The sequence below is a fragment of the Narcine bancroftii genome, chromosome 3 (assembly GCF_036971445.1).
Source record: "Narcine bancroftii isolate sNarBan1 chromosome 3, sNarBan1.hap1, whole genome shotgun sequence".
NCBI classification, from domain to species: Eukaryota; Metazoa; Chordata; class Chondrichthyes; order Torpediniformes; family Narcinidae; genus Narcine; species Narcine bancroftii.
Window position 1 is genome coordinate 340,316,814 of NC_091471.1, and position 72,089 is coordinate 340,388,902.

A 72,089-nucleotide genomic window follows, 5' to 3' on the forward strand; every position below is an offset into this window, starting at 1 on the left:
ATTTCTATCCCATCTCCACCCCTTCTCATTTATTCTATCTCCACCCCTTCTCATTTATTCTATCTCCATTTCATGGGATAAATTATCAATCGACTGGTTTCAAATCCATGGATTGGCCTGGCTTTCTTTCCATTTGTCTCTCACTCTGAGCTCTCCTCCGACACTTGTTGGTCTCATAAACTACCAACAAATTTCAACATTAGCTGGAGGAACAACTCCTTACACCTTGAATAAGTACACAACAGTCTTTCAGAAGACAATGGTTCAAACAATTTCTGAAGTTAAGACATTTTGGCTTACATCTCAGAATACTAGCTGTTTCCCCTCTCAGATATTGTTAAACCCTCCAGTTTGTACCTATCTTTTGGTTGTTCACTTGCCTTTGCCATGCTATTAATGCCCAGCACTTCCTCCACTTGGCTTTCAATACCTCCTGGACTTCACCTTGTCTAACAACACGTTTTATTTCAAAGTATTGAGTTGAACAGGAAAGTCTGCAAATGCTGTGATTGTCGTTTAATATGGCATTAACATAGACCTTTCCAGTTTCCGTTTGGTCCCTCCCACATCTTTCTCTATTTCTCTATCCTTCACTCTCCTTTCCTCTTGCAACCCACCCTCTTCCTTCTCTATTCAGAGAGCTACCCCTTCCCCCATCACTTCTCAGCTTTTTCTCTTCTGCCCTCCCACCCATATTCCTCTATAACCTTCTGCCTGTTGATCTGTTTTCCTTCCCCCTGCCCCCCGCCCCTTCTTCCCTCCTTTCCTCTCCTCCCTCCATATTTTTTTATTTTGGCACCTACCTGTTTTTTTGTTCAGACCTTGTTGAAGGGAACAGGCCTTGCTTCCTATAGATACTCCGTGGTCTGCTGAATTTTTCCAACACCTTTGTTTACTGCACTAACTTTCAACTATTCCTAGTTGTGTTGAAAAATTGTCAACCTGAAAAATTAACTATTTTTCTCTCTCCGTGGCTGCTACCTGATCCACAGAGTATTTCCAGCATGTTCCATTTTTATTTCAAACATTCAACATCTGCAATATTTTACATTATGACATGGAGCCTGATTCCCTTGGATCTACTAGAAAATAGATTGTCAGAGTTTATTGATTTGCTTATTATTTTTCACAGTAATAAATGTACACACTCAACCCCAAACCACGAGAAAAAGATTTAATAAAGGGAATTCTTTGCACTAGGGCACTCACATTAGGGAGAAAAGGGATTATTCATAAATCCTTTAACATCTGCTCATCTACTTTCTATTTTCATTTACAATCTTAGCACCTCGAAAACACACAAAAACATTAAAGATAGAGCTAAAAGAAATCAACAAGGAGTAAATAGTAGAAAGTCATTGATCCCTTTGTGTTGCATTGATAGGAGGTGAATTCTGCTGCTAAAGTTGCACTCAATGTCACAACATTATACAGAAGATCAGGCAGATGTTGAACATGGAAAGTATCGCAGAAATTCTGACAAGTGTTTTCTCAATATGAATATCAGAGCTCACATGTTTTTTTTCCTTTATCAGGAAGTCAAAAAGTCAAAAAGAATTTGAAAAGCCAGTCCCCGGGTTACAAACAAGATCCAGGTACCTATTTAGCATCAGTTAATCAAATTTCTTGAAGTAGGCATCAAGGAAGGTTTTTATGGAGCTTTTCTTATGCTCTGGAGGCATTTTTACAAGGGTAAATAACCATGATCTGACTTAAAGTGGCAGACGGTGTTCTCCTCCCTCGAGCCAACGAACCACTGAAGCCGTGCATAGTAAAGGTAAAAAGGTAGAGGTTCCATTATTGTCATGTAATATTACATTTAGAATGTAAAATACATGAAGTTCTTTTGTAATTCGGACGTTTGTAACCCGGGGACTGCCTGTACTTGGGCAGCCTTGGGAACAAGGAACTCACTGCCAAAGGGAGCAGTCTGGGTTCATTGTATCCAAGGGAACGGCAGCAAAGGACAGGAAAGAGGAATTAAAGGATGGGAAGAGGAATTATGGAGAATATTCTTCGCATGGAATGGTCAGATTGGATAGTCTGTTCCTTTGCCTTTGTATTAAGTTCCATAGGTTGTTTTAATTTTGACTACAGGACCGAGCTGGGAGTGGGGAAATGCTAGTGAGCAGCGGAACCAAGTTTTTATAGCTGCTTTGACATTCCCAATCAATACACTTCATCTTAGCAGACACAATATCAATAACAACCAAATTAAACATGTTGTATAATGAGTGATAATCCACAACACCAGTTTTACATCTCGCAGGAAGTGGAAATGACTTACTATGGATTACAAATTTACTAAGTTGCTTGTCATTATCCATTGAATTCAATTGCTTATTTTCACATGTACAGAGATACAGTGAAAAGCATAGTGTTGCACCCCAGACAGGGAGCTAGCAAAAATCTTGTCACATTCCAGCGATATTTTGGAACCATGAGAAAAGTTCACAGGAAATGGTAAAAAGATTAGTCACAACAGCAGTAGCATTTAACTTTAACAGTAACGCAACAGGCAAATCAAATTTAAAAGTTTAAATGAAAGGTACAGCAGCTTTCCTGTGGGAATCTGACACGACCGTTACTTCAATCATAGTCCTGTAGCTGTCCCGGATCTGATCAGGACTTCTGCTCAATTTTATTTCTTTTACACCCTGGATTAGTGGGCATTCAGAATCTTTGCCGCAGGGTAAAAGTGTCACATTCTGCCAAGAGTAATGGTGGAAGCAGATACAATAGTAGCATTTTTAAGAGGCTTCTACATAGACACGTGAATACGAAGGGGGTGGAGAGTTTTGTGTAAAACATGAAAATCGGTTTAGACACCATGGTTGAAGTAAAAATACAATGCCGGAGAAACTCAGCAGGTCAAACTGTATCCTTTATATAAGCAAAGGTAAAAATACATAAACAATGTTTTGGGCTTGATCCCTTAATCAGGGTATGGAAAAATATCGGCAGGTGTCCAATCAGAAGGGGGGAGAGGCATGGTTGCAAAGGTGATAGGTAGAGAAGGGAGGGAAGGGACAGCAGCAATCAAGGTGGGGGGGGAGGGATGGTTAGGTGAATACAGAGGGAAGGGGAGGAGAGCTGGAAAGGGGAAGGGAAAGGAGGGGAAGGGGTTGGGGAGAGGAGAGCAGGTTAGCAGAAAACGGAAATGTCGATGTTAATGCCACCTGGCAGGAGAGTGTCCAATTTGTGGGTGGGTGGGATAGTACATAAGTCCATGGACAGTCATGAGAGTATGGGAGTGTGACACAGAACTGAAATGGTTGGCCTTTGGGAGGTCTCTGTCACTGGTGCAGATGGAGAGAAGGTGCTCAGCAAAGTTATCTCCCCGTCTGTGCCCGGTCTCTCCGATGTGGGGAAGACCACAAAGGGAGCACCGGATGCAGTAAATCAGTCCTGCAGATGCACAAGTGAGTGTTGCTTCTCTTGAAAGGCCGGTTTGGGACCCTGGACAGTGATGAGGGAGGAGGTCTGGGTGCAAGTGTGGCATCTCCTGCGGCCACAGGGGAAGGTGTCAGGGGAGCAAAAGGTGGGGAGGGATGAGTGCGCAGATGGAGCTGTCGCTTTGGAAGGCAGAGAGGGGAGGAGAGAGGAAGACGTGTCTAGTAGTGGGATCCTGTTGTACGTGCTGAAAATTCTGGAGGATAAAGTGTTGGATGCAGAGTTTGGTGAGGTAGTACATGAGGATAAGGGGGATTCTATATTTGTGGCATCTGGGTGCAGAAGGGGCCAGGGCAGATGAGAGGGAAATGGAGGAGATGTGGGTGAGGGTTGAGTTGATGGTGATGGAGGGGAAGCCTCATTTGAGGAAGAGGGCAGACATTTCAGAAGATCTGGACTGGAAGACCACATCTTGGGAATAGATGTGGCGGAGACAGATAAATTGAGAGAAGGGGATAGAATCCTTGTAGGGATCAGGGTGTGAGGAAGTGTAGTCAAGGCAGTTGTGGGAGTGGGTGGGTTTATAATATACATCGGTGGAAAGTTTGTCTCCCGAGATGGGGACAGAGAGATCCGGGAAGGGGAGAGTGTTGTCGGAGATGGACCAGGTGAGCTTGAGATCAGGGTGGAAATTGGCCGCAAAGTGATTGAAGTTGACAAGCTCATCGCAGGAGCTTGAGGCAGCCCCGATGTGGTCATCAATATACTGGAGGAAGAGTTGAGGGGTCTTTCCCGTCTCAGCTTGTAGGGTTATATGTAAAGCAATGAGATAGACAACAGACTCGCCAAGGCAAATAGCGCCTTTGGAAGACTACACAAAAGAGTCTGGAAAAACAACCAACTGAAAAACCTCACAAAGATAAGCGTATACAGAGCCGTTGTCATACCCACACTCCTGTTCGGCTCCGAATCATGGGTCCTCTACCGGCACCACCTACGGCTCCTAGAACGCTTCCACCAGCGTTGTCTCCGCTCCATCCTCAACATCCATTGGAGCACTTACATCCCTAACGTCGAAGTACTCGAGATGGCAGAGGTCGACAGCATCGAGTCCACGCTGCTGAAGATCCAGCCGCGCTGGATGGGTCACGTCTCCAGAATGGAGGACCATCGCCTTCCCAAGATCGTGTTATATGGCGAGCTCTCCACTGGCCACCGTGACAGAGGTGCACCAAAGAAAAGGTACAAGGACTGCCTAAAGAAATCTCTTGGTGCCTGCCACATTGACCACCGCCAGTGGGCTGATATCGCCTCAAACCGTGCATCTTGGCGCCTCACAGTTTGGCGGGCAGCAACCTCCTTTGAAGAAGACCGCAGAGCCCACCTCACTGACAAAAGGCAAAGGAGGAAAATCCCAACACCCAACCCCAACCAACCAATTTTCCCCTGCAACCGCTGCAATCGTGTTTGCCTGTCCCGCATCGGACCTGTCAGCCACAAACGAGCCTGCAGCTGACGTGGACTTTTTACCCCCTCCATAAATCTTCGTCCGCGAAGCCAAGCCAAAGAAAGCAACAGAGTTTTAAATTGATTAGGGCTTCAAGATTTTTCCATCATAGGGGATATGGGGATGAACCTATCATCAGATCAGCCATGATCTCATTCAATGGTGGAGCAGGCTCGATGGGCTGGATGGCCTACAACTGCTCCTATTTCTTATATTCTTATGTTTGGCACAGACACAGAGGCTGAAATGTCTGTTCAGCTGTTGCACTGTTCTACGTTCTTGGTGGGGTTTAGATGGTTTTATTCTACTATGGTGAAACAACCTTGAATACAAACATTATGCTATAGGTTCAATTGGCAAAATTTTCCACGTATAGTGTGACTCATAGTTTTTAAGTTTTATTTTTCTAGAAGAGAGAAATCAATTACTTTTAATGGATTGTTACAGCAAACTGTTCTTGAAACTTATTATATGGGGATTCATCAGTGCCATAACTACAGATTAGATTTAGAGTTAAACTTAGATGTCAGATTTATTGTGAGAGCACATACATGACATCGCATACATCCCTGAGATTCTTATTCCTGCAGGTGAGGCAGAATTACCCCTTCTTGGCAGTGCAAAAAAAAACTGACTCAACGTAAAGATGCAAACAAATAAGAAATGTAAACGAACTGTCTGCAATACAGAGAGAGAGAGAGAGAGAGAAATCAATAAAGTTCAAAAAAGTCCCTATATCAGTTCCAGATTGAGTTTGTCGTTGAGGGGGAGCAGCTGGTCCAGAACCTGGTGGTGTGAGTCTTGTGGCACCTGGACATCTTTCCTGATAGTAGCTGTGAGAAGAGCAGGTGCTGGGTGGTGTGGATCCTTGATGATTGCTGCTGCTGTCTGAAGGCAGCGTTCCCTGTCAGTGTTCTCGATGGTGGGAAGGGTTTTACCTGTGCCCACTACCTTTTGCAGGGTTTTAGGCTCAGAGCTATTGGTGTCCCCACACTAGACCATGATGCAGCCAGTCAGCACTTTGACCAAAAGCATATGTAATGATCACGAAGATCACTCCACCTTAAATTTGATCATTACTCACTAGAATTTTGCATTTGAAACATAGGTTTTTAAAAATTATTTTACTTTCTCATGTTTCTTATATTTCATTCACTTTTTCGTTGAAGTGTTTTCAACTCTGTACTTATGAATTCCTTTCCTTTTCCCTTTCTTGACCAAGTGATGCTCAGTCAATAATTGTCACTGGAATAAAAAAAAATGGGTTAGAGGAGAAACAGAATAAATGCTTCAGGTCCAAGATGCAAGACAGTCCTGCTGAGCATTTCCAGCATTTTGTTTTTATCTTAGAACTCCAGCATCTGCAGTTTTTTTAAATATATTTTCCTTCAATTATTGCTGGAACTTTCTACATTATATGAAATAATAGCCAGCAGGTAAGGCAAGGAAATCAGTCTTCTTGGATGCTGAAATTTCAACTTTATAATAACCATTGCCATTTTCTATGTGGTACTGCAAACACAACCCCAGTTTCCATATTTCGTCATCGCGTTATCGCTAATGATATTTATATTTCCCTGTTTGATGTGCATTCCTTTTGAAGACGATAATATTGAAATCAAAAGTAACATTGTATTTGAATGTGATTCTGAGGTCAATGAAGCACCAATCCAACATTTCATACTGCTTCCATACAATCAATTCGATTTGCCAATATTTATAATTGCAATTGATTCTAACTGGATTACTTGTATCACTTAATACTGGACATGACGATAGACTAAAATTTAAAGAGCATGTTATTAAAAAGTTGGCAGAGGGGAAAAGCCACACAACTTAATTGACATGCTTGCTTACTAAGTGAGGGAAATCTGATATAGTTGGGAAGACTCAAAGGAAATCTTCCAATCCAAGTGGTATTCAAAGCACCGGAGGACTGAAAAAAAAGTTATCCCTCTTTTTTTAACAGAAAAGCACAATAAGACCATCAGCTAGCATTAGTGGTGGCACGGTAGGCATAGTGGTGAGTGCAACACTGTTACAATCCTAGTGACTCCAGTTCAAATCCAGTGCTGCCTGCAATGAGTTTGTATGTTCTCCCTCCAAAAGGTACCTGATTTCTAGGCTTTTTGGGCAGCATGGACTTGTGTGCTGGAAGGACCTGGTACCATGCTGTATGACTGTGATGATGTAATGGGGAGGGACATATATACTGACCGCTTGATATTGGCTATGGCAGTAGAGATACTCCACCCTAGTGGTGTAATAGATGGAGATGCTTTCCCACTGGCCAGTTTAGAGGTGGTTCTAGTCTGTATTGGTATAATATTTGACTGGTCCATGTCTATGACATATCAATGTCTAAATTAAAAAATTGACTGAGAATCATCGCCTGACTGTGACTGGCTTGATTCAATTTCAGACATTTGCCAAGAAGAGAGAGATGAAATCAATGCCAGAAATAAAAAGACACTGGATTCATTCTTCCCAGCATTTTGAAGGAGAAAATTTCTCTCCATCTGATCTGAAAATTTGGCATTGTAGCGGGGTCGCTATGGTTATAGCTTAGGTTACAGCTCAAGGTAGAAAGAAGACTTGCCCACCAAGAGAGTGTAATCGACACTGACTTTATTGGGCTGCAGCGCTGCCTTTTATAGGCAGCCGGCCGTGTCACCACCAGGGTGTGGCTTGAGCAAGGCTGGCTGCTGATTGGTTGTCCCGGATGCACAGGCCTGGAATGATGGTTAAACCAAACTCACTTAGCCTGGAGAACAACAGCCTTCAGTGAATGGTGTGCTTGGTGTTGGTGTGGCTGGCTATTAAAATGTCATCGAGGTAGATGAAGGTGAAGTGCAGATCCCAGCTCACTGCGTCCATCAGCCTTTGGAAAGTTTGAGCCGTGTTTTTCAGCCCAAATGGGATGCGGAGGAATTCGAACAATCCATAGGGGGTTATGATGGCATTTTTGGGAAGTCATCGGGGTCAACGGGGATCTGATGATAACCCCTGATGAGGTCCACCTTAAAGAATATCAATGCCCCTTCCAGATTAGCGGTGGTCCTGAATATGGGCATGGAATATCTGTTGGGCGTGGTGGCCTCATTAAGGCAGTAGTAGTCTTTGCACGGCCTGCAACCTCCAGCTGCCTTAAGTACCATATGGAGGGGGGAGGCCCACGGGCTAGCGGAGTGGTGCACAATGTTGAGTTCCTCCATCTTTCAAAACTCTTCTCAAGCCAGGTTGAGTTTCTCGGGGGGGGAAGATGCCATGCCCTGGCGTGGAGGGGAGGGCCCTCTATAATAATTTGGTGCCTCACCCTATGTCTGAGTTCCACCAAGTTAAAATGGGGTGTAGTGATGGAGGGGAATTCCACTAAGACTCGAGCTAATTCATTGTCAGCGGTACTCACCGAATGTAGATGGAGGTTAGTAAGTTTGGTGCCATTGAGTAAGTGTGTCTGAAATGTCTGAGCCTGTACCAGCTGATGCCCCTTAATGTCCACCAGTAGGAAGTTGGCTCTCAGGAAATCGGCACCCAGTAATAGTTGTATGGCCACCACCGTAAACTTCCAGATGAATTGTCTGTCCCCAAAGTGGAGGGGAATTGTACAGGTGCCAAATGTCTGAATGTTAGAGCCATTTGCTGCTCGAAGCTCTCGTCCCACCTCGCCTCTGCGGGCTTCTAGGCTGGACAGGGGAAGGATGCTGTACTGTGCCCCGGTGTCCACCAAGAAACATCAGCCTGATGTGGAGGAGGCTATGCAGTTGGCTGGCCATTGCAGCCATCAATTACAGCTGGCCTTGGCAGTTCCCTGGAACATGCAGGGGGAGCGGCATCGACTGGCCTCAGTACCCCACCATTGATGATAGAAACAGTACTTCTCAAGGGTGGCGTGCGTTGATGAAGTGGTTGATCGGTCAAGCGGTTGGTTGACGGGCTTCCTGGCTGGGCATTGCTGGCGAGGTGCCTTCACTTGTTCAAATAAAATGCAGGTGTCCCTCTTCGCCTCCCATATCAGGTCTGCTTGGGCAGCCACTCTCCTGGGATCGTCGAAGTCTTCCTCTGCAATGAGCAGCCGGATGTCTTCAGGCAGCTGCTCCAGAAAGATCTGCTGGAACAGTGGGCAAGAGGTGTGGCCATCGTTGAGAGTGAGCATGTCGCTCATGAGGGCAGAGGGGGCCCTGTCCCCCAAACTGTCGATGTGCAGCAGTCGGGCCACGCGCTCGTAATCTGAGAGCCCAAAATTGCGAGTTAATAGCTCCTTGATGGCCACATACTTCCCTTGCTCCAGAGGCTGCTGGAGGAAGTCGATGATGCAGGCTGCAGTATCTTTATCAAGGACGTTGACTACGTAAGGTAGTAGTACATGTTGTCTGCGGAGATCCGGCGAGTGACAAACTGCGCCTCGGCCTGCTGGAACCACACCTGTGGTTGTGGCATCCAGAAGCCTGGTAGCTTCAACACTACTCCTCCATCATTGGGCCCAAAGCACCGTTTGGACCATTCGGGGGTCACCACTGTAGCAGTCGCTACGGTTAAAGCTTGAGGTGGAAAGAAGACTCGCACACCAAGGGAGTGTAATCAACACTGACTTCATTGGGCTGCAGCTCTGCCTTTTATAGGCAGCTGGCCAGGTCACCATCGGGGTGTGGCTTGAGTGAGGCCGGCTGCTGATTGGTTGAACCGGATGTGCAGGCCCGGATTGGACCCCTTGCTATCCTCTGGCTGTGATTGGCCGACTCAACCGCTATTTCTGCGGCCTATGGGAGCGGATGTCTCATTCCGCGTGCTGTCTGCCTGATCGCCACGGGCCGCAACAGCATCATTATTTGTACAGCAGAGTTTAGTCAAGGTTTTCATAAAATAAACAAAAGCTGTTTATAACTGCACAAGGTTCATACACAGATTTAAATAAATTAAATTCTCATGTCAATGATTGTATCAGTAGACAAATCTTCAAAGCAAGTGAATTGCTGTGATTCACAATGCACCGCTAGGGAGTATGATGGAAGGAGTTGCAACTGCAAGATCCTAAGGGATGTGTTCAACCAAAAATTATTACTGAACTTCACCACAGAATGGGAAAAGTGAGTGTAAAAAGAGCAACATCACCGTGCACTGACCACTGGCGTCACTAGGAGGGTTGTGAGACCATCAGAGGGGGGGGAGGTGACATCAAAATTTCAGTCTATAATGTTTTTGTGCAGTGTTTCAGCAAAAAATGTATTATTTAAAAAAAAAATCCCTCTAGGTAGTTATAACAACAAAAACAATTTTTCGTAAGCCCAGCTTACATGTATCAATGTACCTACAAGGCCAAAATGTCAACCTTCTTGTGCTACCACTACCACCCCACTCAGTGCCGTCATCCCCCACCCATCCTCATACAAGAAACACACGTCTGTTTCTTCTATGGTCCATGGGGGGGGGGGGAGCGGAGGTAGGGTGACACCATGAGTTCCTGCGCCGGGTGACACCAACCCTAGTGACACCACTGGAACTGACACTTCAAGTTTATTAGGACTGTGTCAGTGCGATTTTGTACATGAACAGACAACAATAGAATGCAACAATTCAAATTATTCAATTTTCAAATTATTTTATTCATATGATTTGAAGGGGAAAAATTGAGCTTTGAGTAAACTTTCAGGGTGTGTGATTAATTGGATAATTATGAAAGGAGTTGGCAATGGCGTGAGCTGTTTCCAGTGCAATATGTCAATAAAACCATTCATTGATTGAAAACAAGTTTACAGGTTACAAATTAAGAGAAATCAACACCACGTTAGATTACGTCTCAGAATAATGCTCCAAGATGACATTGTTTAATGGGTTTAATGTATCATATAGGTTGAACGTTGAGTGGGTGGGGGGGGGGTTAAGGAGGGAGGGGGGGAAAGGGGAGAAAATGACACTGTGTATATTCAAGAGGGAAATGTTTGTGTGTATTTTGGTTAGTATGGTTCATAATGTGAAAATTTTTAAAAAATAAATAAAAATAATGCACCAAAAACTTTGTTTCTATATGACATTTTGACCAGTGAGTAGATAAAATAGATCAAAGTATTACATCAAGGCATAAAGATATAATTATGAATTCATTCTAAATATTTCAGGACATAAAATTGATTACATATTTGCAGTTAGTGTTCCTGTATTATCTAAAACACAGGGTTGCCTCATTAGATATGCAGAGCTTTGGAGTAGTCTGAAATTATGAAAAATTGTCCATTAGCATGTTTTTATTTAGAAATAACAAGATAACTCTCAAAGTTGTCATATTGAAAGAAAGTCCCATTTATTAAACCAACTGATTTTGACAATGGCACAGCGCCAGCGATCGGGATCTGGGTTTGAATCCCGTGCTGACTGCAAAGAGTTTGTACGTTCTCCCCATGTTTGCGTGGGCTTTCCCCGGGGGCTCTGGTTTCCTCCCACCGTTTGAAACGTACTGGTTAATTGGGTGTAAATTGGGATTGGGTGGAGCGGGCTTGTGAGCCGAAATGGGCTGTTACCATGCTGTATGTCTAAATTTAAAAAAAGAGAATTATATTTTCTTGCAGTGGAGTGACTTAAACCAAGAATATTGCACTGCTTCACCTCGCTTTACATATCACCATTTTTCACGTACTTTTTTTCCAATGATCCTGTATGTTACTCCCTTGTCAGTTGATCACATTTGTTCACAAATCAGGATGAAAGACCTGCTTTAACCTTTATTGTTTTGAGTTAACAGCAAATACTTAAGAAAGGTCAAGGTGACAGGATTTGTGATTTGCCACTGTGATCTGCTTCATGTCTGGAACAAGAAATTTATCGTGCATTTGGCTCTCTTTCACATCACCCCTTTTTGTTCAAAAATGCAAGATGCACAGAGAAGGACAAAATCAATGTGAAAACCAACGGATACAAAATGAAATAAACAGAAGTGACAGCCAGACATCTGCATTGATTTGAAAAAAAAATTGTGAGACCAAGTCATTTGTCAAGAAGGGAAGTTGCACTGATTAATGTTCCTTCTCTCTTAAATGGTAATAATGATAAATTCAGTCATCCTGATTGGGAGGGCACAGCAACACAGTAAGGAAGAGGTAGGAAATAGCAACATATTACAAACATCACCTGCCATAAATTTGAAATGACGTTATACCTCAGACACAACTGCCAACCATCCTTACCTGAAATATATTTTACACCAGTTGCACCATTAGGTCTGCCTTCTTCACAGGCAAGATCGGATGAAAAGTTTTCATCATCACCTCTACCTCAGGCTTCATTTGAGTTTGATTTAATTTATGGCAGAGGCCGACAGCATCGAGTCCATGCTGCTGAAGATCCAGCTGCGCTGGGTGGGTCACGTCTCCAGAATGGAGGACCATCGCCTTCCCAAGATCGTGTTATATGGCGAGCTCTCCACTGGCCACCGTGACAGAGGTGCACCAAAGAAGAGGTACAAGGACTGCCCAAAGAAATCTCTTGGTGCCTGCCACATTGACCACCGCCAGTGGGCTGATATCGCCTCAAACCGTGCATCTTGGCGCCTCACAGTTCGGCGGGCAGCAACCTCCTTTGAAGAAGACCGCAGAGCCCACCTCACTGACAAAAGACAAAGGAGGAAAAACCCAACACCCAAGCCCAACCAACCAATTTTCCCCTGCAACCGCTGCAACCGTGTCTGCCTGTCCCGCATCGGACTTGTCAGCCACAATTGAGCCTGCAGCTGACGTGGACTTTTACGCCCTCCATAAATCTTCGTCCGCGAAGCCAAGCCAAAGAAGAAAATAGACATACAGTAAGTGCAATGCACAGATGCCCAAAATTCTTACTTGCTGCAGCCAAATAGATACGTAAGATACACCAACTGCTAAGTTCCCCCAGTAAGGAAAAAGAGAATAAATATGAATGATTAAGTGTATATTCATTGTGCCAGTTAGGGTGGCACAGTTAGTGTATCAGTTAATGCAACCCTATTGCAGTGCCAGTGACCCAGGTTCGAATCTGGCTTTATCTGGAAAGAAGTTTGTATATTCTCCCCATGACCTGCATGGATTTCCAGTGGCGTACAAAATGTATAAAACGGGGTTTGTAGGTTAATTAGTGCATTTGGGGGCACGGGCTCGTGTGCCAGATGGGCCGGTTACCATGCTGCATGTCTAGAAAGTCTAAATGTAATTCCATGTTGTATGCCTAAAAGGTCTAATTTAAAAAAAAGCTGGTGTTTTAATAGTGCAGACAGATCTTTTTGGTGGTGCAGGGAGGTAGCTGTTGGATAAAAAACTGTTCAAGTCCTGGTGTCCGACTTCCCAAAAGTAGCAGCATGAAGAGGTAGTGGTCAGGGTGATGGGGGTCCTTGGTGGTGTTGGCAGCCTTCTTGAGACAGCTAGCACCATGTATATCTTTGTGAATGGATTCACCCTTCCTTTTGACTAGTTTGAGTCTTTGGATCCCAAAGTATCTCATTTATACTAAAATGTTTATAATTAAATGAATTCTAAATAACAATTGACATGACATGAATGACTAGAGATGCTAATTCTGCTGCACTGAATTCAGTTCAATCCCAAGGAGATTTTTAAGAAATAGCCTGATGACTTTGAAACCTTCTTTAGCAGCTCTATTTAATTTTGACCCTTCATTCCATTGGCTCTGTCTTCAGAAAGAAAATGGGCATATTTAGAAAATTGCATTTTGTCTGAAGCTAATCTCGAGCAACAACTTGATGATTGAGAACCAGGGAGAACAAACCGCAAATATTGAAAGTTTTGATTGCCTGCATTAACTGAAGTTAGCCAGTGTGGATTGAAGGTACTTCCGCACCAGCGCAAGGGAAGATTCTTTATGGTTCCGCTAACAGTGAAAATTATTCCACAGCAGTTTGTTACTTGCCTACTCATCATCCAAACGGAGGTGGAGCTGCTCCTTGTGCGGACCTGGCTTCTCAGATAGAATGAAGGATGAGGACACGTTTCACACAAGAGCTAAGGAAGTCCTCGAGACTGGCAGTGAGAGCTGGCATCGAATGCAGTGAAATTGGAAAATGAACCCTCAATGTAGAATTGCAAGAAATTTATTGACCATTGACCAACAATCAAGGTCAATACCCACATCAGCAAATCTCATTTCATGCTGACTGCATCACTGAATCCACATATTTAGTAGATTCCCGTCGCACACTTGTCAACAGTATCAGTTAGGACTGGTTCCTAATGATCACATGGCTCAGTGCTATTGCTGTGGCTCCATGCCTTGTATAAACATTTCACAGGTTCCATGCTCAGCCTCCCAGCCACACATTACAGGCTTCAGATCATTTATTACACGCTGCTTCTTTTGTGAATAACCAGTGCCATCAGAAACAAGCTGAAGGAAACAAATGTAGTTGTCCAGGAAATTAGTGTGTTGGCCACTATTACATTAGCTGCCCACAAGAGTTGCAATGAGCCAAGAATATCGAAAATGATTGATGAACAGAAGAACACAACCCAGGCTTTGAAAATATCAGAAATGATACTCTTTGAGCCTCACGTGGGCCACAAGCCAGGCTCGTGCCCTGCAGGATTCAACATAATTTACTGATTCTGACAAAAGAGTATTTACTTTTGCTGTTTTTGCACTCTCTCCATTGATAAAGAGTTGATATGAATCAGTCTCACTGAAAAATGCCTGGATGATTCTAGAGTTTTTGCGTAAAGTCCCAGGGAGCTTGAATGGAATAATAAATTACTATTATTGTTTAACAAACTTTCTGGTACAGAAAACCTGATTTTGGCGATATGGATTACCGTTCCTTATGATAACTGTTTTAAAATATAAAGACATAGAGTGTCTCAAGGGCATACGTCATAATCATTTTGTAGTTGGCCAATGCGTCATTTAGTTAGCTTCTCGCCAAGCCTGATAACGTCACGTCTGCTATATATTAGACCCGAGGGCTGAGGAAGATGCACCCTGATAGGAAGACAACATGTCTGTTTATGGCCTGCTCTGGGAGACTGGGCTCAGATTGGGGAATCAATTTGTTGACCACCTTGGCTCTGTCTGCTGCAACATGCAGCATCCCCCAGTGGCCAACCACTTTAATTCCACTTCCCATTCCCAAAACGTGTGTCTGTCTGTGGCTTACTGTAGATGCCACTCGGAAATTGGAGGATCAGCATGTGATATTCCATCTCGGCAGTCTCCAACCAGGCCATAAACAGACATGTTGTCTTCCTATCAGGGTGCATTAGTGATACTTCACTTGGAGTACTCTGCACAGTGTTGGATGCCTTATCTGAGAAAAGACATGCTGGAGATGGAGAGGTTCAGAAAAAATTTACTAGAGTGATACCAAGAATAGAAGGGTTAGCATATGAGGAACATTTATCAGCTCTTTGACTGCATTCGTTGGAGTACAGAAGGATGAGGGGAGACCTAATAAAGGCATTTTGAATGCTGAAAGGCCTGGTCAAAGTAGATGTGGCAAAGATGTTTCCCATGGTAGGGGAATCTAGGACAAGATGGCACAACTTCAGAATAAAAGGGCATCAATTTAAAACAGAGATGTGAAGAAATGTCTGTTCAGAGGGTCATGAGTCGATGGAATTTGTTTCCACAGGCAGCTGTGGAAGTAAAGTTGTTGGGTGTATTTAAGGCCGAGATTGACAGGTATTTGATTAGTCGGGGCATTAAAGGTTTTAGGGAGAAAGCTGAGGAGAGGGGCTGAGTGGGAAGATGGATCAGCTCATGATTAGGATGGTGGAGCGGACTTGATGAGCTAATGGGCCTAATTCCCGCTCATATATCTTGTGATCTTCTGATCTTGTGAAGCCACTGTGAACACATGAATAAACTTAACCTTAGATAACAAAACGGTCAACCAGTTTACCTATCTCGGCTGCACCATTTCATCAGATGCAAGGATCGACAATGAGATAGACAACAGACTCGCCAAGGCAAATAGCGCCTTTGGAAGACTACACAAAAGAGTCTGGAAAAACAACCAACTGAAAAACCTCACAAAGATAAGCGTATATAGAGCCGTTGTCATACCCACACTCCTGTTCGGCTCCGAATCATGGGTCCTCTACCGGCACCACCTACGGCTCCTAGAACGCTTCCACCAGCGTTGTCTCCGCTCCATCCTCAACATCCATTGGAGCGCTTACATCCCTAACGTCGAAGTACTCGAGATGGCAGAGGTCGACAGCATCGAGTCCACGCTGCTGAAGATCCAGCTGCGCTGGATGGGTCACGTCTCCAGAATGGAGGACCATCGCCTTCCCAAGATCGTGTTATATGGCGAGCTCTCCACTGGCCACCGTGACAGAGGTGCACCAAAGAAAAGGTACAAGGACTGCCTAAAGAAATCTCTTGGTGCCTGCCACATTGACCACCGCCAGTGGGCTGATATCGCCTCAAACCGTGCATCTTGGCGCCTCACAGTTTGGCGGGCAGCAACCTCCTTTGAAGAAGACCGCAGAGCCTACCTCACTGACAAAAGGCAAAGGAGGAAAAACCCAACACCCATCCCCAACCAACCAATTTTCCCCTGCAACCGCTGCAATCGTGTCTGCCTGTCCCGCATCGGACTTGTCAGCCACAAACGAGTCTGCAGCTGACGTGGACTTTTTACCCCCTCCATAAATCTTCGTCCGCGAAGCCAAGCCAAAGAGAGATAACAAACCAGTCACAGTGACAGCAATGGGGCAGCAGGTAAGCCTTTAGGTTTCTGCTAAGGTTTCAGCTAAATCTGATGTTTCAACGTTTAGTTTGATCTTCTGTTAGACAAGGATGCTGGGGTAACTTTTTTAAAATTTTCTTTTATTTTTCGCTCTATGACCCATATTAACCAAAATACACACAAACATTTCCCTCTTGAATATACACAGTCATTTTCTCCCCTTTATACCCCCCCTCCCCACCCACTAAATGTTCAACATATACAATACAAATAACCCATTAAACAATGTCATCACACAATGAAAATAAACAATTGTGTCATCTACTTTTACACACTGGGTCAGTTCATTTCGTCTTCTTCTCATTCTACCATTTTAGGGGGTGGAGGTCCGCGGTAGGCCCTCTCTGTTGTGTTCCATGTACGGTTCCAAATTTGTTCAAATACTGCGACTTTATTTTTTAAATTATGTTATTTTTTTCCAGTGGAATACATTTATTCATTTCTATATACCATTGCTGTACTCTCAGGCTCTCTTCTGATTTCCAGGTTGACATTATACATTTTTTTGCAACAGCTATGGCTATCATAATAAATCTTTTTTGTGCTTCATCCAATTTGAGGCCTAGTTCTTTACTTCTTATATTACTTAGAAGAAAGATCTCTAGATTTTTTGGTATGTTGCTTTTTGTGATTTTATTTAACACCTGATTTAGATCTTCCCAAAACTTTTCCACTTTCTCACATGCCCAAATTGCATGTACTGTTGATCCCGCTTCCTTCTTACAGCGAAAACATCTATCTGACACTGTTGGGTCTCATTTATATAACTTTTGGGGCGTGGTGTATAGCCTGTGTAACCAATTATATTGTATCATGCATAACCTCGTGTTTATTGTATTTCTCATAGTTCCGGATCATAGCTTTTCCCATGTTTCATTCCTTATCTTTATGTTTAGATCTCGTTCCCACTTTTGTTTGGGTTTGCAGCTTATTTCATAGTTCTCTTTCTCTTGCAGTTTGATGTACATGTTTGTTATAAATCTTTTAATTATCATTGTGTCTGTAATCACATATTCAAAACTGCTTCCTTCTGGTAACCTCAGCCTGCTTCCCAATTTGTCCTTCTAGTAGGTTTTCAGTTGGTGGTATGCAAACATTGTATCGTGAGTTATACCATATTTGTTCTTCATTTGTTCAAAAGATAATAAATTATTTCCCAAAAAACAATTTTCTATTCTTTTGATCCCTTTTCTCTCCCATTCTCTAAAGGAAAGGTTATCTATTGTGAAAGGGATTAGTTGATTTTGCGTCAATACTAATTTTGGTAGTTGGTCATTTGTTTTTTTCCTTTCTACCTGAATCTTCTTCCAAATGTTGAGCAGATGGTGCAGTACTGGTGAACTCCTATGTTGCACCAGTTTTTCATCCCACTTATAAAGTATATGGTTGCTGGGGTATCTTGAAGACACTTCGATTTGCGTACTTACTGGAACTACTGCATATATTACTGTGCTCTGGAGATTAGCGACATGAATGCCTGTTTTCTAAAATGACACTTTAAAAGAAGGTAAGTCACCTTTGATTAAGTGGTCTGCTAAATTACAGTCCACAATGTTGATGTGCGTAATATAACTACAGCAGAGCCTATATTTGGGAGTCTAACATGCAAACTCTTAGGACATGAAGAGATATTTTGAGGAATATTCTGATTACTTTAATCCTCTCTTTTCTGCTTAATAGTGATCTTCTTTTGATCGGTTGGCAGTGCCTTTAAAAATGGAAAGAAGACAAATATATTTCAAAACTTCAATTTGTCAAAAGCCAATGTAGAATTTCACATTGACGATCTAGGACCTAATGAGAACAAACAACAAACACTGAAGTTTTCATATACTCTTTTATTTAGTGTCCAGAACATAACAAGATAAACTAAACATTAAGGTACCAGAGAGAAAAGCAGTCTTATTCGATTGTTATGTGTGAATTGTGATCTGTTCTTATTAATGCTGGCTTTGTTTGTAATAAAACCGAACTGCAGTTTATAAGAGTATCTACCGTGGTTTGAGGTTATCAAGTGTGCCTGGAGCATCTTTATGCCACTTTAATACAGCATTGTGACTTTATTAAAACATAATCTGTTGTTTACTCAGATTTAATTTGTGTATAATTCTTCTGACTACATGCTTTTCGGTGTTGTCTTCAGAACTTTGGTTCACAGATTAATTAATCTGGAGATTACTTTAATCGTGAACTGGCAATTAAATTACTTGCAATGAAAAGTGAAGGAAAAAGCTAAGGAAAATATTAATTGAAATGCACATGGAGTTTGACTAAAAGTAGTTGTCACTTACTTTTATTGAAGATGCATAATTTTGCTATCCGATTTGATTCAACCTGCTCTTGAGGAACTGTTTCAGTAATACCATACTAGGAGGGAGTAGATAAAGCTTGAAAGACAAATGTCTAAAATAGTACCTTGGCAACAACACTGCTGACCCAGGAAAACTCATATTTTATAAAAAGTTCATTCAGTTTTACACATGGAATTTTTCTATCAATCAGTTAGCGAAGCATTCATGACTGTAAAGAACATATCGGCAACAAAGATTAAACACTTAGGGTTCAGAATGTTTAAAACATTCACGACATGTGCACTTCTGATGGCAGCAATTCCTTTGCAACATTTTCTGCTGTGTGGACAGAATGTGTTAGACTTCTGAGCATTTAAATAATGTTCCTGCTAAGTTCGTGCCATGCCAATTTTGTCAAGGAAGATGGAAGGGGATACAGGCTTGTCAGAAGCAGAATTTATTGGGATGAAACCAATATCAAAAAAAATCTACAGATGTAATTGGATTAAGAGGTGAACTTTCTTAATGAGCTGCACATAATACCACAGGAGAACTTTGTAAGCAATTGCTCGTGAAATCATGACCCCAAAAATGAACATAATTATTAAGCCAAATGCCGATGAATATGAATTAGCCTAAGGTCAAAGCATAATGCCAAGGCTAACATTTTATCTTCATTTGTAGTTTAAGTTGACATTTGTAACTATATTTTACATTTACTTCAGTTGGTTGTTCAAATGATTATCAAAATATATATTAGTTTGGAAGGAAAGTTCAACTATTAGAAATATAGAACATTACTTTTAGTTGAACTCCATAGAACATACACTCATTAAAAAAAATATTAAAAGGCCTATTAATGTCTGAAACAAAATCCCTCAAATGAGAACTCAAAAATATTCATCATACCTGCTGTCTTTTCAGATTTCCAGGATTCACTATTTCTATTTGGTTTTTCTTGTTGCAGAATTTGTGTTTTAATTTTTGCAGGAAGACTGTGACCATCACATAGTTTAATGACTATTAACACGAAGCCGACATCCTTTCTTTGAGCATTAAGTTAAAATGAAGGGAGTGAATCTGGAAAAGATCACACAAGCTCATTTGAAGTTCAGCAAATATGTGCTCTCATGAAGTTTCTCTGAGCAAGGAGAGAACTCTGCTGCCCCCTATAGCTACTTATTTAACATTAGAAGAGAGCGTCATCCCAGTTTGCCCCACGGCCTCCTGCATGCCCCATCATTCACGGTGGAACTGTGGTCTCTTTCCTGAATTAATTCCACACCTTTTACTTCCCTGCAACATTAATTAGGCTGGGGTCTGTGTTTGTAAAGTGCCCTGGAGGCTAAATAGTCTTCCCATATACTTTCAAAAATATTTTGAATTCACTTTGTTACTTGAGCTTTCTGAAATGGAAGAGCTAAGAAAATATTGCGTGATTTAAATCTGCTAAAAATGTATTTGTGTATAGTAGCCAATATTCACACAGAGGTCATAACATTGTTTGCACTAGATCAGGCTTTTCAATAAATTTTATACGAAGGCCTTGCCTCTGTTATTCTGTGGATTGTTAAGACCTGGACTTAGGGGTTGAAAGAAGCAGGAGATGGATAGGAAACTCAGACTTTCAATAGGAGTTGGGGAGGGAATTAGAGGGGATGAATCAGGATATTGAGTGGGGAAAGAGTACAATTAGCTGCAGGTGGGTTTATGGGTCACAATCGGCTGGAGTTACTGAGGGAGGTAATTGGGTTAGGATACTGGTGGGGACCCAAAGGACATCTCAAGGTTCCTTTATTGTCGAGCATAAAATACATAAAATTTGTTTTCCTCCATTTTCCTTATTATAGCATACAAAGAGATGTCACTATCAAGATAAAGGGAAGCAGAAGAGAGGCCCTTCAGAAATATCGAGTGTCCTTGGATCCCACCACCTTCTCCGAAGCCAACCTTTCCTGTGCTCCTGTAACATCCGTGGCCACATGGCCTCCTGCCTCTTCCAGCAGTAAACCCCAGCACAAGGCATCCAAGTCACCTTACATTCCTCAGTCCCTTGTTCCAAGCTCCCGATGCGATTAAGAAGCTGTGTCGTCCCGAGGTTCTTCAGAGGCCCTGCACACCTTAGGCACCATCCCGAATTTGAATTCTGCCAATTACAGAAGTGCCCTGGGGCATTTTCAGCTACCTCTCTCTGGCAATGAGAGCCGATCACTTAATCACGTCACCATTCGCTCAATGAACATTTATACTCACAAAGCTCCAACTATGAGACGTGGTAAAACTAGGAGCAAATGCACCAGTTTGTTGCTTTACAACTGTGATAAGTAGCTGACCAGGCACAAAGGGCCACATACTCGAGCTTCTATTTCGAATGCTCTTATTCAAATGGGCTTCTGCTCTCTTGTAGCATGAAAGAAATAGCAGTAGGGGGTAGCAAAGCTCTCCTCTAGCACAGAGAAAGTAACTCATCAAGGAACTGGATAGCTATAGCTATATTCTTCCAGACTCTGGTGAGTCAGGTGATTGTCCTGGCCCTTCCTCTGATTGACTTGGATTTCTATGTCCTTTAGTTGGAATCCGGGAGCTCTCTCTCTCTCTCTCTCTCTTCTTGCTGCAGAAGTTCTCTCTTACACAGCAACAGCAGTGCATTTTCTTTAATTAATTTTCAGGAACATTTATTGCCCATCACTAACACCCTTGAGGAGATGATGGTGAATCGCCTTCTTGGCCTTTTGCAGTTATCCTGATGAACATACTCCCAAAAATGCTGATCGCGAAGGGCGTTTCCACGATTTACACTCAACAACAATACCCCAGCTACTATTTTCCATACAAAGAGGGAAATCTGCAAGTGGCCATATTCCCATGTAGCCATTGTCCATCTTGATGGCAAAGGCCATGGGTTTAGGAGGTGCTGTCAAAGAATCTTGAAAGATATTAACAGCAGCGTGTTTTGTACATTGGTATAAATTGCAGCAATTGTGTGTCAGTGGGTGAGAGAATTAATGTTTATGGTGGGTCAAAAGTGGACTACTTTGTTTAGGTTGATTTTGGGTTTCTCTGAACTCCTCCAGGCAACAGATGAGATTCCCATTGTATCCGTGACGTGTCTTGCAGGAGGTGGAAAGGTGTTGGGATGTCAGGAGAGTTATCAAATATCCAGTCCCTGACCTGTTCCTGCATCCATGGTGTGGATGGACTCGTTGGGCCTACTAATTAGTGGTGTTGCCTAGGACATTGAAACTTATTGATTGTCCAGGGTAGGCAGATAGACTCTGCCCTGCTGTAGAGGGTTACACCTGGCACTTCTCTAACTTTCCACAAATCTGTCCAAGCAAGCATATTGTCTAGGTCTTGTGTACAGGCTTGGATAGCTTCATTTGATAAGGAATAGCAAATGGGATTGATATTGTACAACCATCAGCAAATATACTCTCTTCTGACACTGTGACAGAAGTGGTATCAATGAAGATGGCTATGTCTCAGACACTATCCTGCAAAAAATCCTGTAGTGATGTACTAGGTGGATTTGAATGATTCCATTAAGCAGAACTTTTCTCTTTTGTGCAAAGTAAGATTCCAACCACTGGAAGGCTTTCTCTTTGATAAACAATCACTTCAATCTAATCTGGAAGCACTTGTGGTAGAGGACCAATTCCATGTGGGTATTGCACTAGTTTCTGATCTACTTCAACAGTGTTCTCCATCATGGTGTTCCAAGATCTTGATGAACAGAGAAGAAGGAACATTAATGAACAGTCTATATCATGCCCAGTTTGGGTCGAGAGATCGCCTTGAAGTTCAGCTGTGCCAACAACTGATCTCCAGCTCACCTTGCACTTTTGCACTTGATAGGTGTGTGAACAATGGACTGCAGATAACCAATAGATCGGGGGAGAAACAATGTCCAAAGTAAGTTCATTCCAGGCCTTCCTGTTTTCAGTGTTGGAATGTGTCATGGTGTGGAAAGTAAAGTGGTTATGTCCCATATGCCAGCTTGATTGTAGATGTCAAAGATTGGCAAATCGATGCATGCTTCAGTTCATCTCTGGATGCAATGCATTGCATGCAGCCACAGTGTGTTTGTGGCAGTGGAAATGAAAGTATAAGATGGTGGACTCCACATGAATCTTGAAGGCATGTTTTATTGCAAAAGTTTTTAAATAGAGTGAACATAATAGGACTGAGGAACTTACTGAATTCAGTTTGTTGGTTGGTTTATGTGTCCAGATTGCAAGCCAGGTGGTTTTTCAGCCAAGTACTGACTAGGCCTGAGTTTGCTTCACCTGTTAACTATAGGAAGCACAGCAAGACTATTGATCCAGTGTTCCTCTTTTGTCATGAATATTGGAAATGATCTCTGCCATTCATTCTATCTTCATTTTTTTTGTGACTGGTCCATTTTTGAACTGAGATGATCCCCAGGATATTTGTGTTGGGCTCGACATAATTGGAATGCAACCAAATGCCAAGGTTGCTTGGTTAGACTCAATGATGTTGGAAACATCATATCCTCGCACTTGCATTGATGAACGGTATATGTCAAGAGTGAATCAGTTCCTCTCCTTGTTTACAATCATGGCATACTTCATCATTTAAAGGGAACCAAAAATTAGGCAACTGCCAGTAAATTTTCTCAATCTTGCTGTTATTTTGAGGGGTGGCCTTTGATTAGTATATGGCAATGGTTTGATCTTTCTGTTGCCCTGAGTAATTCCAGATGCAAGGTTCTTTTACTGAGACCATTGGCTCTAATTAATTCATAATAATTTTCTTTGACTTTAGAGTTTGTCCTCAAGTTCCATTAACTTTGAAATATCAAAACCACATTTAGTAAAATGTTCTTTTGGCATCAAATATATTCCCTCCCAATTCAGTTCTGTAATTAAGGCCCTTGTGGCAAGTTTAGGCCAAGGTTGTAATGATCAGAACCCAAACTGGGAATTGGTCAACAAATTATTACCAAAAGGAAAATGATAGGATTCTCATTACTTTATAAATAAGATGTCCAGTTTGGATTTGTCCAACCACGTTCGCATATGGAGGTAGATGCCAGTACTGGAAGAGCTTGGCTTCAAGTTTAGCTCGTTCTAAAGCACAGACCTTGGAGAAATAGATGGGATTTTGCTGTATTCGACATGGTCTGCCTTCTTGCTCTCACCTGGAGTGAATCACACTGGTCAAAGTTAGGCTTTCATGATAGTAGAGTCCTTGGCCGGAGTCAGATAGATGGTCCACTCTGAATTTCTAACTGGACATGATTGCAAATGATTCACATTTGTTTTATTTTCACTCTCTGCCTTCATTTGTGATGGGATGTTTTAAGGACACTCCTGTTCTTTCTCTTTAATTCTTCACCATCATCCACAACTGGTTGTGGTCCCACTAACTGGGGATAAAATTATTCATTAAAAAAAATCTTGTCCAGTTAATTCTTCAAACTTCTGTCATGATTCACAACTAAATGTGACAAATTTTCAAAGCATTGCTCTGACCTGCTAGTTGAGGGATTGCTTTGCTCCATGTATTGAATGTATTAATGACCCTTTCCCTATTTGCCTTGCAAGTAGTTGCGTGGTGTGGTCTCATCGGGTCAGCACTTGCCAATTGAGATGCTGTTTCAGGCATGTCCATTTATTTTCCTCATTGAATCACTGTGGCATCTGACTGAATGGAAACCACATGAAATTACAGTTTAATTAATTTATTATTGCCTTGCATTCCCCACTGTGGATATCTCCACTTTCAACCACAGTTGGTCTTAAAATTATCACATTTTCCATCCTGATGGTGTCAGAAAATAGACTAGAAGGGCTTCATCTCTACCTTGAGTTGGATCTATTATTCTTGAAACTCTTACCCAATATAAATCAATCTATTTCAAAGCAAATTTGTAAGGGGGCTGGAAATCCAGTGGTGGATTAACTACCATGCGGGCCCCTAAGATGAGCTATTAGCCTCTTTTCCATTGTCATCCCAGCTAATTGGCTGTGACGTGTCCCGGGATAGGAAGTCTTTTGTGCCATTTCCAATGGGACACTAATTGCTTTTCACTGAACACAACTCATCCCTGGGGATTGGATTTTTCTGCAAACGGGTGACTTTCTGTTGTCGCTTTTCCACTGGTTTTATCAGCAAACACCAAGGATATAAGTCGGGGTAGAGGTGGTTAATCCTTGATGTGAAATGATGTCATTTGATGCTGGCATTTGGACAATGTTCCTTTTTCACTGGACCCTTTCCCAGTTAATTCCTGGGACAGCGTGTCAATGGAAAAAAGGCTTTAATAAGGCTCCCCCTGACCTTGCCCCCACCCCACCCTTCATTGAATATAATAAAGTATCATTGTTACATTATATAACTTATTAGGAGTCTCCAAAGTGGTCAATATAGAAACCTGGAGGGTCAATAGGACTATCCAAGGGGTCGAAAAATTCCAGGGGGTCGAAAGGCCCAATAAACATGGGGGGGGGGGGAGTTGATTGAACTTTTGGGGTCAAAAGAATTGTAGAGCCTGATGGGACCCCAACATCCTTGCTCCTGCTGGGAGCCCGAGAACCCTGCTCCTGCCATGAGCCTGACGTCCCCTCTCCCTTGAGCCCCCCTCCCTTCTGTGGCCCTAGGCTTAAGCCTACTCTGCCTCATGGTTAATCTGCCACTGTGTAGATCTGAAAATAAAATAGAACATTTTAGTAACAGCTATCAGGACCCCTTTTCATTTTGATTCTCTCTCTTGATTCCAGCATTGAGTTATTTATAGGGTTCTGCTGGGCCACTGGAAAGGCAATGACATGATATTTCATGGCAGCATCTATGATCCACTATTACACCAAAACTATAAAACTGGAACTTCAAAATATTACTTTCCCTCAATTTTAATTTTTCTCGTTATCCGGAAGTTACTGATTATTTAAAATGCCTTTTTTTTAAATCGTTTTACCAAATTCACAATTGAGATTGTTAAAAGGGTGCTTCCAATTCCAATCTTGGACGCCTGTGCTACTTCTTGTAATGTTGATTAATGGAAACGCTCGGAACAATCTGAACTTTTCACTGAGGTCAAATTCAGAATCGCGTGGAATAGAAACTCCTTTCTGAATGACATCGGGAAGGTGGAGAGATTTCGAGACCGAGATATAAAACTCCCGTTAGGCTATTTTAAATGTGTGAACATCGTAACTCGTGTACCAAATATTAAGAACTAGTCTTTTTTTACGCGCCAGTAATTATTTGCAATCCAACATTGAAATGTTCTTAATTCAACGTCGTCTTTAATTGATGACCTTCTTTCTCCTCTGGTGAATCACCAACACCTTTTTCCCCCATATGGACTGTCTGAGAGCCCATCCTTAAAAATAACTTCATCTGAGAAAGCAAGAGTTGAAGCAAGTTTGATGGTGAGACCTTTGTACACCAAATATAGACGGCTGCTTTGCTGCGCCAGCGAAAAGTTCTCTATAAAGATGCACAGGGAACGTCTCCAATGTGCCACGGTCTCAGCTCCGCCGTACGTACTGCAGGCAATGTCGCTGTTTTCCTCATTATCAAAGATGCTGTGTATAGTATTTTGCAATTTAAACAGTTGTGTTATGATTGCATAACCTTAACATTCAGGGAAGGCTGTCGCGTTATTAACTTAAGCGTGCTCTGTCACACATTCACTGTAAATTAAACTCATCGGTTCAAAGAGTAAACCGTGTAGGAACTTCGCGGTTGCAGAGGTCTTGAAGCAAACTAACTTAAGGCTAATGTTTTATCCACCTTGATTTTTTATAGTTACTTGCAGCGGGAGCCCTTTTTCTTCTGGAGTGGAGACAACAAGGTACGGACCTGAGCGCTGCATATATTGTTCATTTCAGTGCTTGAATCTCCATCTGGATTACTCAACCCTTTTTAATTGAACAGTGCTTGTACTGTGGGCGCTCACAATGGGGACATAAACACGATTTGGGAGATTGGGGATTTTGACATTGGTTGTATCCACCTGCCCCTGGATTGGAGGAGAGAGTAAAAACACAATACTGGAGGCACTCGGCAGGTCAAACCGTGTGCACTTTTGTGATGTATCTTTGGTACACACGGTTTGACCTGCTGAGTTTCTCCAGCCTCGTGTTTTTACGTCAGCCAACGGTGTCTGCATTCTTGTGTTTTACTCCTGGAAGGAGCTGGTTGGAAGGAAGAAATCTAATTTTCAAGAGGGGGGGGGGGAGCTTTTTGGACATAACAGGTTGAAAAAAAAGCCACGCTGGCGAAGGCGACAGCGTACAAACTGCCACTTCAACTACTCAAGCTTGTTGAAGTTGCTTTTTGAAGACTGGAGACCTCCCCCCACCCCCCAAAAAATGTGCAGGAGGCTGTCAGCGGTCATTTGACGGGGCCGATAGATGGCCCTAGCGCTCCTTGAACGTTCAATCTGATTGCGTTACTTGGCAGGGAGTAAGACGGTTTAAAGTGTGGACCATCAGTTCCCCACTGGCGGAGTCGGGTCTGCGGTATTATTGAAAGATTGGGGGGAGGAGGGGGGGAAGGAATGCAAGATATTCACCGTGATCTTTTAATTTTGTGACGAGATGGATGGGGTTGATTGCATTTTGATTGCAGCATTGACAACCGTGTACCTGTGTTGCAGCTGTGAACCGAAACCATGGGGGATTCGGAGATGGCAGTGTTCGGAGAGGCAGCGTTGTATTTGCGCAAACCGGACAAGGAACGGCTGGAAGCGCAGAACCGCCCGTTCGACGCTAAAACCGCCTGCTATGTTCACGATGACAAGGAACTGTACGTGAAAGGGACGGTCAAGAGCAAGGAAGGTGGCAAAGCCACAGTGGAGACCTTATTGGACAAGAGGGTCTGTGGAAGAATTCAACTTTCATATGGTATTCTGAAGTTCTTCACAATGGCAAAAGTTTCCTTGAATAACATGCGGGCTCTTGATTATTTTTGCAGACCGTAACCGTCAAGGACGACCAAGTCTTCCCCATGAATCCTCCAAAATTCGACAAAATTGAGGACATGGCAATGTTGACCCACCTGAACGAGGCGTCCGTGTTGTATAACCTCAAAGAGCGTTATGCAGCCTGGATGATCTACGTAAGTACAATGACTTTAGCTGACAAAGAAGGCAGTCGTTTGACAATGCCATCCAGATTAGTTTCATTCTCTGGGCCTCTTCCAAAAGACCCCTACATAACTATACTGTCTCCCGTTTAAGATGGCCATTGGCTGCGACATCTCCATTTTTCAAGAATCTATCAGTTCCCTCTAGCAGAACAACAATCATCTGGTCAAATTGCCATGTAAAATGGGGTTAACCGAGCAATTTGCACTGTTGCCAACCCAGGTATATGGCTGTTTGAAAGGGTCCAACCTGGTCAAAACCCAAATGGGGCCCAGACCTACCTCAGATGTCGACAGGGGACCCAGTAAAACTTAATCCGAGCAGGTGGTTTGAAAGGGGGAATGGTCCACCTGGTTAATCTGGTGACATCAGAGCTTGCATTTGTCTCGGGGAAACCCCTGGCTGAAGTGCTGCCCCCGTAAATGTGAGGGGGGGGGGGGTTGCTCCTGTGATTTGGTGGGGGGGGGGGGTGTGATGTGTTGTTGCCTTGAACGGAGTGGGGACAGGGGGAAAGTGGTTGCTGCCACGATCGGGGCGGGGGGACGACGACACAACCATTTCCCTTGTTCGTGGCAGCGGCTGTTCAGCCGGGGGTTTCTCAGCTGGCAGAGCAGTTCCAGCGGCGTGGGGGATAACGGCTAAGGAAGACGCCGTTACTCCCGCACTCCCACAGTGAGCCATTGCCACGAACCGGAGTGGCACGTCGTGGCAGCAAACGTCTCCACCCCCCCCCCCCCCCGCCCAGCGGCACATTGATGGGGGTGGTGGGGCGATTGACAGCCAGGTGCGGGGTGGGGTGACTGACGACGGATAAGGAAAGGGAACTGACTGACGGATCACTCACCACATTATAACGGGGATATAAATTGCTCGTTTGGCAATTTATCAGGTAGGTCTGGCTGCAATTTGAAAGGTGTATCCTGCTCCCACCTCCCAGTAACCACACCCTGGACCCACGTTGTAGCTTAACAAAAGCCATCCATACTTGACACCTACTGACCTAACTTCAGTTATTTAAAGAAGACTTTTGGCCCTCTAATATTTGTAAAGTGAAATGTTGAAATACATTTGAAGCCCATCATGAAGTAATCCTAATTGTAAAGCAATTGTCTCTGTCTCCAGACCTACTCCGGGTTGTTCTGTGTCACAGTAAACCCCTACAAGTGGTTGCCTGTGTACAATGCTGAAGTCGTGGTTGGCTACAGGGGCAAGAAACGTCAGGAGGCTCCTCCCCACATCTTCTCCATCTCTGACAACGCGTATCAGTTCATGTTGACTGGTAAATGTGTTATTCTCTCCCCGTCCAGTTTCTTTTTGAGATGGGAGTGTGTGCATGCAGATACTCTGGCCGGAATGCAGACCAAAGGACTGAGTGTTTCTCTGAATGGATGCATGTCAGAGTTGCATTTTTACCTTGTGACTCAGCGTCCAGCGGCTGCAGGCTGGGCGCGGCCATTAAGATTTCTATGCACATGCGTGAATCATCGATTGGCGCATGCGCGGTGGGTTCACGTCTTGGCGCTCAATTGGCACATGCATGAGACTGAAGCCCCCCTCATGTGCACCAATCAAACGCCATTATGCAGACCGCGCATGCGCACAAGAATCAAGGTAGCCAATGGATGCTGGGTCACCCACTAGGCACATTTTGGCTCTTACGTAGCCTGTATCCCTGTTATAGTTGGTTAAATACAAATTGTGTATATATATATATTTTTTTAAAAGCAGTTGTTTGTACGGATGGACGCGTCATAGAGGTCGCAAGTCCGGGTGGGGTAGGAAGAGGGAGAGTGTGAGTGTGTCTCGCATCACAAATATGCCCATCATTTTCTCCTTTCTTTACCTTGCAGATCGTGAAAACCAGTCCATCTTGATCACGTAAGATATTTTGTATTTTCTGGTTGCCCTTTATAAATCAGTTTATTATCAGTGGGACAATTCCCGATTTCTTCATGTAATGCTTTCATCCATTCCAGTGGAGAATCTGGTGCTGGGAAGACTGTGAACACGAAACGTGTCATCCAGTACTTCGCTTTGGTGGCGGCTGCTGGTGACGCGGGCAAGAAGAAGGAGGTATCTGGCAAGGTACGGTGAGAACTGACTTGGTAAAAATCAGAAACTTCTTGCTTCGTTGAAGTTACTTTCTTTGCTGAGTAAACGTCCCAACTCCTGGTTACCAAAATTATTTTTACAGGGGACCCTGGAAGATCAGATCATCCAGGCCAACCCGCTGTTGGAAGCCTTTGGTAATGCCAAGACTGTGAGAAATGACAACTCATCACGTTTTGTAAGTGTCTGAAACACCCAACTGTTCCTTATGTTGTCCCCCATGATGTAAAATCTGCTGATTAACCATCCTGTTGAACAATCTAAAGGCTTCAATAACATCACATTCTCTGACTTGAATGATCTTTACATTTCAAGGGTAAATTCATCAGGATTCACTTTGGTACCACCGGAAAACTGGCTTCTGCTGACATTGAAACCTGTAAGTGAGGTGGAAGTGGAAATGCAAATAATGTTTGTGAATCAAATTGTGGACACACACGTCCATTCTTCATTCAATTGCACATTTGCTTGTATCTCTCCAGATCTATTGGAAAAATCCAGAGTGACTTTCCAGCTGAAGGCTGAAAGGAGTTATCACATTTTCTACCAGATGATGACCAATCACAAACCAGAAATCGTTGGTAAGATTCCAAGTTTTGGACTGTTGACACCTCCATTTCTCTATTCTCTGTCAACGAGAAAGATGGGCTTCAACAAATTTCAATATATTATTATGTGCATATAACTTTTCATTTCATTAAGGATATAAATCAATTTATAATGCCACCTCTACTGTAAAAATGCTATTTTCTTAGCCTTCATTGAAAACAAATGAAACTAGTTGCATTTAATCTTTTGATTGACATCACCTCATCTGCAATACTTCCAGGTATTCTGCAGTTAATCAATTTGAGAAATTGTGTGAATGGAAGAGGAAAAAATGAATTATGTACTACCTTTAATTAGGTAAATTACAATTTCACCAACAAACATTTTTGTTTTTGCAGAGTCTTGTCTCATCACAACCAACCCCTATGATTACCCATTCATCAGCCAGGGTGAGATCACTGTTAACAGTATTGATGATAAGGAAGAACTGATGGCAACAGATGTGAGTATATTCTCCACACCTTCATTTGTATTATCCACCTCAACTGATACAACCTTAAACATGTAAAAAAAAATCCATCTGCATTATTTGTAAACCATTTTACTAAGCAAAAAGTAACTTAGAATGTAGTTCAGGTGGAAGATCAAAAAAAATGAGTAAACTGATCATCTTCTGAGCATCAATAAAAATAATAAAATCTTTAAAGTTTTCAGAAAAAAAAAACTGGTTGCATGAAAAGGTTTCAAATTTTGCAAAAATGAGAAAACTTTTCATCACATTGGTCTTTTTGTTGGATGATACATTTTGATTGCTTGGGTTACAGACCGCCATTGATATCCTGGGCTTCAATACTGATGAGAAATGGGGCATCTACAAACTCACAGGAGCAGTAATGCACTTTGGAAACATGAGGTTCAAGCAAAAGCAGCGGGAAGAGCAGGCAGAGCCCGATGGCACTGAGGGTAATATTTAAAGCATCTCAAAGACGCTTCTAAATATATTAAAAAAAAATCAAACTTCCTCTTATGCACAATTTAATTTAGTTCAACACTTGAAAAATAATGAACATGTTTTGTAACCTGATATTTGGGAACTAATCTGGAATTTTCTGTGGTTCCTGCGTTAGTCCTGAAGATTCAGATATTTAAAAAATCAGTTAGATAACAGAAAATGAGAAATTTCATTTTAATTCCACTGAGCACTTGGTTAGAAAAATCAGGTGCGCTTGCAAAAAAGTAAATTGGAAACAGATTTGTAGAAAATCTAACATGCTGATTACCCTCTGCTTTGTGTTAGATGCCGACAAAGTTGCTTATCTAACTGGCCTCAACTCAGCAGACTTGCTAAAGGCATTGTGCTTCCCACGAGTAAAGGTCGGCAATGAATTTGTGACCAAAGGTCAGACTGTTCGGCAGGTACAGTTGCCAAGACGTTTAATAAAACAGTATGGGAATTCTTAAAACATTCAGATTAGATGCCCTTTCCTAACATGCATGCTGTATCATTCCAGGTCTACAACTCAGTTGGTGCCCTTGCCAAGTCAATCTATGAGAAAATGTTCTTGTGGATGGTCATCCGTATCAATCAGCAACTGGACACAAAGCAGGCCAGACAGTATTTCATTGGTGTGCTGGATATTGCTGGTTTTGAAATCTTTGATGTAAGAATCAGATACATAGACACTGATTTTTTGTTTAAACCAGAAAGTTAATTAAATGAACATGAACTCATGTGCCTGTTTCTATTTGTGCAGTTCAACAGCTTAGAACAGTTGTGTATCAACTTCACCAATGAGAAACTACAGCAGTTCTTCAACCACCACATGTTTGTTCTGGAACAAGAGGAGTACAAAAAGGAAGGAATTGAATGGGAGTTCATTGACTTCGGAATGGACCTGGCTGCTTGCATTGAACTCATTGAGAAGGTATGTGTCACCATAAAAGTCATTAATAAGAGCTGAATACATGTATGTATCATTGTGTGATTAATACAAATTTAAAACAAAACATTGGGATTCCCACAGCCCATGGGTATTTTCTCAATCCTTGAAGAGGAGTGTATGTTCCCCAAGGCCTCGGACACTACCTTCAAGAATAAACTGTATGACCAGCATCTTGGCAAGTCAAACAACTTCCAGAAACCCAAGCCTGCGAAAGGAAAGGCTGAAGCTCACTTCTCTCTGGTTCATTATGCTGGCACTGTAGACTACAACATTTCTGGCTGGCTAGATAAGAACAAGGATCCATTGAATGAAACAGTAACTGGCCTGTTCCAGAAGTCATCAGTGAAACTCTTGGCTCATCTCTATGCTGCAGTCCCTGAAGGTAATGCTTGAATGCACACACAGTTGTTACCAAAGCATTTTACTTGACTTGCATCCTTCATTTTGCTAACCTGTTTAGAACAAACAATTGTTTTTTCTTTGCAGCTGAAGGTGGTGGAAAGAAAGCTGGCAAAAAGAAGGGTGGCTCCTTCCAGACAGTATCTGCTCTGTTTAGGGTAAGATTTCCTCTTGCGCGTATATTTCATCCTGAACAGTTTTAATAATTTTGACATAATTAGTTTTGATTGAAATGTTCCAAAATGAAGAAGCAGTCCAACATGATGATTGTTAATACATGCAAAGAAATGTGATCAATATTGATTAATTGTTCATTTCACAGGAAAACCTGGGCAAGCTGATGACTAACCTGAGAACCACACATCCCCACTTTGTGCGCTGTATCATCCCCAATGAGACAAAAACACCAGGCAAGTTTAACCCTTTCAATAACCTACATTCGTTCCATACAGAGAAATAAAGTATCTGAAACTGTTAAAAGCGTACTCATTTGTTTTTTAACTGGATCAAAAGATGATGAAAACAGCCTTTTGAACTAAATTTCAATGGACCTTTTACATTCATCAGGTGCTATGGATAATCACCTTGTCATACACCAGCTGAGGTGCAATGGTGTGCTGGAAGGTATCAGGATTTGCAGAAAGGGTTTCCCAAGCAGAATCATTTACGGTGACTTCAAGCAAAGGTTAAAAAAAAATTAATTAGACAGAATATTACTGTCTGATTTAACTATTAATTTAGTTCAACATTCAAATCTATTAATTTCTTTCATAAAATAGATATCGGGTTCTCAATGCAAGTGCCATTCCTGAAGGTCAGTTCATCGACAGCAAGAAGGCCAGTGAAAAGCTATTAGGATCCATTGATGTGGATCATACCCAGTACAAATTTGGACACACCAAGGTAAATATATTTCAAATGTAATTTTATTCTTTTAAAATAATAGCCTGATTATAACGAACAATAGCTCTCAATAGAAGTTCACATTTGTGATTTTTTTTTTAAAAAAGAGCGCAATGTCGGGGAAATTATATTGCTGAAAAAATTAACATCATTACTGCCTGTGAGTCCTAGTGGTTGGACATGTAGTAGAGTGAATGATCGACAACTGATTTTTTTCCAATGCAATTTATTGTGCAGGCTTCCTCCAAAAGGTCAGAGGGTCCTGCAGGATAAATCGGGGTGCAGGAATTGACTCAAAATTTCTGGCACATTTCTTTTTAGACTGTCTGTGTCGTGGCAAAATTCCTTAATTGTGCTATGACATGTCTGTAGTCAAAAAAAAAAACAATTGACTGAAAGAATAATCGCCAACTTTTTATAAAATAGGGCAAAATAAGACAAAAAGTGAAAAGGACCAGACTAATTAATTCAGATTCTTTATTTCTCTGGCAAGATATGCTTTACTGCCTACCCCAATTTGCTCCTGACAGCCATAAGCAACGTTCTCAAGTTGCTGACCTCCAACATTCCAAGGACTATGGGTATGGGTGTATTTGGATGGCATGGGCATGTAGGCTGAAAGAGTCTGTTACCGATCTCTAAACTAAAATGAAAACTTGTGTTCATTTAATTAAGGTGTTCTTCAAGGCTGGTCTCTTAGGTTTACTTGAAGAGATGAGAGATGAAAAGTTGGCAGCCCTCATAACCCGCACTCAGGCCATGTGCCGTGGCTTCCTTATGAGGGTTGAGTTTAAGAGAATGATGGAAAGGAGGTAAATACTACTACTTACATTCAAAAATTAATCTGCCAACAGTATGTTTTACCATAATATTTTGTATTTACCCTTAAAAGTTACAGAAGGAATGTTGTGTAATCAATTCCCTGTCTACCTGTATCCTTTAGGGAAGCATTGTACACACTACAGTACAACATCCGTGCATTCACAAATGTCAAACACTGGCCATGGATGCAACTGTATTTCAAGATCAAACCTCTGCTGAAGAGTGCTGAAACTGAAAAGGAAATGGCCAATATGAAAGATGAGTTTGAGAAAACTAAGGAGGCATTTGCCAAATCTGAAGCAAGGAGGAAGGAATTGGAAGAGAAGATGGTGGCTCTTGTCCAGGAGAAGAATGACCTCCAACTTCAAGTCCAAGCGGTAAGTGCATTGGCTATCTTTGATTAGTCGTGCATGTCGACAAGTAATAAAACCTGATGTACCATCAATTACTCGAAAGACTATTGTAGAGAAACCAATAAACTTTTATTCACATCCATACTGTTTGGTTGACCTGCACTGAGCTGCAGGGGGCTGTAGGGCAGTCACCTTTATAGAGGAGCCTGTGGGAAGGGGCCAGAAAAACAACCAGCCAATAGGTGTGCCTGACCAGACAATGATACATAACAGTGGTTTAACCACAAAACCTATTCATTGTATCATTTCATTGCAGGAAAGTGAAACTCTGGCAGATGCTGAAGAGAGATGCGAGGGACTGATTAAAAATAAAATTCAACTGGAGGCTAAACTCAAGGAAGCGAATGAAAGATTAGAAGATGAAGAGGAGATAAATGCTGAGCTGACTGCCAAGAAGAGGAAACTGGAGGACGAGTGCTCAGAACTGAAGAAAGATATTGATGACTTGGAGCTCACCTTAGCCAAAGTTGAAAAAGAGAAACATGCCACAGAGAACAAGGTATTATTGGGCAATTTTGATGTCCAACTGAGAGACAAGTTACTGATTATGCCTCAGGAAGTAAGTCTGTGCATTTTATATTTACGAAACTTAGGTTAAAAACCTCACAGAAGAGATGGCTACTCTTGATGAAAGCATTGTTAAGTTAACTAAGGAAAAGAAGGCCCTCCAGGAGGCTCACCAGCAGACTTTGGATGATCTCCAGGCAGAGGAAGACAAAGTCAACACTCTGACCAAGACAAAGACCAAACTGGAACAACAAGTTGATGATGTAGGTATCCAAAATAGCAAATCAACGAGTTTGAGAAAATTACTTTGTTTTTTAAGCAAATCCAGCTAAAATGTTATTTTTTCTTTAAAAAGCTCGAAGGTTCTCTGGAGCAGGAGAAGAAACTCCGCATGGATCTTGAACGGGCTAAGAGAAAGCTTGAAGGTGACTTGAAACTGTCGCAAGAAGTAACCATGGATTTGGAGAATGACAAGCAGCAACTGGATGAGAAACTGAAGAAGTCAGTAGTTAAATTACGATCAAATAGATCTTATTTCAATGCATTGCTTAAATTAACCCTTTAGCTAACCTGATGATTGGAATATGGAACTTGACTTTCAAGAAGCAGGCGCTCAGGTTTTATTTTTAATTTTTTTTATATATATAAAACCACTTGGCAAACATAAGACAATATTTTAAACTTACTCCAAATACATGTGGTATTTTATAAAAAAAAATAAAGTAAAGAAATGCAAAAGAAAAGCCTCCTATAACCTCCCACAATCTAAAAAGGTCAATAAATATTTAGATACCTATAAGAGAAAGGGTAATGTTAGAGATTCATTTTAAATTTTAAAACCAACAGTTTGTATCTTTGGGCTCCATATTTCACAAAATGTATAATATTTCTCTCTTAAATTATAATTAATTTTCTCAGGTGGAATACAATTCCGAACTTCTGCATGCCATCTCTCCATTCAGTATCAGACTTCCAAGTTATAGCAATATATTATCTAGCTATGGTCAAGGCAATTTGAACAAATTTTAATTGATATTTATTCAGTTTTAATTTAGGTTTCATCCCTCTAACATCCCACAGTAAAAATAATATTGGCTCCTGTTGGAATCTTACTCCAGTTATTCGTTCTAATCCAAATCAAGCCAAAAACATTTCATTGTGGAACAATTTAAAAAGTACCAACTTCTTGTCCAGGCACATTAGTTATATTTATTTGATAATGGGATCTCCTGAAATGTCTGTGATTAAACTTGAAAACAAGGTTCCTCCCATTGTTTAAAACTTTGTACTGTATATTGTTGTGAATAATGTGATCAGGACAAATAAAGATTGATTTTAAATGTCTGCATATTATCACATAATCATGGTTCATTATGTCTGAGAATTTTTTAAAAAATTACCATTATTACAATATTTCTTTGTGATTTGTTTAATTTCTCTCTTACTATTAAAAGGAAAGAGTTTGAAATCAGCCAGCTTCAAAGCAAAGTTGAAGATGAGCAGGCAATGGGCTCCCAACTGCAGAAAAAGATTAAGGAATTACAGGTGAAGTATCTGTCCAGTGAAATGATCAATGCTGCTCAGTAAAGGTTATTTACATGACCTCGTCCACAATTACTGGTTCACCATTGACATCAATGTATATTTGCCTTCAGGCTCGTATTGAGGAGCTCGAGGAAGAAATTGAAGCTGAACGTGCCGCTCGTGCCAAGTCTGAGAAACAGAGAGCCGATCTCTCTAGGGAACTTGAGGAGATCAGCGAGCGGCTGGAAGAAGCTGGTGGGGCAACCACAGCTCAGATTGAAATGAATAAGAAGCGAGAGGCAGAATTTCAGAAAATGCGCCGTGACCTGGAAGAGTCGACCCTCCAGCATGAAGCCACGGCCGCTGCTCTCCGCAAGAAGCAGGCCGATAGCGTGGCAGAACTCGGGGAACAAATCGACAACCTGCAACGTGTGAAGCAGAAACTGGAGAAGGAAAAGAGTGAGCTGAAGATGGAAATTGATGACCTTGCCAGTAACATGGAAACAGTGACTAAAGCCAAGGTAAGGTGACTAATGACATTGAATACAATGCTTGGATAATTTACTTAATGAGTTATGTTCAAATTGTTTTACATCTCTTGAAAACTGTTTTGGTTCTAGGCAAACCTTGAAAAAGTGGCGCGGACACTGGAGGACCAGGTCAGTGAAATGAAGAGCAAACATGATGAACATCAACGTTTGATCAACGACTTATCAACTCATAAAGCACGTCTTGCAACAGAAAACGGTATTGATCAGTTCAATGTTTATTACTTAACACTTGTGTAACCATTGTGAAATCTCTTGGAAAGCATGAATGAAATCTGGAGACAATCTAGAAGGCAGCCTTTGGCACTTTAATTGCACTGTAATTAAGTCACGATGACTTCCTAAGTAGTAATACTGGGTCTTATAGTCTTGCTTAATGTCTATAATTTCAACTTAAATAAATCAGTGATTTTGAGATGGTTAGATTTATAGTAATGGTTACACAAGGTCAGGTATGGAAAAAGTTTGGGTTTGGATCGAATGAAATTGGGTTAGAGGTTAACTTTATACTGAAGCAGACTTATTCCCAAGGGCCATTCCCATTACGGGTGAAAGGACACACCTTTCCTCTGTAATGGGCTGCCAGTTTTATAATCAGCCTCATTTCCCAGGCATAACCCAACATCTGACTCACATTTCTCACAGTTCAATTATTTAATTGCTGGCTGGCCTCTATTTTTCATCACCATAAAGTATTACCTTTATTTTGTGTGATTTTGTTTTCTCTCTCTGAGCAAACATTTCTAATTTGCAGGTGAACTGAACCGACAGGTGGAGGAGAAAGAGGCCTTGGTATCTCAGTTGACAAGAGGGAAACAAGGGTACACCCAACAGATCGAGGAACTCAAGAGGCAGCTAGAGGAAGAAACAAAGGTACCAAAACAATTTACATAAATCTTCCACAAATGCCTCAGAATCTTGAACAAAGTTGAAAATAATAATGGGCCAGAACTTGCTGGGAAATGCTGGCAGTTCCAATAATATACCATTGGCATTTAGCCTCATAATTAATAACTTAATCAATTTATTATTATTATTAATAATACATATTAGAAGCTTGGCTAGCAAAGCTATTACAGCGCCAGCCCCTCGGGTTCAAATCCGATGCTGTCTAAGTACTTTGTGCGCTCTCCCTGTGACTCTTATGGGTCCACCAGTTTCCTTCCATCCTGGGGGGGTGGGGGGAAATAAAATACCTACTGGGTTTGTAGGTTAATTAGTGTATTTGGGTGGCACAGGGTCATGGGTCAGAAGGGCCTGTATTTGTGCTATCATTCCAAATTTAAAATGATTTTTTAAAAATAAATTGCCAGAAAGTCCAAAATCGCCATACTTGTAGAATATAGCAAGCCTATTCATTCAAATAGTGAAGACCTGTTTAAGAAAGATCATATAAGTATTTTAAATTATTTTTTACTCTTTGCTTAATGATTCTGATTAAAAGCATTAAAATTTATTTCTGCAAAAACTATAATTTTTCATTGTGATCAAATGAAATTCAGAAATAACGGAAGTAAGTAAGACTGGGAATAAAGCTATACCATCTTTTAATTTTATTTTAAAAGTGTTTAATCAGCAGGACTCAATATCACACAAGGCCTCCATTGCTGTGCCAATAAATTCACAACGCTAGATCTACAAAAATAATTTGACTTCTCATAGGTAATGGTGGCAAACTTTCTCAGCATGCACTGGGCCACTGTATGTCAAAAAATATTTTTTTTTCCCCATCAATTTATTTTATTTCTTCGGAAGTATATTTCTATTCATTGTGGCTTTGAAGTGTCAAGGCCCAATAACTCACTGAAATGCTTCATACCTTGGTATTTACCACAATAATGATTTCAGGCGAAGGGTGCCCTGGCCCACGCTCTGCAATCCGCTCGTCATGACTGTGATCTGCTCCGTGAGCAATATGAAGAGGAACAGGAGGCGAAGGCCGAGCTCCAGCGCGGCATGTCCAAGGCCAACAGTGAGGTGGCCCAGTGGAGAACAAAATACGAAACCGACGCCATCCAGCGCACGGAGGAACTGGAAGATGCCAAGTATGTAATGAGGAAGAAATCGGGGTTCATGCACCACATTCTGCTCATCAGGATTTCTGTTCTTGCAACTATCCTGTGTGATCGTGTTCTTTTGCTGACTTTGTGCTCTCCAGGAAGAAGCTGGCTCAGCGCCTGCAGGATGCAGAGGAGCACATCGAGGCCGTGAACTCCAAATGTGCTTCATTGGAGAAGACAAAGCAGAGACTGCAGAATGAAGTGGAAGATCTGATGGTCGACGTAGAGAGGGCAAATTCTGCGGCAGCAGCTCTCGACAAGAAGCAGAGGAACTTCGACAAGGTAAGAGCGGGCATTGTTTCATTATCTTGCCCTTTCTATAATTCTAAAGAAAGTTACCATCATGTTAGTATTGAACAAGCTCATCTTGTGAGAGCCAATAGAGTGGTCACACAACCATGTACCAATTAGATCATAAGTGAAGGGTTTGACTATTTATGCCCTTCGCTCACTCACAAACATCCAGGAACACAGACCCAAATATAATGTCTATGAGAGAATGGACGGAATGCAAGTAAATCAACTAACTAAGCAACCCGGGGAAAAGGTACATAAAGGTGCGATATCTGTCTTTGAGGTCAACGTCATAAAATCCTTCAAAAGGATGAACACTCAGAAGGATTCAGGCCCTGATGGTATACCTGGCAGGGAACTGAAAATCTGTGCCAACCAACTAGCCCAGAGTGTTCACCGATATTTTCACTTCTCATTGCTGTAGTCAGAGGTTCTCACCCATTTCAAAAAGCCATCAGTCGTACCAATGCCCAAGAGCAGGGTGAGCTGCCTCTGTGACTTTCACCCAGTGGCATTCATATCTATTATAATAAAACACTTAGAGAGGTTGGTCATGGCCAGAATACACTATATCTGGACCCACTGCAATTTGTCTAATGGCTCCATAGCAGATGCAATCTCACTGGCTCACCATTCATCTCTGGATCACCTTGACAACAGCAACATGTACATCAAGCTACTCTTCAACTACAGCTCAGGTGTCAACACCCTTGTACCTCTCAGTACCCATCAACAAGTTCCAAAACCTGGGCCTCTGCACCTCCCCGCCCCACCCCACCCCCCCCCCCCCCGGTGACTGGATCCTTGCTTTCTTCATTAGAAGACCACAGAGTACAAATTGGAAACAGTGTCTCCTCTTCATTGAAAGTCAACACAGGTGCTCCTCAAGGATGCGTGTTTAACCCACTGATCTACTCGCTAAACACCTATGACTGAGTGGGCAGGCACAATTCAAATGCTATCCTCAAATTTGCTGATGACACCACAGTTGTCGGCAGAATCCGAGATGGCAATGTACAGGAAGAAGATCGATCAGCTCGTTAACTGGTGTCACAACAACCACCTTGCACTCAACATTAGCAAACCAAGGGGGTGACTGTGGACTTCAGAAGGAAATCAGGAGATCATAGGCCAGTCCTCATCGAGGGGTCAGCAGTGGGCTGGGTCAAGAACTTCAAATTCCTGGGTGTTCACATCTCGGAGGATCTGTCCTGGAGCCACATGTCAATGTCACCAACAGCTATCCTTTGTGAGTAGTTTGGGGAGATTTGGTATGTCACCGAAGACTCTCGAAAACCTCTGCGGGTGGACCGTGGAGAACATTCTGGCTGGTTGCATCACCGTTTGGTATGGAGGTGCCAACTCTCAGGACAAGAATAAACTCCAGAAGGGTTGTTAACTCAGCCTGCGACATCACTCTATTGAGGACACCTTCAAGAGGTGGTGTCTTAAAGCAGTCTTTATCCTCAAGGACTCCCAACACCCAGGCCATGCCCTCTTCACTCCGCTACCATTAGGAAGGAGGTACAGGAGCCTGAAGACGAACACCCAGTGGCACAAAAACAGCATCTTCCCCTCTGCCATCAGATTGCTGAATGGACAATGAAGCACAGACACTACCTCACTTTCTCCTCTTCATGCTCTAATTTATTATTTTAATTGTGATTTCAAGACTTTCAGGATGATAAGTTCTGATTCTAAAGATGGGTCATTATCTCATAGTGTGGCAGATCATGGTTCAGGCCCTTACTCTTCCTAAGTTTAAAAACAAGCTTAAAGTGGACCAGAATCTCATTGATAACATTGAGCAATTTAAAAATCAGACATGATTCCTTTTATTTTTTACAAGATGAATGTTTACAAGGCAAAGGTCTATTCTGTTCTAAACCGAAGATAAATATTTGGTGCAGTCACACCAACATGACATTTTTGTTTTTGTTGAGACAGGGTAGATTGCAGTCCGGGCAGCAATTCCAGTTTTGAAATTAATAAATATCTATTGCATTGTGTCAATTTAAAACTGTAATTACTTTCATTTCATATTAACTTTTGCTACTGTACAATATAGATTCTGGCAGACTGGAAACAGAAGCAGGAGGAAACCCAGGCTGAGCTGGAAGCAGCTCAGAAGGAATCCCGCACCCTAAGTACTGAGATCTTCAAGATGAAGAATGCATACGAGGAGGCTCTCGATCACCTGGAAACTCTTAAACGAGAGAACAAGAATCTTCAACGCAAGTGCAAAACTCATTTTTCCATGCAAATATTTAGGTTGTTAAATCTATTAAAATGGTGTACATTTACCTGAGAATTAAAACATATAGGTCAAGAATTAACAATAGGTCAAAAGATGCCATAACTAACTGCATACAGAGCGAAACAGTCAGCAGATGCTTTATGCTGTAATCAGAAGCTGATGTCAGCAAGTCAATCCTCCTCCACAAGACAAGCTCCTTTCCATCCTTCTCTAGTGAAATTAAGTAAGTGGAGTTCATGAAAAGCTAAGGCAATATAAATATAAATTCCCTTGCAATTGCTTGGGGATATAGAAACAATTCCCCTCTCCTTCCCCCCCCCCCCATGAAATACTAACATTAATTAAAAATGCTCACCCAACTGAGTTATTAGAGCAACATCTATGGAGGTAGAAATTGAGTTGACATTTTAGGTGAAAGACCTTTTAGCAGATTCTGCCTGACTTGCTGAGTGTTTCCAGCATTTTCTGTAGCATAAGACTATACGACAGGAGCAGAAATAGTCTATTCAGCCCATTGAGACTACTCCACCATTCAGTCATAAGCTGATCTACTTCCCCACTCAGCCCCACTGCCCGGCCTTCACCCCATAACTTTCGATGCCCTGGCTAATCAGGAACCTACCAATCTCCCCCTTAGATACACCCACACCTGCCAGTGGCATAAGACCACAAGAACTAGAAGTAGGAGTCAACCATCCTGCTTTGCCATTCACTGAGATTATGGCTGATCAGATGATAGGCTCATCTCCTCCGACCTGCCTGTTCCCCATATCCCTCAATTCCCCTACTAGGTTTAAAAAAAATCTATCCGACTTTGTCATAAATATATTTACTGAGGAAGCCTCCACTACTTCAATAGACAGCAAATTCCACAAAATCGCCACCCTCTGGGAAAAGCCGTTCCTCCTCACCTTCATCCTATATCTACTACCCTGAATCAAGGCTACATCCCTAGTTCTAGTCTCCCCCACCAATGGGAACAACTTACCTACCTCATTCTTTTCTATGCCTTTCATAATATCTGTAGCTTTCTAGAGCTCCTCTGCCCTTCAAATTTTGACAAATCAAAATCAATTCTTAAAAAATGGTTTGCGTATTGCAATTCCCTTGGATAAATACTTCAGGGTTTTCATCTAATCATTTTTTTTTTAAAGTTCCAAGTTATGCTTTCCCTAGTTTGAAGTCTTTTGTCAACTCCAAGAGGATTGCCTGTTCAGACAGCCTGATGGCATCATGCTCACTTCATGTACCTGAACTAACACCTCGTTTCAGCCAACTTTGCAACAAAGGCGCAGGCAGTTTTCTTCATAAAGCAGCAACGAATGCCACTCTTTTGCTGCTGTCCTCAAAATCTGGGCCATTGTAAAAATCTCTGTCAGCTATAGTACTTCAATCTCTCCAAGAATCATCTCATTTCAAAATTACAATTCTGTATTGTCCTTGCATTTATTTTGTGATCTGTATTACAACCACATCTCATTTGAGATTGTTTTCATTAAAACAGAGGAGATTTCTGATCTGACTGAGCAACTGGGTGAAAGTGGCAAAGCCCTCCATGAGATGGAAAAGGCAAAGAAGACTGCTGAGCAAGAAAAGAGCGAGATTCAGTCGGCATTGGAGGAGGCAGAGGTAAAATTGATAGTTATCTTCATAGTACATGATAGAAATTAAACTTTAGACCACTGTATTTCTCAAATGGCCCAACAGGTTTATTACAACAGCTGAATACATCGAAAGTCATCTCTATTTGTAAAAAAAAAACTAGAAAGGGGTATATTCAAAAGGAACAGACTAAATAGCATCTACTGACAGCAATCAATGCATTACTCTTTTAAAAGCACATTCTGCTTTACTGTGGAGTAAAGGAGTTGCTGATGGAATCAAGTGTTGCCTTTAACACTGTTCATTGGTGCCAAATGAACTTTAGGCAGATACATTTTCATTAAAATGGTATTATAAAATGACAAGCTTTTAGAAGTCAAAAGCATTGAACAAGCATTTTCCTAGAAGGAAGCCAATGTTAAATTGCAACCTTACCTCGGTAGATCAAGTTGGCAATGAAGATTTAAGGCATCGTTTTGCAGTTAATAGAAAAAATTATGTTGAACATCACCCTTATAGATACTGTGTCTGGCAAACTCCACTAAATACTTCTCAAGCGGCACAGTGTTACAGCATCTCCAATCGGGACCAGGGTTCAAAACCCGCATGGTCTACAAGGAGTTTGAATGTTCTCTCAGTGTCCGAGTGGGTTTTCCCCGGGAATTCCAGTTTCCTCCCACCCTCCAAAACGTACCAAGGGTATAGGTCAATTGGGTGGCACAGGCTGATGGGCCGACAGGGTCTGTTACTAATTTTTTTAAATCTGCTCATCACGCTGATAAACTCTTCCAGCCCACTGCCCTCCTTGGCCTTTTGCTCATCCCCATTGTCATTCACTCTTCCACAGGTTAATGTGCATTCAGGGTCTCGAGTCTCTCAGCTAGAATTACCACACTAACTCACTATACTACTTCTTTCTGTAAAACTCATCTTAAATGTCACCTCCTCCCTACATACTTCTGCCATAGCGTGTTCATTTTGAATGCGATTTCCGCCCCCCCCCCACCAATGTCATGCTTCTTTGCCTTTACCCGTTGAACAAATTGCGAGGTGTTATCAATTAGCTAACAGACTGAGAGGTTCCTTTGACACGAAGTCTGTTGACTCGAGTTCCTCCCTAGGAGATAGAAGGGAAGGACATCACTCTGAAATCCAACCCTAACCCCTCACTGATCATTTGCAAAGAATACAACAAAAAAGGTTGAAAACATCCCACAGCTGAGATTCAAGAAAATCCCAATAGCTAATTTTACAAGCATTGACGAGGGAAAATGTCTAATTACGTGCAATGATGTCTACACACCTGATGGGAATTCACTTGGGGGCTTTTTCAATGCAACATTCTTCTATTCATTGCTCTCTTGCAGTTTGCTTTTAGACAGAGCAACGATTATGTGAATACAAATTCTTTTGTAATTGTCACCTAAATCAACCTAAAGCATGTCATGATACAATATTCTCGAAAGATATTTTAATTTAATGCATACCCAATATCAACCCAAGTACGTGGAACTTCTGTGAAATGCTCAACATTTGATCCCTCTTGTAGGCCTCTCTGGAACATGAGGAGAGCAAGATCCTCCGTATTCAACTGGAACTAAACCAAGTGAAATCAGAGATTGACAGAAAAATTGCAGAGAAGGACGAGGAGATTGATCAGCTGAAGAGGAACCACCAGAGAGTTGTGGACACAATGCAAAGTGCTCTGGAGGCTGAAGTCAGAAGCAGAAATGATGCCCTGAGAATCAAGAAGAAAATGGAGGGAGATCTCAATGAAATGGAGATCCAACTGGGGCACGCCAATCGACAGGCTTCAGAAGCTCAAAAGCATCTCAGAAATGTGCAGGGTCAATTAAAGGTGAGTGCAAATGGGTACTAATTTCTAGTTTACAGTTAATTATCATTTAGATTAAATTATTATGAGGGTTGCAGGAGGTGGAGAAATCCACAGACATTCTGTATCTCTGTATCACTTCTTTCTTGTCTTGATAATGGTTCTGGATTAGCAGCACCTCTGTGTGTCTTTAAGTGAGAATAAGAGAAATATTGAATCTTGAAATATTGAATTCTGAAACGATCAATTAATTATGTAAATGTGGTATTTTCATATGACAATACATTTTACTATTAATACTTTGCTTATAATGTTAGATTTTAAGCAGCTAAATGTGATAAAAGGTTATTCAAATTTACTCAAATAAGATGTGAATATTTAGTGTTTACATGATATCTGACAACTGTGCAATCTGGCTTTCTGAAAAGGACACCACAATACAGCTGGACGATGCCTGCAGAAGCCAAGAGGACTTGAAGGAGCAACTGGCCATGGTAGAGCGTCGAAGCAGTCTGCAGCAGGCTGAGATTGAAGAAATTAGAGCAGCTCTGGAACAGACGGACAGATCCCGCAAAATTGCTGAACAAGAGCTGGTTGACATCAGTGAGAGAGTCACACTGCTGCACTCCCAGGTATGTGACAATACATTAATGCCACTTTCAACCAAATAAGCCTGTAATCCTATTTCACATAGGGATGGTGCTGAGGTAAAGAACTAAAATGATTAAGATTTGAGGTGAATTGAACAGCAGGATCTTTTTGATTTTTTTAAATATATAAATGATTTTTAGATAGAATTTGTGTGATTTTACTGGTCTGAAGAATGTCCGACTTCTCTGTATTGGTTGTTCATGCACGAACGACCAAAACTCAAAACCTCCATTTCCTTAACACGAGTTTGGGCAGCATACCGGAAGTGTGGTAATTAAAGAGGCAGGACTTGCAATTCTCATCATCGATACGTGCTATTCATTAGCCCATTGTTCACGGAATGCCTGCTATTAACTTTAGATCACAGGCGTTCCGGGAATTTTATTAAGAGGTAAAATATGGCACCCTCATTCCTGTTCTGACCGTTTTACACTGCTTGCATTTTGGGAAAATAGCAATAATTTCCTGGAACGCAGCGACTGTGAAAGAACATACTCAACTCATTTTCCTAACCAGCATCCCCTGAGATGGATCTCATGATGAGTCCCATTTACTGCTTCATTTTCAGCCTTTGGGAAACCTGCTTTGAGCTCCCAATAAAGTCTTGGAGCCTAATTTAACTAAGCTAATGCCCCTGGTCTCTCCATGGCATGACATCATGATGTAATCTCCTACAGAAGTACGGATGGCAGCTCAAGTTGATTTTGCACTCCCTCTGTTCTAAATTCATTCCAACGATATTGCACCCAGTTTTGTTGTAGTTTAATATTAATGTTCATTTTATAAAACCTGACAAAAGTTCTCTTCTCCCGCAGAACACCAGCCTAATCAACACGAAGAAGAAACTGGATGCTGACCTGAATCATCTCCAGTCAGAGATGGAAGAAACTATCCAGGAGTCGAGAAATGCTGAAGATAAAGCCAAGAAGGCTATCACTGATGTAAGTCAGAAATTAATCTTTTATATATATATATATCTTTTTTTTTTTAAATATTGATGCTCAGCTCAATTACATCGTTGATTTTAAGCTTGAATAACGATCGGCCCAATTGCCTCAAACTGCTAGGCTGCCATGATGGCTGAAGAGCTGAAGAAGGAACAGGACACCAGCGCTCACCTTGAACGAATGAAGAAGAACCTCGAGCAGACAGTGAAGGACCTGCAGCATCGCCTGGACGAGGCTGAGCAGTTGGCGATGAAGGGAGGGAAGAAACAGCTCCAGAAACTGGAGGCCAGGGTAAGCACTGAGACGGTTGCCTGGCTACACACGGAATCCTTTGGATGTGTTATGGATGTGAACAATTAATCCCATTTGGTGACTGGTTTAGGTGCGCGAGCTGGAAAATGAGCTGGAAGCTGAGCAGAAACGAGGAGCTGACGCCATTAAAGGTGTTCGCAAGTATGAGAGGAGAGTCAAGGAACTGACTTATCAGGTATGGTAAAGGGTAATAAACTCATTATCTAGGGGGTCATACAAATGTGGAACATAGTAATGCTTTTGACAAAAATGAGCCTAAATGGTGCTTCTTGTGCAATATTCAGTCGGAGGAAGACAGAAAGAATGTGCTCAGACTACAGGACTTGGTTGACAAGCTGCAGATGAAGGTCAAGGCCTACAAGAGACAATCTGAAGAGTCTGTAAGTAACTTTAGCCCAAGTTTCTTTTCAATAAGGTTGAAGAAATATTTATAAATCTAGCAACTAAGTATTCAGCCTTTTCATTACTTTGGGACTTTAATGATCTCAGATCAAAAAACTGTAGGCCCCTTTCATCTTCACCGCTTTTAGCTTTTCACCATTTGGGTGATCTTGATCCAAAGTGAATGACCTGATGGTTGCCCGAAATCTGCTTGCCAACTTGTAATTAAAGCTTCCTTCAACTTTGCTTACAATGGTGTCCATTTTCACGTCCCTCCAGTATTTGGATATCGGGTCTGTTACCCAACATTAACTTATTTTCAAATATGGTGGTTGATTGTGGCTTGAACACCAATCCTCGAAGACATTGCAAGGTCACACCCTGATAATTAGTGTAGCTCATTTATTACATCTATTCTTGGAAATAAGCTAAAATCATGAGAGAGGATTGTCATTGGAGACATGGCTCTAACAAATGCTGCGTTTAAATTCAATAACCACATGCGAAAGATGAATGTATTAAGATAGATTAACAGCCAATCTACTCTCATAAAAATACATGGAGGGATCAACGAGACAATATATTACAAAATGTGTGAATATCTGTTAGAGATGGCCACTGCTTGGCTCAAATAATGATAATTGGCAATAGTGTTGTGAACAATTCACAGGAGGTTTATCCCTCCAGTGTTCCAGCATGCAACCTGATATTTGTTCACCCCATTTTCCTGTAGGAGGAGCAAGCCAACATTCACCTGTCCAAGTTCAGGAAGGTGCAGCATGAACTGGAGGAGGCCGAGGAACGTGCCGACATTGCAGAGTCTCAAGTCAACAAACTTAGATCCAAAACCCGGGAAATTACCATCAAGGTATTGCAGCGTGGGAACCATTAATAATAAATGGTGGTGCTAATTTTTAAATATTTTCTTAAATATCTGTCAGTAATCATCAGGCAAACATTGTCTTAACTGTATGCCTTTCCTTTCTACCCATTAGAGCGCTGAAGAGTAGACGACAACATGAAATGGTCCAAAGAAGAAATTCACAAAATGTGCATTTCTTTGTAACATAGTTTTATAAATGAAGTAATACCTAAAGAAATAAAAGTGCAACACTGAAAATTTTTTGCCTTTGTTTGATAATTTACTAAACTTTGGAGGATCAAAAATAATTCCCAAATAGATTCCAGAGATACTACATTGCAAGCAAAGAAGTGTAGAATGGGAAACTTAGAATGGGGCACTGGAATTCTTCATCAAGAATCCATCACACCTCTATAAATAAATCAATGCTTTTAAAAATATTGGAGATCTCAAACAACAGATGCTGGAAATACTCAACAACCAGTGGGATTCAGTCCAAAAAGTCTGTTCTGACATTTGAAGCGTGGCTGACGTACTCTTCCTCTAAACCTCATTCTCCCAACTCCTCCCCGTAATCTTTGACACCCTTACTAATCAAGAACCTATCAACCTCCCTTTTAAATATACTCAATACTAAACCGCCATAGCAATCTTGGTCACCAAATCCTCAGATTCATCACCCTCTCTGAAGAATTTTTACTCCTCTTTGTTCTAAAGGAGTGGTTCTCAACCTTTTTCTTCCCACTCACATACCATCAGTACTCTATAATTAGTAAGGGATTGCTTAAGGTGGTATATGAGTGGGAAGGCAAGGTTGAGAATTACTGCTCTAGACCCAATTGTTACTGAACTATATCTGTGCATAACAAGTCAATTAGATACAATTAAAACAGTGGTTTTCAAACTTTTTCTTTGTCGTTCCCCCCTCATCATTTTAAATACCTCTAACAGATCTCTCCTCATTCTTCTACACTCCAGGGAATAAAGTCCTAACCTATTTAACTTTTCCCTCCAACTCATTTCCTGAAGTCCAGGCAACATCCTAGTAAATCTTCTCTGCACTCTTTCTATCTTATTGATATCTTTCCTGTAGTTAGGTGACCAAAACTGCACACAATATTCCAAATTTGGCTTCACCAATGTCTCATTCAACTTTACCATAAGATCCCAACTCCTGTACTCAATATTGATTTATGAAGGCCAATTTGCCAGGAGCTCTCTTTACAACCCTATCCATCTGTGACATCACTTTCAGGGAATTATGTATCTGTATTCCCAGATACCACTGTTCTACCCCCCTCATTGCCCTAGCATTCACCATGTACGTCCTTTCGTGGTTTGTCCTTCCAAAATGCAGCATACCACACTTGTCTGCATTAAACTCCATCTGCCATTTTTCAGCCCATTTTTTTCAGCTGATACAGATCCCTTTACAAGCTTTGAAAACCTTCGCTGTCCACAACACCTCCAATCTTAGTGTCATCTTCAAACTTGCTGATCCAATTGAACACATTATCATCCAGATCATTGATATAGATGACAAAGAACAATGGTCCTAGCACTGATCCCTGAGGCACAACACCACTCACAGGCCTCCACTCTAAGAAGCAATTATCCACCACTGATCCCTGGCATCTCCCACCCACAAATTGTCGAATCCATTTCACTATTTTACCTAGCATCTGAACCTCCCTGACTTTATCGAAGTCCATAAAGATAACATCCACAGTCTTTCCTTCATCAACTTTTCTGGTAATCTTCTCGAAAAACCCTATAAGATTAGTTAAACAATGTCACACACAAAGCCATGTTGAATACCCTAATCAGTCCATGACTATCCAAATAATTGTTTATGTATCTGATCTCTTAGAACACCTTCCAATAATTTACCTACTACTGATATCAGGCTCACTTACCTATAATTTCCAGGGTTATTTTTGGAGCTTTTTTTAAATAACGGAACAACACGAACTACCCTCCAATCCTCTGGCACCATACCCATGGCTAAGGTCATTTTAAATATTTCTGTCAGAGTCCCTGAAATTTCTACACTAGCCTTGCTTAAGGGATAAGGGAATATCTTGTCAGGCCCTGGGGATTTATCCACCCTTATATGGTTTAAGACAAGAAGCACTTCCTCCTCTAATCTGCAACAGTACCATGACCTCGCTGCTTTTTTCCTTACTTCCTATGACTCTGTTACCTTTTCCTGAGTGAACACCAATGAAAACAAATATTAGATCCCTAACATCTGGCTTCATATATAGCTGACCACTCTGATCTACAAGGGGACCAATTTTGTCCCTTAATATCCTTTTGCTCTTAATATATTTGTATAAAGAGTTTCTTTCACATTATCTGCCAAAGCAACCTTATGTCTTTTAGCCTTACTGATTTTTTTTCTTGAGGTTTTCCCCTCACATTTTGTTTTAAAATACTCAAGTACCTCATTTGCTCCATGTTGCCTCTACCTGTTATACACCTCTCTCTTCTTCTGAACCAGATCCCCAATATCCCTCAAAAACTAAAGTTCCCTATGCCTTCTAACTTTGCCTTTGATCCTGACAGAAAATGGTGGAGGTGGGTACGATAGGTGGGAGAAATAAGTGCACAAAGGAATCACAGAGGGTGTGGTCCCTACGGAAAGCTGAGAGGCGAGAAAAAAAAGTGTGTCTAGTGGTGGGATCCAGTAGTAAGTGCCGGAAATTCTGGTGGATAATGTGTTGGATGCAGAGGCTGAGGGGAATTATACGTTTGTTGCATCTGGGGGCAGAGGGGACCAAGGCAGATGAGCGGGAAATGGAAGAGATGCAGGTGAGGGATGAAACCACATTTGAGGAAGAAGGCAGGTGTTTCAGAAGATCTGGACTGGAAGACCTCATCATGAGAGCAGATGCGGCAGAGACATTAAAAGAAGGGAATGGAATCCTTGCAGGGGGAAGGGTGTAAGGAAGTGTAGTCAAGGAAATTGTGGGAGTTAGTGGTTTGTAATATATGCTGGTGAAAAGCCTGTTTCCCAAGATGGAGACAGAGCGATCCAGAAAAGGAGAGTGTTGTCAGAGATGGACCAGGTGAGTTTGAGATTGGGGTGGAAGTTGCCCGCAAAGTGGATGAAGTTGACAAGCTCACTGTGGTTGCATGATGCAGCCCCAAAGAAGTCATCGATATACCAGAGGAAGAGTTGAGTGGTTTTGCTTGTGTAGGCATGTAGCATGGATTGCTCCACAAAGCCCACAAACAGACAGGCATAGCTGGGACCAATACATAGCCATGGTTACTCTGTTAAATTGGAGGAAATTAGATGAGTTAAAGAAATTATTTAAAGTGGGGACAAGTTCTGCCAGGAGGAGGAGGGTTCTGGTAGAGTCCAAGAATCAGCAGTGCTTTCAGACCTTCTGTGTGGTGGATTAAGGTATAAATGGATTGGACATCCGTCATGAAGATAAGGCAGCCAAATCAGGGAATCTGAAGAAATTGAGGAGATGGAGGGCATGTGAGGTGTCGTGGATATAGGTGGGGAGGAATTGGATCGGGGAGAAAAGATAGAGTCAAGGTAAGATGAAATTAGTTCAGTGGGGCAAGAGGAGGCAGCAACAATGGGTCTACCCAGATGGTCATGTTTATGTATCTTGGGTAGAAGGTAAAAACAAGCAGTTCAGGGGGTGGGAGACAATGAGGTTGGGGGCCATGGTGGGGGGGGGGGGGGGGGGTGACCAGAGGTGGAGATGGTGTTGGATACAGTGGTTTGTGTAGTCGTGGGATCCTATGGGAGGGGTAGATAGGAGGAGGAATCTGAGATCTGTCGGCTGGCCTTGGCTAGGTAGAGGTCAGTGAACCAGACCACAACAGCACCACCCTTGTGTGTGGGTTGATAGTGAGGTTGGGATTGTTATGGAGAGAGTGGAGAGCAGAGTGTTCAGAGGAGGTGAGATAATAATACAGGGGTGGGAGGTGATAAATTTGAGATGGTTGATGTCTTGGTGATAGTTAGAAATAAAAAATGTCCAGTACAGGCAGCTGGCCAGGGTGAGGTGTCCAGGAGGAAGGTGGCGGCTTGAAGCAGGAGAAAGACTCTTTTGTGGGGGGGGGGGGGGTAGTTGGAAGGGGGATGGAGAGGCAAGGTCACAGAAGTAAGCCTGGAGGAGGAGACGATGGAAGAAGGGTTTGGCATCTTGGCATGCGTGGAACTCATTCAGGTGTGGGTGGAGGGGGACGAAGGTGAGGCTTCTACTGAGGACCAAGCACTCCATCTCAGAGAGGGGAAGGTCAGAGGAGGGTTAAAAGCCAAGCAGGGGTCGGAGTGGGAATAGGTGTTATGGAGAGTGTTGGGGGAGGGTCGGGGAGGTGCAAGGGTGGAGGTGGAGGGTTGGCGGGGGAGGGGGGAAGGGGGGCTGGGGAGATGGTGGTGGGGAAGGTCAAAGGAGAGAGGTGGGGGTAGGGTAGGTTAAAGCAGGGAGGAGGATGTTTAGGGGCTTTCAATAAACTGTTTCTATGACTTTGCTCAAAGCGACTCACATCGGAGTTGAATTCTTCAAATATTGTCCCACAAATTAGCATTGAGTTTAAGAAATTTGAAAATAATTTTCTAATTACTTCAACCGCTCATAGCTTAAAATGATGCATTCTGTACTAAAGAACATTTAAAGTACACCAAGACATAATTTAAGAACATACAAAAAGTTATCAAAGCAACATCAATAATCAAAAGTTCAAAGTATCAAATAATCCTCTCTTCCTATTTCAGGAATGCATCTTAATTTTGGCTTCAGAACATTTAGGAATGTGTCTTAAAATGTTATTTCTATGATTTATGTGACTCAAAGCTGTTCAAAATAATTATGCAATCTATTAATAAACAGTCAAACATTTGACACATTTTTAAAAATTTCAATCAATACAAATCCTGAGTAATCATTCTTTGCACAATAATGCAACTGCTTGACTTCATATGTCCAATTTACTATATTGTTCTCTACTCACTTTTAATACACAAAGTAATTAATTTACCTGTGCTCCTGCTGACTGAATTTCACTCACCTCATTCAGTTGCCATCTTTGCTTTTGAGGACTGTCACCAGACCCAACAGCTGTGACATTTTAGAAACGGTGCCTGCATTGATAAGTAAGACATTCTTATAATTTAGCGTTGACTTTTAAAAAATGACCAGAATTTGTAAAGATGCGTGCATCTTATTTTTTTTTTCTTTTTTCCATTAATTCTGAAAAAAAAAACAATCAATTCTGAAGTATCATCAATGATCTAATCTGGTGAACAGTCTGCACTTCAGACTTCTTTTTTCCCTCTCCTCTCAACATTTCGTGTTTTTGTGACGAGAAGCTCGGTTTGAACATTTTTACTTCTCACAGAAGTTTGAGATACACAAAACATAAATCTGAAAAAAGGTTCAATTTATTTAATTTTTGTGGTGTCAAATATAACTGATGAACAAAATTATAATTTACTACCATATACTTCGCATTTAGTTAAGAAAAACTTTAATCACAAATGATTTGCAATGTTTAAAGTGGAAATAATGATAATACATTCTTATCTAAATTCATTTTCATTGCCAACAATTAAAACTCATCATACTGTTAATAATTTCATTGCAGTGACCCAATTTACCTTTTCTTAGAAGCAGTGTCAATATCCTGCATATTGTGCAAGTATTACAACTTCATGTTTATTTCATTGCTGAATCTCTTGGGAGGATACATTGGTTCACCCCACTTTGGTCTGATTGGAACGGCTGTAAGTGAAGCTGAAACATCAAAATCTGAAGGTGTGGGAAATCTGCAATAAAATAGAAAATGCTGAATAAAAAATCCATGGACGGAGAAACAGAATTAACATACTGGGTCGAATACCATTCATCAAAAGAGTTCTGGTGAATGATCTTCAAATGTTTCACCACATCTCTGACCACTTCCAAGATCTGGACTATGACTGGAACTCAGACAACGATTACGGTGATGATAACCCAACCGGTGAAACATCTTGATAACTTTTGATTTCTGAAAGAGCCAAGGTTAAAGACTTTTGATATTCAAGACAATTAAAAAAAAACACTAAAATTAATGAAAATGATTAAAATATTAAACACAACTTTCTCATACAGTTGAATAAAACAATGACAAATCAATGATGGAAAACACTGTCCTCTTTGCCTTCAAAATTTTGGTCTTACTAATCTGAATGGAGTCTTAGGCCCTGGGCCAGGTCTGACCTGACGGTAGGATATGACCTTTGGTGTTGGTCTCCTCCATGTTATTTCCAGCAATTTAAAAAAATGCTTAAAATGGAATTTGGTTAAAAAAAATTAATATTGTGCTCAAGAATAATTTTCATGCCAATTATGTGGTACTCCAGATTTGGGTAATCAACTAACCTTCGCATCCAACAGCTTTCCAACAAATTACTTCTCCCATTTTGTGACTTTCACATACACTGAATTTGCTCCAACATCTGCCATCATTGAATACCTATGAGGCTTCTGTTCAACAGCATAGAAATGTTAGCTCTGTTTAAATGGTGCATGTACGACTATCATCTCTACAATACTTTATATTGATTTAGTTCCAGCTTGAAAGCTTTGATTAACTCAAATTTAATGACTGACCTGTTACAGAATACTGAATATTTTGAGCTCTTTTTCATACTTCTAGTGTGAATTAAATATTTACGCTTTTAATTCAACTAATCTTGTCAACCAACATGGATGTATGGCAGATTTTGATTTGGTGACCAGATTCAAGTTATTTTTATTATGATACAAATCATCTGAAAGCATCTGTTCTCAGTTAATTGCAGACTTTAGGAAGTCACTCTCCTATTCTGCAAGCTTGCCCAATAGCAGACAAAAAGATTTTGTGCAAAAATATTTTAAAAAGCAGGAAGTTGCTTTAACAGCCATCAAATTCTCCACAAAATATAACAAGCAACATAGTTGCTATATTCAACTATATGCAAATTTCAAGCAGTAAAGATTATTCTAAAGCAAATCTCTCTGGCAGTAAAATGCAACATTAAAATCTCACTTTTTCAGAATTTAATTGTTTTTGAGGCACACACAATCTACTGGAAAAACTCAGCAGGCGGAGCAGGGGTGGGAATCCTTCCTGCTGATGCTGCTCAACCCATTTGAGTTCTTGCAGCAAACTGTGCGTTGCTTCAGATTCCAACATTCTCTTGTGTGTCTAATTATTGTTGAGATTTATTTAACCTTCTCTTTTATCCTTCTTCAACAAATCTTTTAGTTCTTTATTTAATTTTCTCTCTCAACATGCTCTTTTTAATATTATGTTTGCATTTATGGATGGGATCAATTTTAATGCAAAAGAATCTTACATTGAGTGGGCAGGCAACAATCCGTCCTGCCCACTCCATAAATGCCCCGTAGAGGGCTCTATACTAAATGCACCTCCTGTATGAAACTACTCCAGACCAACTCAAGGATTTTGGCCAATTGCCAGGCAATGAAATATTTTAATGCATGCTGCCACTCTTCTCTTCAATTTTGCTAGAAAAATATATTATAAGTAGAATATTGATAATACAGTATGCTTGGGAATTTGGTGGATCCAAAAACAGTAGATTTGTGGACAAATTCAGAGAGTCCATCTGTGGAGGCAAAGGGGCAATGAACAATTCTGATCGAGACATTGCATCAGGACTGAGAATGTAGAGGGGAGAGAGCCAGCGTAAAGAGGTGTGAGGAAGGGGGGTAGGGGGAATGGGGCGGATGGAGCCAGGTGTAGGAGGGCAGGGATGGAACTAGGGAGAGAGCACATGGTGAGTGAGGGAGAGAATCGACACAGGTGGAACCAGATGGGGGACGGCGGGGAAGAGATGGTAATGACAGGTTTTAAGCGGGGACACGGTCGATTCTGAAGTGAGGAACACAGATGAGGGCAAAAGCATTGGCAGTTGGAACCAAAAAAAAACTGGATGAGAGTTTGGGAGAAAGGAAGATTGCTTTAATTAGAAAACTTAATATTCATACCTTTGGGTTGTAGACTACCCAGGCTGAATACGAGGTGCCATTCTTCTCGCTGGTCTTCGTCCTGGCAATGGAATGCCATTAACACCACTAAGAACAGGGCTCTCATCATCGTTGCATCGGAAGCTGATGCACATCACTGAAATTGCTCTAAGATCCGGTGCCCTTCACTTCTGACCGACCTCCATTCGGTTACGAGCAACTTCTGCGAACACACAGGAAAGGGGGGGGGGGGGGGCAGAGGAGACTTGCCAGGAGGTGGTCTGGAATGGAAAGCTTCAGAAATGATAAGACACCACATTAGATTGGATTGGTTTTCCTTGGAGCTAGGGGACGCTAAGGGGGTGGCCAGATGGGGGTGAAAGCATATCCCCCCCCCCACCCCATCCCAATACGAGATGTCCAAATCCAGAGAGCAAGGGTTTCAAGTAGTTAGTATCGCAATTGAGCTTCAAGTTTCGTGTTGTGTAATCAACGCGTGTGAATTTTAAATGTTCCTTTACTCCCGACCAATTTGCCATCCCTTACCTTGTTCGACTCTGCGGAATAAAGATTTGAAACCGCAACTGTAACGAAAAAAACATCATTCGCGCGTCTCTATGAGAAATTGGATACATTAATGTGTTAATGTTTTGCGAGAACAATCCCATCATCGGATTATACAGTGAACTCATTAGTACAGTATATATTAAACCAGAGGAGTATTAAAATAACTAATTTATCACTAGGCAAATACTGTCAAGTATTAACACCAGGTTGAGATCCGGACTGTCCCACAGCAGAAGCGTCCCAAGGTTCACCGTTCAACCTATATAGACTGAACCATTTTGCCTGCGCAGCAAGTTCGGTCCCTATTTGGCGCTCGCAAAGTGTGACCAGCAGGTCTGGTTCTCATATTAATTCTTGTTTTCTCCTATCAGGATAAAATTAGAGAAGCAGTGTCAATAGTTTTGTGCAACATTTGAACCATCATCACATGTCACGCTGTCCTCACACTTCTCGAGAGCGGACAAAATCGAGCAAACGCTTTTGCCAAATTCTCGGATTAAATAGTTAATTTAATTTGATTTTGTTTTCACAAATTATGTTCCACTCGCATCCATATATTAACTGGAATTTAAAGACGTTGCATATTGGAAAATATTTACAATACATTGATCTTTCTGCTTTTTTAAAAAAAATAAAGGAAAATACGATATTTGTTCCCTCCCTTCAAATGCCACTGAAATGAAATTGTGGAAATCAGAGGATTTCCTGAGCCCGGCGACTTCTGAATCTTGATTTTGTTAATCGCATTCTTCCAATGTAAACATGGGTGGGTGAAAACAAACTGCAGGTTGATAATGAAGATTAGTTAATACGTGGCAAATTGTGGCCGCTCCGTCAGATCATTCCCCATTTAAAGTGAGTCCTTAGTTATAAAGTGCACCTAAACTCATTGAGTTTAAGAGTGGGTCTGGGAAGAGTCCGATTTACCTAAGGATTTGTCGCCCGTTTTAAAATAAGAAAACGTCAAAAAACGTAAAGGATATCACAATATATTTTTAGAAAAATATAGACCATTACTAATCTTGAAAAGAAGCATCCATTCTGCGCTCATTGACTTAGTAAATAGAGAGCAAATTACATATATTTAACCCAATCCATGTTACTCCGCTCAGTTGCTCTGAACAGGCACTGCAGGAATCAATGCACCTCTCCACAATTATTCCATCTGCCATTTAAGTATTGAAGAAACAGCTCTCTTGTTTCAGGTTTCTGCCACTTTCTCTGGCATAAACTTTGTGCAGGTGTAATCTTCCCCCTTGGCGATTAATTCCTACCTCCTTGAGATTAAAATAGAGAATGATCCAGTGGATGAGAGGGTTAACACATGAGGAGTGTCTGACTGTCTGGAGCTGAGAAAGGCAGGGAGGGAAACCTATCGAATATTGGCAGGGCTGCATCGAGTGGACTGGGAGAAGTTGTTTCCAGTAGTGGTGGTCTCTCGGACCAGAGACTACAGGCTTAGTATAAGAGAAAATCTTCAGCCAGAGGGTGGTGAATCGGTGGAATTGGTTGCCTCAGACAGCTGTGGGGGCCCAGGTCAATGGGTATATTTGAAGTGGGGTTATTTTTAGGCTCTTGCTTACTTTTAAAATTTATTTAATTTAGACACAGCACGGTAACATGCCCTTCTTCCCCACAAGCCAGTGCTGCCCAAATACCCCAATCAACCCAATCCCCGAGCATCAAGGGTTGCATGTTGAAGGTCCAAGAATGAGGCTGAGAGGAAAAGGGAGAGCAGACTCTATGGGCCAAATGGCCTAATTCTGCTCCTAAGTTTCATAAAACGCTTTGAACTGGCAAATGTTGTGCTGGTAGACCCATCTCTTTTCTTTAAATAACCATAATCTTGGGAATATGCCTTGGCCAATATTAACATGAAGAGAGAATGAATGCAGAGAATTACATTCAAATTTCCAAACTTCTGTTGGTGATCATGCTTTGCTTGTCCTTGTAGTTTATGGAGCAGTATTCCAAGGAGAATGGCCACTTTGATAACAATGCACATCTAAAATCACTTTGCACTCATGTGAAAATGATATGCTTACAAAAAAGTGTCACCGATTGTATACACGCCCACGCACACACAGTCATTTCAGGTTAAAACCCTGCTTCAGTTCCTCCATGGATTCTGCCGGACCCTGGAGTTGGTTCAGTAGTTTGTTTGTTGTTCTAAGTTCTGTCATCTATTGTACTTCCAATGTACACAAACAGGAACAGGAGGAGATCATTCAGTCCCATAGTTCAGTGAACAGATGCTCTAGGCATGATAAAGATGGAAGTTAAAGAGGATGGGAGGGGTTGGTTTTTGATGAGGAAAAACTTCAAGGAACTTCTTGGAATATTTCTGGGGGATCATAGTAGCTATCAAGGATGCATGGAGAGCCCACTGCTCTACTCACTATACACCCATGACTGTGTGGAAAGGCACAATTCCAATGCTATCTGCAAATTTTCCAATGACACACAGTTGTCACAATGACACACAGAATCACAATCCAATGAGGAAGTGGACAGGAAGGAGATAGATAAGCTCATTGAGTGGTGTCACACCAACAACCTTGCACTCGATGTTAGCAAAGCCAAGGAGGTTATTGTAGACTTCAGGAGGAAGCCAGGAGAACATGAACCAGTCCTCACCAAGGGGTCAAGACTTCAAATTCTTGGGTGTCTACATCCTAGGGCTTCTATGTCGATGCAACAATGAAGAAGCCTCACCAGTGGCTGTACATTGTGAGGAGTTTGAGGAGATTTGGTATGCCACTGAAGACTCTAAAATTTCTACAGGTGGAATGCATTCTGGCTGGTTGCACTGTCTGCCAATGCTCAGGACAAGAAAATACTCCAGAAGGTTGTTATCTCAGCCTGCGACATCATGGGCAGCTGTCTTCACTCCATTGAAGAGATCTACTAATTGTTGTGTCTTAAGAAAGCAGCCTCTTTCTTCAAGGACTCCGATCCCCCAGGCCACACCCTCTTCACTCTGCTACCATCAGGAGCCTGAAGATGAGCACTCAGTGGCAGAAGGACAGCTTCTTCCCCTCAGCCAACAGATTTCGGAATGAACAATGAACCATAGACACCTCCTTATTTTGTCTCTTCTTTTTTCTTGCACTATTTTATTTATTTTGATGTTATTTATAGAAATATTTGCACTATATGATACTGAAAAACAACAAATTTTGTGACATGTTCATGACAATAAATTCTGATTCAGATATATTGGTGGAACTCAGAAATATAAAGTGGATATTCATTTTGATAGAATTGTCCAATCGGCCCTGGCATATTCCATGGGAACTAAAGCTGAGGATACGTCGGGAGAATGTAAGTAACTGTAAGAATAATTGGGTTGTAATAAGAAATGATTTTAACTTCAGTAATATTGATTGAGATGGTCATTGTGCTGAAGAACTAAGTGGACAGAATTTGTTAAATGTGTTCAGTAAAGTTTTCTCAAGCAACACGCTGATAGCCCCATGAGAGAGGAAGCAGGGTAGGCGACCGATATCTCAATGGATGATCACTTTGGGACAACATAAATTCCATTTGTTTTAAAATAGTTATGAAAAAAGATAGGGTTTGGTCGAGAAGTTAAATTCTTTAATTGGATAAAAAAACTATTTTGATGGCATTGGACAGAAACTTTTCTACAGAATCCTTAACTACATTTTTTTTTCAGAATGTTATCTCATGAAACATGACCAGATGAAATAAAAACCTATTCCCAGCCTGGTGTGTGACATAATACTCTACAAAACAATTCATTTAGTGCACGAAACAAATTCTTTTTCCATAATACACTTGCCAGAATGAGCTGTTTCATTAAAATGTAGCTTACCTCCACTTGCGATAATTGCAGGTGCCTTCCTTTGTTCCTTTGGTGTTTCTCATTTATGCTTCATCCAACCTTGAGTCAGCACTTTGAGAGCCGTTAATTCACACCCACTCATTTCTTTTTCCTCTCCAAAATCCTTATGTTTCACCCAATTTGATTTCACATCACAATCCATTGCATCTATAATGCCCTCCATAATGTTTGGGAGAAATTCACTTTTTTTCCCCCTTTATTTGCACCTGCATTCCACGGTTTTAAATTTGTAATCAAGCATTTCACATGTGATTAAAGTGCACATTCCAGATTTTATTCAAAGTTATTTGTTTTCATGATTTAACCATATAGAAATTGCAGTACTTTTTATAAATAGTCTCCTCATTTCAGGGCACCATAATATTTGGAAAATAGCAATGGTATGTATATTAAAGTAGTCATGTTTAGTGTTTTGTTGCACATCCCTTGCACGCAATGACTGCTTGGAATCTGTGATTCATAGATATCATTAGGGTGCTGAGAATCTTCTCTTGTGCCAGGCCTCTACTGCAGCCAACTTCAGCTTCTGCTTGTTTCGGGGGCTTGTCCACTTAAATTTTCTCTTCAGAAGGCATTCTCAATTGGACTTAGATTGGGTGAAAAAACTTGAATTTTCAATAATTTTCCAGTTTTAGCTCTGGAACACTCCTTTTCTCTTTAGCAGTATGTTTGGTATCATTGTCTTGCTGTAGGTTGGATGAAATTAAGCAGGTGTTTCTTTGCCCCTCAGAATTCATTTTGCTACTGCCATCATCATTGAAGATAAGTGTGCCTGTACCTGTGGCAGTGTACATGCCAGGGCCATAACACCCCCACCACTATGTTTCACAGATGAGGTGGTATGCTTTGGATCTTGGGCAGACCCTTAATACTCCACACTTGGCTCTTGCCTTCACTCTGATACAGGTTAATCTTGGTCTCATCTGTCCACAAGGCCTTTTGCCAGAATTCTGCGGGCTCTTTGAAATACTTCTTGGCAAACTGTAATCTTGCCATCCTGTTTCTATGGCTAACTAGTGGTTTGCATCTTGCAGTGTAGTCTCTGTATTTCTGTTCATGAAATCTTCTGCAGACAGTGGTCATTGGCACATCCATACCTCACTCCTGAAGAGTGTTTCTGATCTGTCAGACAGGCTTTTGGGAATTTTCTTCATTATGATGAGAATTCATCCGTCATCAGTATAACTGAGCTCACTAGTACGTTCTTTCTTCTTTTTTTTTAATTTTTTTATTTTTCACACCATAAATCACATTAGCCATGATATAAATGAAGTCCCAAACAGTTGATTTTAAGGTTTGGGCGATGTCTCTTACTGTTTTATTCTTCTTTTCAGCCTCATAATGGCTTTTACTTTCATTGGATCATGTTGAAAAGTGGCAACTACGGACGCCAAAGATGATCAAAAACTTCAAAGCAAGCCTAGCTCTCTTATACCTGCAACAGTAAAGCAATTAAACATTCTACAAACACCTGTTAAGCCAAATGTCCAAAAAACGATTTATGCCATCAAGTTATCTATCACGTGACAAATGCTGCTAGGATTCAGATAAGTCATTGTGAGCTTTGATTTTTTCTCCTGATACTCACACCATTTCAAATTTCCACTGCACTTTTTTGCTTGTACAGTAAAACCTCGTTAGAATGCAGTAGTCGGGGTCCAAGGTTTCATACCGCGTTGCAGGTGAGTCACGGAGCAGATGATTCAGGAAGCAGGAAAACAGAATACTGTGACTCAAACCTTATAATAAGACCATTCAGACCTCTAAACTCCCCATATTAACACACACATCTTGTAAATGAGCCACAAGAGTCCATTTTTGAGTTTGTGGCTGTTAGCCACTGTTAGCCTGGCCTCCTAAAATCAATGTTTGGGGTCCACAGGCACCTGTGCTATAAGTGATTCTGTGGATTAATGAATCGCGTTCACTGTATTTTCTGCTCTTTTCTGTCATGTTTTGATTTTCATTTTCCCCTTTACTGCCCTGAGCTCTACACTATTTTTATTTATTAAATTCTAACAACAGATATTAATAAATTGGAATAAAAACACAAAATGTTGGAGAAGCTCAGCAGGTCAAACAGTGTCCTTTATGTAGCAAAGGGAAAGATAAATAAACAACAATTTGGGATTGAGCCCTCATCAAGGGATGAGAGAATGCCAGCAGGCGTCCAAACAAAAAAAGGTGGGGGAAGAGGAGGGAGGGGAGAGTAGCAATGAGGGGGAGGAGGAATGGCTGGGTGCATGAGGGGGGAGGGAGGGAAGAATTAGAAAGATGGGGAGGGGAAGTAAAGGCAAGCAGGTTTAGCAGATAAAGTGGAGAAGTTGATGTTAAGGCCATTGGGCTAGAGAGTGCCCAGATGGAAAATAAGGTGTGGGTGGTCAGGATGGGATAGTACATAAGGCCATGGACAGACGTATGACCTTGGGAGTGTGACTCAGAATTGAAATGGTTGGCTACTAGGAGGTCGCTGTTGTTGTGGATAGAGAGGAGGTGCTCAGCGAAGCGATCTCCCAATCTGTGACTGGTAAATAAATTGGAATATAGATAGAAAATTTCACGTTTACATTTATAAAATGTGGAAAAATTATAGTTGGAAAAAATAATTTTATGAGCTGAAAGATGACTCCATTTCAGTGTGTCTATTTATTTTATATGTAGCTACAAAAATAAATGTCTGTGAGGACATCAATAACTTTGATTTGCACACCAAAGGATAAGTAACTGAAACATTCTTCTTGATTCAACTGCTTTACCACATTGGCCAAAGTTGGAGTGGGCCAGGGAATGTGATCGACATTGAACAGTCAATACATTTGCACAGAAGGCAAAATCAGTTCCACCTCCAAAGTTTAAATTTATTGTCAGAGTCATACATGAAATCACATTCAACCCTATGATTCTTTTACCTACAGGCCAGGCACAATTTCTACTTATGACTATTGTTACAAGCCCAGAGGACCCCAAAACCCAGCAGCAATAGAAATTCACCAAGACAAATGGTTACTTAAACAAAAGTTACTTTTAATTTTCTTTAAACATAAAAACAGGATCAAACTTTAATTTATTAGTATTAACTTAACCCCTTCTAATTCTAAGCGCATGTGTATGTAATGTGTATAAGTTCAGAAAAAGTCTTTGATTCACAATCGAATCTCACTTCTCACTCCTCTAAGTTCAGGCAATTTTTATACTGTGCACAGAATTTAACAATTTGGTGCTCAAAGGCAATTGGTTACCACTCAGGAAGGTTCTTGTTGGTTTTAGAGAGAGATTTGTTGCTCTTTGGACACAAAATTGATTCCCTCCGATCAGCCACTTCAGTGTCTTGCCAAAGAAACTTGCCCCATCAGGGTTTTCCAAATGATAACCTCTTCTTCTGCAAGTCATCACAGAATTCCTTTTGTTTCCCTTATTTCAGGTGAAACACTCTAGCCAGCCATTTCCTCTTGTATGGACCACAAGGGTTTTCAATAGACCGAACTCAGAACTCACAACCCATTTTCAAAATGGGGTTTCAACAAGCTGCCAGCCTGTCATACCTGTAGAAACCAGTTCTCTCTCTCTCTCTTAGAGAAAGCCTGTTTGCTCTCTCTCTCTCTCTCTCTCCTTGCAAAACCACATGACCTTCATACTCCACATAATGTCCAATGAACTCTTACTTGTGAAGTCTCTGTAGGCACTCTTCAAAGTTTATGCAAAGGCACCCAGAGCCTGGACTGTCTGGCTTGAGCAAGGCCCTGCCATTTTAAATGAGACCTGTTCTATGAAGTGTCCGTGCTTGTTTGTAACCTACACTAAATACCACAAACTATCACCTTCAAAAACATATCTATATACAATATAAAATATAATATAATCCATCACAGTATTGTAAACTTTACTCAAGAACAAGATACCTGTACAAAAGAGAGGAATGTAAACAAAAAAAGAAATGTAAACAAACTGACTATGCAATTCAGAAAAAAATATTTAATAATAAATAATATGCCAAGTTATAAGTCCTTAAATGAGTCTCTGATTGTTGAGGAGTCTGATGGTGGAGGGGTAGCAACTGTTCCTGAACCTGGTGGTGTGAGTTTTGTGGTACCTATACCTCTTTCCTAATGGCAACAGCAAGAACAGAGCATTTATTGGGTGGTGTGGATCCTCGATGATTTCTGCTACTCTCCAACAGCAGCGTTCCATGTGTATTTTCTCGATGGTGGGAAGAGTTTTCCCTGTGATGTACTGGCCTGTCCATTTCCCTTTGCAGGGCTTTCTGCTTGGAGGTATTGGTGTCCTCATACCAAACCATGATGCAGCCAGTCAGCACACTTTCCACTGCAGATCTAAAGATGGTCACCAAGGTTTCTGATCTCATAGCGAACATCCGCATACTCCTGAGGAATTAGAGGCACTGACGTGCTATCTTCACTTTCACCTTAGTATGCTGGATCCAGGAAGGGTCCTTCTAGATAGTGACTCATAGGAATTTAAATTTGCTCACTCTCGCTACCTCTGATCGCTCAATGATCACTTGATCGTAAACCTCTGATTTTCCCTTCCTAAAGTCTACGATCAGCTCCTTGGTTTTGGTGACATTGAGTGAGAAGTTATTGCTGATACTCCATTCAGCTGTTTTCAATATTCCTCCTGTATGCTAACTCATTTCCCTTTGATACACGGCCCACTACCATGGTATCGTCAGCAAATTTGTAAATGGAGTTGTTGTTATACCGAGGCACACAGTTGTAGATGTAAAGCAAATAGAGCAGGGGTCTACGATTGCAGCCTTGTGGTGCTCTGGTATTGATGGAGATTATGGAGGAGATGTTCTTGCCAATCCACTCTGATTAGGGTTTGGGGATAATGAAATCCAGGATACAATTACATAGTGAGGTATTGAGGCCCAGGTCTTGAAATTTGCTGATCAGTTTTGAGGTGATGATGATGTTGAATGACGTCAATAAAGAGCTGTCCAGGTGTTCCAGGGTTTCATGTGGAGCCAGTGAGATGGAATCTGCCATAGACCGGTTGCTGTGTTAGGCAAATTGGAATGGATTGTATCAGTGGTTCTCAACCTTTTTATTTCCATTCACATACCACTTTAAGTAATCCCTATGCCATTGGTACTCTATGATTAGTAAGGAATTGCTGAAGGTTGAGAATCACTGCTCTAGACCCAATTGTTACTGAAATATTTTGCTTGAGAAAAAATTGTCATTAGTCCATTTTCTTTGGAATTATGAAATGGTGCACATAATGAGCCACAGTGGTTTTCAAACTTTTTTACTTCCACCCACATACCACCTTAAGCAATCCCTTACTAATCACAGAGCCCCTATGGCATAGGGATTACTTAAAGTGGTATGGGAGTGGAAAGAAAAAGGTTGAGATCCACTGGATTAGAACACTGCTCAGACAGGAGCTGATATGCTTCCACACCAGTCACAAAATGCTTCATCACTGTGGATCTCTGTAGTCATTTAGCTAGGTTATGACACTCTTCTTGGGCACCGGTACAATTGAAGTCTGGCTGCAAACAGGTGAGTTCCATGCCCTATTGGAGTGAGATGTTGAAGATATCCAAGAAAACACATTAGTCATCACAGTTTTCAGTATTCGTCAAGGTACTCCATCCAGACTGGATACTTTCCTTGGATTCACTCGTACTAATCTTCAGAAACTGACAGTAGAGGATCATCAGGGAATGTGGGGGTACACAGTAGTTCTTCCTTCTTTAGGTGGTCATATCGGGCATAGAAGGCATCCAGCTCATCTGGGAGTGAAGCTTTGGCATCTCCTATTACATTGAATTTGGATTTGTGGCTGGTTGTGTCATTTAGGTCCCACCACAGTTGCTGGGTATCCTTCATTGTTTCCATTCTCGCCCAGAATCTCTACTTCACCCAGGAGATGGTTTTTCCTAGTTGTTCCTGCTTCACGATCTCCAGTTTCAAATGCCTGTGATCTGGCTTCCAGCAGGTTCCGGATTTCATTCAGGGATTCTAGTTGGGGAAAACCTGCACGATTTGGTGAGAACACATCCGTAATGGCCCTGATGTAATCATTCAGATCTTCAGCTGAGTTCTTTTTTTTTAAATTTATTTTAAATTTTTTATTTTTCACACCATAAATCACATTAGCCATGATATACACTGTTTCTTTTTCACACATATACAGTGACTTTTTCTCCCCCCCCCCACTTTCCTCCCAAACCACCCCCCCACCCCCCCCTCATCCATTTTAGGTATACAATCTAGGTTGCATTAAGCCAGTCAGACAATGTTGTCATTCAACAAAATTACACCAGAAATTCTACTGAGTCCATTCTTTTCTTTCCTTCTCCTTCCATCAACTTAGGTATTGTTTGCCCCGGTAGGTTTTCACTATTGTATTTAATGTAAGGCTCCTATACTTGTTCGAATATTTCAATATTATTTCTTAACCTATATGTTATTTTTTCTAATGGAATACATTTATTCATTTAAATTTAGTAGTTTCTTCCTTTTAATTTGGTTATGTATTCCATTAATATTTAAAGACATATAGTTCAGCGTAGCCCTTTTATATTTTGTTTATCTTCTTTTTCCGTTTTTCCATCATTACCTTTCCTCCTTTTCCATTTCTGTTTTCTTATTTTCAACTCTTTATAAGACAACATTCCTACAACATCCAACATTTTCCTTATTCTACTATTTCTATCTTATTTATCCCCAATCTCCCCTTCCCCTCCTGAGTTGTCCTTTATCCCTTGTCGGACAACCACATCTCCCCTCTCCATTTGGATTTGCGAATCCACTCGCAAGCGTCAACTGATTTTGCAGTGACCGCTATTTCCCCCCACCCCGCCTCCCCCAGAAAAGATTTCACTTTTCATATGTCACAAAGGTCACTCTTTTAATTCCCTCCTTATTCTCTCTATTCCATTACCTTCCCTTATTAATTCTTGTCTATACTATCTATATTTTCCTCTAAGTACAGATACATTCATGTATGCTCATTGTCTCTATTCACTCTTATACCTCTTTACCCGCATACATATCAATCGTGATCATTTTTACTCTCATTACCCGTCTTCATCCCTCAGTCTATTTTTGTCTTTACCCACATACATATCAATCGTGATCATTTTAACTCTCATTACCCGTCTTCCTCCCTCAGTCTATTTTTGTAATTGTTCTGCAAATTTTCGTGCTTCTTCTGGATCCGAGAATAGTCTGTTTTGTTGTCCTGGAATAAATATTTTCAATACCGCTGGATGCTTTAGTATAAATTTATACCCTTTCTTCCATAAAATCGCCTTTGCTGTATTGAACTCTTTTCTCTTCTTTAGGAGTTCAAAACTTATATCTGGATAAATGAAGATTTTTTGCCCTTTATACTCCAGTGGTTTGTTGCCCTCTCTTACTTTTTCCATTGTCTTCTCCAGTACATTTTCTCTTGTAGTATATCTTAGGAATTTTACTACAATAGATCTTGGTTTTTGTTGTGGTTGTGGTTTAGAGGCCAATACTCTATGTGCCCTTTCTATTTCCATTTCTTGCTGTAGTTCTGGACATCCTAGGGTCTTAGGGATCCACTCTTTTATAAACTCCCTCATATTCTTGCCTTCTTCATCTTCCTTAAGGCCCACTATCTTTATGTTATTTCTTCTGTTATAATTTTCCATTGTATCTATTTTTTGAGCTAGTAGTTCTTGTGTCTCTTTAGTTTTTTTATTAGATTTCTCCAATTTCTTTTTTAAGTCTTCTACCTCCATTTCTGCTGCTACTGCCCGCTCTTCCATCTTGTCCATTTTCTTTCCCATTTCTGTTAAGGTCATCTCCATTTTATTTATTTTCTCTTCTGTGTTGTTTATTCTTTTTCTTAAATCCTTAAATTCCTGTGTTTGCCATTCTTTAAATGACTCCATGTATCCTTTAATAAGAGCAAGTATATCCTTTACCTTGCCTTTCTTTTCTTCTTCTATTTCCCTGTACTCTTCCTCTTCTTCTTCCTCTGGGTTGACCATCTGTTGTTTCTTTGATGCCCTTTCCTCCTCTTCTTTCTTGTTTCTATTGTCTTCTGTGGTCTCTTCTTGCTGCAGGTGTTCTGCAGCTGTCGTTGCCGGCTGTGGAGATCGACTCCCCAGCTGATCCCCCCTCCCGTCGGTGTGTTTTTTTTCATTCGCATCGCGCACTTTTACTCGGCTCTGCGAGCCATTTTTGTAGTCCATTATTTACCGACCTGAGGGAGCGGGTTTCTCTCTCCGCAGCGGGCCTCTTCGGACAGGTAAGGCCTTCACCTTTTTCCTCCTTTGTCTTCTCTTCCTCTCTTCTTACCGTTGCTTTCGATTTTTCTTTTTTTGTCGCCATCTTCTTTCCACCTTTATACTCACTTTTCTGTAACTTTTATTTCTGTGCCTTTGTGTTTTCCTTTGTTTTTCCCGACTTTTCTGGAGAGGGCTGGAGTTCACCGTCCGGCCACTACTCCATCACGTGACTCCTCCTGGAAGGATCCTCTCCACGTCCACTCTATCTTCAGCTGAGTTCTTGAACACTACCCAATCCACTGGTTCGACGAGTCATGTAGACATAGTCACACGGAACATGAAAATATTCTTTCTCAAACAGATCAGTTCCCATCCAGTAACGCTGCTCAACCTTGTCGAACTTGTTTTGAACCTTTCACCCAGTCTTGATACACATTCATTCCCCATCAAAATCAATGTCTTTCTTCAACATCAATCGACTCAGTTGCCTTTCACTATTTTTGTTCTATCTTGTAGGACTAGACCTGACAAAGGACCCAAGTCCAAAACATTGATACCCTTTACTTCCTATAGGTGTTGTGTGACCTGCTGAGTTTCTCCAGCATATTTGTGTATTGGACAGAGAATTAAGTTTATTGGGTGAGTGCTGGGATGGGAATCTACAGCAGCTTTATTTCCCAAGAAAAATGCTGTGATTGGAGGATATTTACATGAAAATTCATATGCATGAAATCAATCCCAGTTAGTTAAAGCTGTGTGTCCACCAGCCCTGGTTAAACAGTATTATCCCAACATCTCTACCTGGCCTTGTTGCAGCCCTGTCACATTGTGCACTCAGCAAGAATTTACATTAATAATTAGACCAATTATGTTGCAATGGAAGGGCTGGCATAGTAAATTCATCTGATGAGCTATTATGTATTAATTGACAAAGTTTCAATTTAGTGCCCTTGCCTTTCCAAAAAAAACCAACCTTTTTTTTTCCATGTGCTTTTAAATTAAAGTATTATATTACATAGTTACTGGATATTGCCAGCTCAAAGTAGAGCTATATTTCAGTCTGAAATGCAAACATGAGCTGCTGAACTTGACTTTGGTCTTAACAGTTGCATCATTTGCATTTCTGAGGCAGATGTAACATTATCTTGGTTGAAATATTTTTAGATTTTGAACTGTAGGCTTTTTCTTCAGAAACATATGTTATGAAACTGTAGGCTGAATTTTAAAAATGCTGTAAGTGCCTTAGTATTTTTGTCTCTGATTGAAATAGTTGGTGTTCACGTTCCCAATCAACATATTTTCCCTTTTTATCATTGTAAAAAAATCTTTCACTAAACAACACATTTGAAGCAAGAAAATGTCCATGTTTGGAGCTAATCTTTGTGAGATTTTTCAGTTGGTTGTTTTTCCACTCTTTTGTGTAGTCTTCCAAAGGCGCTATTTGCCTTGGCGAGTCTGTTGTCTATCTCGTTGTCGATCCTTGCATCTGATGAAATGGTGCAGCCGAGATAGGTAAACTGGTTGACCGTTTTGAGTTTTGTGTGCCCGATGGAGATGTGGGGGGGCTGGTAGTCATGGTGGGGAGCTGGCTGATGGAGGACCTCAGTTTTCTTCAGGCTGACTTCCAGGCCAAACATTTTGGCAGTTTCCGCAAAACAGGACGTCAAGCGCTAAAGAGCTGGCTCTGAATGGGCAACTAAAGCGGCATCGTCTGCAAAGAGTAGTTCACGGACAAGTTGCTCTTGTGTCTTGGTGTGAGCTTGGAGGCGCCTCAGATTGAAGAGACTGCCATCCGTGCGGTACCGGATGTAAACAGCGTCTTCATTGTTGGGGTCTTTCATGGCTTCGTTCAGCATCATGCTGAAGAAGATTGAAAAGAGGGTTGGTGCGAGAACACAGCCTTGCTTCACGCCATTGTTAATGGAGAAGGGTTCAGAGAGCTCATTGCTGTATTTGAAGTGCTAAAAGTGGCAAATGGTGGGATCACCAAGCAAAAAAAGAACACTATAAACAGACTAAACAAGTGATACTTTTCCAAACCATTTTAAAAGAAGGCAGTTTAGAATTTGTCTGCTTTAATTGTAAAATCCTTTAGACTCCTTATGGAAAACAGGTGCACATTTCATTTAATACCATGTGGTCAAAATGGACCCAAAATTGCCAGGTTCAAGCAAGGCAGTGAAGGGTTGTTGTCTTTTGTGACTGGAAGCCTTTGCAAGGATTCGTGCTGGGTTTGTCACGTACATTAATGATTTGGATATGAGTGGAGGAGGAATGATCTGTGCAGATGACACAAAAACAATGGTGAGGGGGTAGTTTTAGACTGCAAGATGATAGCGATCCATTGGTAAAAATGATCAGCACAATGGCAAATGGAATTTAACCTTGATAAGTGCAAAGATCATATAGCACGCGTCTTCTTCACTACTTTGGTACCATCCGGGATTTTTGGACTGCACACCAAGGTCCTTCTGTTCCTCAATACTTG

General features: G+C 41.3%; 1 protein-coding gene and 1 long non-coding RNA gene across 2 annotated transcripts; one reads left to right on the forward strand and one right to left on the reverse strand.

Annotated features, from left to right (window-relative positions):
* Positions 1 to 6,037: 6,037 nt before the first annotated feature.
* LOC138759293 (uncharacterized) lies at positions 6,038 to 28,385 on the reverse strand. The gene is made up of 5 exons (XR_011354697.1): positions 28,313 to 28,385; positions 24,409 to 24,580; positions 19,823 to 19,993; positions 18,914 to 18,989; positions 6,038 to 6,145 (listed from the first exon to the last, which is right to left on the reverse strand). It is a non-coding gene; the product is annotated as an uncharacterized lncRNA (long non-coding RNA).
* LOC138759292 (myosin-4-like) lies at positions 26,663 to 49,206 on the forward strand. Its single transcript, XM_069929485.1, has 40 exons — positions 26,663 to 26,735; positions 27,543 to 27,761; positions 27,860 to 28,003; positions 29,154 to 29,310; positions 29,882 to 29,909; positions 30,008 to 30,116; positions 30,226 to 30,318; positions 30,456 to 30,519; positions 30,623 to 30,721; positions 31,088 to 31,191; positions 31,514 to 31,652; positions 31,987 to 32,105; positions 32,201 to 32,350; positions 32,444 to 32,614; positions 32,714 to 33,014; positions 33,119 to 33,189; positions 33,354 to 33,441; positions 33,599 to 33,716; positions 33,811 to 33,934; positions 34,610 to 34,746; positions 34,878 to 35,133; positions 35,426 to 35,668; positions 35,763 to 35,939; positions 36,032 to 36,177; positions 37,131 to 37,221; positions 37,332 to 37,721; positions 37,821 to 37,947; positions 38,503 to 38,621; positions 39,597 to 39,793; positions 39,907 to 40,090; positions 42,171 to 42,336; positions 43,864 to 43,988; positions 45,511 to 45,819; positions 46,224 to 46,427; positions 47,262 to 47,387; positions 47,514 to 47,684; positions 47,776 to 47,880; positions 47,990 to 48,085; positions 48,820 to 48,954; positions 49,082 to 49,206. The coding sequence occupies exons 2-40, from the start codon at positions 27,558 to 27,560 to the stop codon at positions 49,094 to 49,096; spliced, it is 5,802 nt and encodes a 1,933-aa protein (XP_069785586.1). The 5' UTR covers positions 26,663 to 26,735; positions 27,543 to 27,557; the 3' UTR covers positions 49,097 to 49,206.
* Positions 49,207 to 72,089: the final 22,883 nt, after the last annotated feature.

Excerpts from the sequence above, each read along its gene's own strand:
- LOC138759292 (XM_069929485.1), top strand. The coding sequence starts at position 27,558 with ATGGGGGATTCGGAGATGGCAGTGTTCGGAGAGGCAGCGTTGTATTTG. Across the intron at positions 31,192-31,513 it reads AAGAACTGATGGCAACAGAT|ACCGCCATTGATATCCTGGG; the intron begins GTGAGTATATTC and ends CTTGGGTTACAG. Across the intron at positions 35,940-36,031 it reads TGGAACAACAAGTTGATGAT|CTCGAAGGTTCTCTGGAGCA; the intron begins GTAGGTATCCAA and ends TTCTTTAAAAAG.